The sequence below is a fragment of the Phyllobates terribilis genome, unplaced genomic scaffold (assembly GCF_046119375.1).
Source record: "Phyllobates terribilis strain yellow unplaced genomic scaffold, ASM4611937v1 Scaffold_349__1_contigs__length_1988846, whole genome shotgun sequence".
NCBI classification, from domain to species: domain Eukaryota; kingdom Metazoa; phylum Chordata; class Amphibia; order Anura; family Dendrobatidae; genus Phyllobates; species Phyllobates terribilis.
In genome coordinates, this window is record NW_027363109.1 from 1555665 (window position 1) to 1627753 (window position 72089).

Below are 72089 nucleotides of genomic sequence, written 5' to 3' on the forward strand. Positions count from 1 at the left end.
ATTGTGTAGTGTTTACCTCCCTAAACAAAAAAGCTAAAATTGCTAATTAAAGGTATTTATAAATGTATTCATTAAGATTCCATTTAGTTATTTATTTTTTTCTATTCCCAGAGAGCCCCGTTAAGGAAAAATTGCAAAACAATGAGATACATTTCTCAGAGTCCTATTTTATATATCCATATACTGTATGTGATACTGAGTTTGTATGTTTTCCCCGTATTCTTGTGGGTTTCCGCTGGGTTCTCCGGTTTCTTCCTACACTCCAAAGACATACTGATAGGGAATTTAGATTGTGAGCCCCGATGGGGAAAGTGTCGATAATGTCTGTAAAGCGCTGCGGAATTAATGGTGCTACATAAGTGAATAAAATAAATCAAAATAAATACTAGAGTAAAATAAGAGAAGCCAAAGAAGGCGGGGATAATAAAAGTGACGGTGCACTTGTGTAGAGCTTGAGTAAAGTACCTATATGCAGGCCTGGCGTCAGAACCCAGGCAAGTGCTGGGGCCCTAAGGAGATGGATGGGCCCACTTACCGTCGGGCACCCCTGCGCGCTATGGGACCCGTGAGCGGTGCGGTGCCGGTGCCAGCGCCCGCCACCCACCCCCGCTTGTTCAGGGCCCCTCTCCCCGTGCCTCCGCACCATCTCTGGTCTCTTCCGCGGCTGCTGCACTGTGACGTCTCAGGCCAGAGGATGCGGTGATGTCTTTACACCATGCTCGCTCCAGATCCATGACAGCGCAGAGCGGGAAGACGCCGGCGATGCTGAAGAGTCTGGAGCAACGGCAGCAAGTGAGGAGAGGTGAGTACTTGATTATTTTTTTTATATGTATGGAGTCATGGGGAATTATATGGGGGGGGAACAAGTGACATTCTGCATGGGGCATTATATGGGGGGAACAAGTGACATCCTGCATGGGGCATTATATGGGGGGGGATAGGTGACCTCCTGCATAGGACATTATATGGGGGGGAGAGGTGACATCCTGCATGGGGCATTATATGGGGGGAGAGGTGACATCCTACATGTGGCATTATATGGGGGGAGAGGTGACATCTTGTATGGGGCATTATATGGGGGTGAGACGTTAAATCCTGCATGGGGCATTATATGGGGGGGAGAGGAAGAGATGGAGGAGAAAGAGCAAGTGAGAGAGAGGAGAGAGTGAGAGAGATGGAGGAAAGGGTAAGGGAGAGAGATGGATGAGAGAGAGATATGGAGGAGAGACAGATGGAGGAGACAGAGCAAAGGAGGAGAGAGAGAGAGGGAGGAGAGAGAGGGAGGAGAGAGATAGAGGGAGGAGAGAGAAAGAGATGGAGGACAAAGAGCAATCGAGAGAGAGATTGAGAAGAGAGAGGAGAGAGTGACAGAATGGAGAAGAGTGCGAGGGAGAGAGATGGAGGAGAGAGAGAGATAGAGGAGAGAGATGGAGGAGAGAGAGATGGAGGAGAGAGAGAGATGGAGGAGAGAGAGATGAAGGAGAGATAGAGAGGGAGGAGAGAGAGAGGGAGGAAAGAGAGAGAGGGAGGAGAGAGGCGGGAGGAGAGAGATAGAGAAAAGAGAAGGAGGGCGGAGGGAGAGTGAGATTTTTCCATCTCAAAAGTTGGAGTTCACAATGATTTCAATGGGGTCCATGTACTGGATCAAGTTCGGTTACAGTTTTGGTACCCGAACCAAACTTTGGACTAAAGTTCAGTTGGGTACCAAAACCTGAACTTCCACGGGTCTGCTCATCCCTTGTCATGCTAGGTATGGGAAGAACCCAGCGTACGACAACGGGAAAAGGGGGAAAGCCCAGAAACTAGGGAAAGGGGGAGTGGAGACCCCTAAGCAGATCTAACAACACCATGACTCCCTTATCGTTCCTAAATAGGTTCCACACCTATCGCCAAGCAGGATAACTTAGCCCTGGCTGACCCTAGAGCTAGGCCCTAGGTAGGGAGGGCGAGGAGTTAGCACTAGTCAGCCCCACTCCAACTAAAGACAAACAAGGGAAACAGACAAGGAGATACACTTAGCTTTGAGGAGACACCAGAGAGAACACAACTACAATCCATAAAGGAACTCCAAGAAGAATATCGCTGACTGCTAGAACTCCAGACCTGAACAGAGGAATTTACTCTATCACCAGCAACTCTCTTGAGAAACTGAGTATATTTAAAGATCCAGAAAGGGTGTGTTAATTAGCAGGCGATCGTGGAGATCACCGCTGGGTGCTAGAGTGGGAGGGATGATGAAAGGATCAAGAAGGTGTCTGCAAGGCCAAGCGCAGCGACCTTCTACAGCCGGATCCAGAATGACTGTATGTCAAGCCTGACACACCCGTGACATCCCTAGTTCCTAACCCTTTAACTGGTTGGGATGCAATATTACATTTCACCTCTAGTAGCCACTAGTGAAAAATTTGATTACCTGTCACAATCACAATAATAGTCGATCATTAGTGATCCAGTTCTCAATCTACGTCCCATTAGTTTACACAGTCTGTAAAATTGCCCTCCAGGAGGAGACTGGTATCTTTGTCCTGCCTACCACTGTTCTCCTACACATGTGCAGACTTCCATTTCTTAAGGGGACTTATTTTCAGTCAATGTCTATGGCACCTAGGTTTTGTAAATGCCTCCCCCATCCCCCATATCAATCTGTGGTTTTGCAACCACTGAGTTCCAATACTGTGCTATGGTCCACAGTTACAAATGTCTTTATAATAATTCCGATTGTTGGATGTCAGTTGATGTTGAACCCCACCGGTGAAGAGGTCAATATAGTAAACCTGGAAAACCCCTACAATGCATTAAGTTTATGGCTGCTAATTGTCATCATGTAGTTGATGGCGAAATATAACAGGTACAGTCTAGGGGTACGGGAGACATTTGAGCTGATAAAAGCTGAGTGTGCATGGTGATAGATAGCGGCTCTGTAAGACTAAACTTACCTTGTGGCCGGAGTCTGTAGAGCAGAGTTACTGTACATGTCCAGACTCTCTGACCAGGTCTATGCAAAAGTATGAAAAGTGATATAGCAATGTGAAATTCAGGCCAACACTCCCTTTTTCCATAAAAGTCAGCACTTTATTTAATCCATATAAACACAACCAAATTTAAGTGGCTTCGTACAAAAATAGCACATGAAAAAAGTACAAATGCCATCAGCAAAACGTACTTCAACCAGACGGCAACGCGTTTCTGAGCTCTACGTTTCTTAGTTTGAGCCTGAAAAATTCCACAATACTTAACACAGGATATCTGAGTTCGCAGATTCGTAACACTCAGGTTAAAATGTGCATAGACAAAATATATAGATAAAACCTGTAAAAACCACAATGTGGATAATGCGGATAAACGAACCATACAATAAAGTAAAAACAGGAGCCGAGGCTGTAAGTGCGGGGATTTCTGTGCTTGGGGATCATACTCGATACTGGATAAATTGAGATGTTTTGAAAATGTTGTATCCATTATTTTATCATTTGCAGATCACCAACACGTCTCTCCGACCTGTGATTTCCATAGTTCCACGACTTTTCCGTCTTATGCTCAGAGGTCTAGTATTAACCCCTTTACCCCCAGGGTGGTTTGCACGTTAATGACCAGGCCAATTTTTACAATTCTGACCACTGTCACTTTATGAGGTAATTACTCTGGAACGCTTCAAATGGATCCCGCTGATTCTGAGACTGTTTTTTCGTGACATATTGTACTTCATCATTGTGGTAAAATTTCTTTGACATCACTTGCGTTTATTTGTGAAAAAATCTGAAATTTGGTAAAAATGTAGAAAGTTTTGCAATTTTCAAAATTTTTAATTTTATGCCCTTAAATAGAGATATGTTACACTAAATAGTTAATAAATAACATTTCCCACATGTCTACTTTACATCAGCACAATTTTGGAACCACATTTTTTTTTTTTTAGGGAGCTATAGGGTTAAAAGTTGACCAGCGATTTCTCATTTTTACAACAAAATTTACAAAAACACTTTTTTAGAGACCCCATCACATCTGGCGTGACTTTGAGGGGCCTTTATGATAGAAAATACCCAAAAGTGACACCATTGTAAATACTGCACCCCCCAAGGTGCTCAAAACCACATTCAAGAAGTTTATTAACACTTCAGGTGCTTCACAGTAATTTTTGGAATGTGGAAGAAAAAAATGAACATTTAACTTTTTTCACAAAAATGTTACTTTAGACCGCAATTTTCTTTATTTTCGACTTTTTGAATGTAAAATTTGCTTGAAAAATTAGCGGACACCATGTTGCGTTTGGGGAGCCCCCGATGTGCCTAAACAGTGGAAACCCCCCACAAGTGACACCATTTTGGAAACTAGACCCCTCAGGGAACTTATCTAGGTGTGTGGTGAGCACCTTGAACCCCCAGGTGCTTCACAGAAGTTTATATCATGGAGCTGTAAAAATAACATTTTCACATTTTTCCAACAAAAATGTTTTGCAGACCCCAATTTTGCATTTTCATAAGGGTAACAGGAGAAATTGCATCACGCGATTTGTTGTGCAATTTTTCCTGAGTAAGCCGATACCCCATATGTGGGGAAAAAACACTGTTTGGGCACACGGCAGGGTTCTGAAGAGAAGGAACGCCATTTGACTTTTTGAATGTAAAATTTGCTTGAATTAGTGGACGCCATGTTGCGTTTGGGGAGCCCCTGATGTGCCTAAATAGTGGAAACCCCCCCCCCCCAAGTGACTCCATTTAGGAAACTACACCCCTGAAGGATTTTATCAAGGGGTATAGTGAACATTTTGAACCCAGAGGTACGACACAGAATTTGATAACATTAGGTCATCATATTGAATAAGTTGTCATTAGTCTTGAGTGCAAGTGCTCGCTACTTGAGTTTGCATTGGGTACTCAGGTATGGACCATGTATGGCGGGTGCTCAAGTGACATGCTCGAGTCCCCGCCCGCATGTTTCATGGTTGTTAGTCACCCAAATAAAAACATGTGGGGATCGCTTGTGCATGACAGGCAGTCCCAGCAAGGTTTTTTTGGCTATATAACAGCTGCAAAACATTTGAGGCGTAGACTTGAGCATGTCACTCGAGCACACGCTATACTCGGTGCATACCCGAGCACCCGATGCAAACTCAAGTAGCGAGCTCTTGTGCTCAACATTAGTTGCCATATAGACGGTATTTTTTTCTTTACTTCTGAAAAAATCCCAACCCCAATCCTAATACAACCACAACCCTAGCCCAAACGCAACCTTAGCTCAAACCTAACCCTAGCCCAACCCTAACCCTAGCTCAACCCTAACGCAACCCTAACCCTTGCCCAACCCTAACCCAATCCTAGCCTAACCATAGCACAACCCTAACCCTAGCCCTAGTACAACCCTAACCCTAGCACAACCCTACCCATAGCTCAATTGTACCCCTAGCCCAACCCTAACCCTAGTTCCACCCTACCCCAACACTACCCCTAGCCCCACCCTAGCTCAACCCTCACCCTAGCCCAACCCTAACCCTAGCCCAACCCAAACCCTAGCACAACCCTAACCCTAGCCCAACCCTAACCCTAGCACAACACTAACCCTAACCCTAGCACAACCCTATCCCTAACCCTAAAGTTTATTTTTACGCCATTCCTCGTGCGGTATAAGTGATTAGACAACTTTATTTTTCGGGTCGGTGCAATTACAGGGATACTAGATTCATATCAGGTTTTTATGATTGAGAGCTGTCACACACTAAAAAACCCTTTTTTTTGCAAAGACTAGTTTTTGCATCGCAATTTTTTGAGAGCTATAATTTTTCCATATTTCGGCCGACAGAGTCATGTGATTTTTTTTTTTTTTTTTGTGGGACAAGTTGATGTTTTTATTGGTACCATTTTTGGGCACATTACATTTTTTGATTGCTTTCTATTTCGATTTTTGGAAGGCAGAATAAACAAAAACCAACAATTCACGAATTGTTTTTTGGTGTTTTTTTATGCCGTTCTATGTGTCGTCAAATTGATAAGGAAGCTTTATTCTTCGGGTCAGTACGTTTACAGCGGTGCCACAGTTATATTTTTTTTCACGTTATGGCACTTTTACTCAATGAAAACTATTTTATAGAAAAAAGAATTGTTTATGCATCGCTAGAGAGCTATAAATGTTTTATTTTTCTGCCGTTGGAGCTGTATGGTGGCTTGTTTTTTACGGGATAAGATGACGTTTTCAGTGGTACCATTTTTATTTACATTTGTCTTTTTGATCTCGTTTTATTCCATTTTTTGCTTGGTGGTATGATGATAAAGCATCGTTTTATGTTTTGTTTTTTATTTTATTTTTTTACCCTGTTCACTAAAGGGGTTAACTTCATCACCATCCCTGTGCTATGCAGCCTGTCAGCGCTGCACAGGGAAAAGTTACTTTGGTCACGTGTGGCGCATGACCAAAGCAACTTCCTGCCTTCTGATGACCCGGATGTTGTCATGATGACATCGGGTCACCATGACAACATCTGGGACCGGACTCAGACACTGCGGGATGCCGGCAGAGAAGGTAAGTATCGCGCTAACCTCCTCTTGCCACCAGAATGCTGCGATCGATTTCAATCACAGCATTTCTGGGGTTAATGTGCAGGGAGCGGTGCGGGAACGTTCCTTGCACATAGCACCGGGTGTCAGCTGTGACAATCAGGTGGATGACTTGATATCACGACCTCCTCAGGAAAAAGACAATAGGCTCTAGCTACAGAGACCTTCAAACTCTCTGTGTCACTCCCCCTACTGCACCCCTGGTGGAGCCCAAGTCTCCATCCCTGTTATTTCCCAGCTAAGAGCTCCCAAAACTAAAATGGGCCATATGTTCTTACTGGACAGTCCTAGGGAGCCCGTTCTGGTGTCATTGGACCCAACCGGGCCCCTGCTACGCATGGATGCTAAACATCGGAGTCCTAGGGGCCCCTGCAAGGCTGTGCTGGGTATCTCCTTTCCTTACGCTGGACTATGTTTAAAACTAGGGTTACAATCCGCATCCCCTCAGGTCTATTTTGTGTATCACTGAGATGAATCTTTTCCCCATAACTCGCTGTTGAATTATGTTTCTTGAATAGGCACATGGCGTCAGGGGAAGGGACATCCTGTGTAGCTTGCAGCTGCTGTGAGAATTCTCACTCTTCGCTTCTTCAGCTCCTTCCTTTGCAAGCTGCAGTGTCAAATTTTCATATGTAGAGCTTCGTAAAACCCGCCTGCCAGTGCACAGTGATCGACAGGGGATTACCTTGAATATCTTCACACCATTGTTCCCTGTAAAAAACAGAAAATAAATAAGCTAATTTATACTCACCTAACACCTAATCCCAGAAGCCGCTGTCAACTGTAAAACAGCAAAAATAAAAAACAACCATATCCCTCACCTATCCAAAGTGATGAAATAATCCATAGTGTCCTACGATGATCTAGATGACTTATACTAGTATAATTTTCAAACGGTGCCACTCCATAATGTACACATACTACAATGTGAAGAGTGCCAACTATTGACCGTATAATGGCAAAATCGCAAGATAAACATAAACAACCGAAGCAACTACGATCAAAGGTCGATCTACATCATAAAAAATTGTTTTATTAAATATTCAATTTTGTTAAAAATTATCACATGCAGATAATTGGTGCAAAAATGGTGCAAAACAACATACAGTGTGTAAAAAAATTCTACCGCTATATGGGACACGCAGGACCCAAATTGTACAGCCTAGTAGATATTAAGTGATCATCCAAGTAGCATAGTATTTATACACAGGCCAATGTGATCCGATTAGTAAAAAGGCTCATATAGTCAAAGGTTGTTAGGTCAGAGAAACAGACAATGTTAATACATTCCTCAAAATAATATTACGGGTATAATGAGCCACCATATATATATTTACATGTGTATAACAACAGTATATATATGTGTCAACAGTATATAGACATACAATATATTGTACATGACAACAGGCTCACACTGACACAAGTAATGTGTAGCGATCAGCTGCCGTGAGAGAGTTCACAGGAGTTCATCAGCTGATGAAACCCGGTAACCTCACTTACGGCACCGCCGCTGCGTGAGAACTGTCTCACGCCGTAGCGGTGCCGTAAGTGAGATCACTGGAGCTCATCAGCTGATGAACTCCTGTGAACTCTTTCACGGCAGCTCAGCGCTATACACTGCAGGAGTGATTACACAGCGGCGTCTGCTCTGTAACAGCAGGCATAGGCTGATGGGAGTAGTACTCTCATCAGCTGATGCCTGTGACCTGTGGTAAGCTTTTTACGACTGGTCACAGTCACAGCTGCGGGCTCACACTGTCATCTGACAGAGTGAGCCCGTAGTTCTAACCGATCAGAGCCCCTTTTTCCCACGCTGTCATCTGCGTGGGAAACCATGGATGTTCGGGGGCCCCATTCATATGAATGGGGTCCGTGTTCCGGGTCAGGTACTGTTCTGGTAACCGCACCAAACTTTTAATAGATATTCGGATATCCACGGGTCCGCCCATCACTAGTAAATAATCCTACCAAGTTATGACCATATAATGCCACCACATAATGCTAAAATAATGCCACCATACTGATCATTACCATTATGACTGTACTAAGACCAATATTACAATCAATACCACAATATGAGACAATAATCAATAAATACAGCCAGATCATAACAACATATCACCAACATGTACTGTAGTGATAATATACCATACTGATTATTAACAGTATAAACACTGATATTATCACTGTGCAGCAACCATGTAGTGGTATAATTGTATATATCAATTCCAGTGCTCTGCATACTATATACAGTACAGACCAAAAGTTTGGACACACCTTCTCATTTAAAGATTTTTCTGTATTTTCATGACTATGAAAATTGTACATTCACACTGAAGGCATCAAAACTATGAATTAACACATGTGAAATTATATACTTAACAAAAAGGTGTGAAACAACTGAAAATATGTCTTATATTTTACGTTCTTCAAAGTAGCCACCTTTTGCTTTGATGACTGCTTTGCACACTTGTCATTCTCTTGATGAGCTTCAAGAGGTAGTCACCGGAAATGGTTTTCACTTCACAGGTGTGCCCTGTCAGGTTTAATAAGTGGGATTTCTTGCCTTATAAATGGGGTTGGGACTATCAGTTGTGTTGTGCAGAAGTCTGCTGGATACACAGATGATAGTCTTACTGAATAGACTGTTAGAATTTGTATTATGGCAAGAAAAAAGTAGCTAAGTAAAGAAAAACGAGTGGCCATCATTACTTTAAGAAATGAAGGTCTGTCAGTCCGAAAAATTGGGCAAACTTTGAAAGTGTCCCCAAGTACAGTTGTAAAAACCATCAAGCGCTACAAAGTAACTGGCTCACCAAAAGTACCACCCCAGGAAAGGAAGACCAAGAGTCACCTCTGCTTCTGAGGATAAGTTTATCCGAGTCACCAGCCTCAGAAATCGCAGGTTAACAGCAGCTCAGATTAGAGACCAGGTCAATGCCACACAGAGTTCGAGAAGCAAACACATCTCTACAACAACTGTGTTAATTCATAGCTTTGATGTCTTCAGTGTGAATGCACAAGTCATGAAAATACAGAAAAATCTTTAAATGAGAAGGTGTGTCCAAACTTTTGGTCTGTACTGTATGTGCATAGTGTGCTGGTAATTGTACAAATATATGTATATTAAGTCATCTACCATCTCTCTGATCATAATTGTTCACTTTCCCTTTTCTTTTTCATTCAGCCCACACCACCATAACCACTTCTTCCATCCATGACTTGTAATTCACGTCACCTCATCGCGTCTGCTGTATGGAGAGCCAGGGTGTTGGAGACCGGAGCAGCACACCCGGGGAACAGGAGCGAGATGAGTATGTTTTTTCTGCATGTATATATGAGTCTATGTGGGGGCTCGGACTGTATATACAAAGGCTACGTGGTGGTTCAAACTGTATTTAGGAGGCTATGTGGAGCTCACACTGTATACAGGAGGCTATGTGCGGCCTCATACTGTATATAGGAGGCTATGAGGGTGCTCACAGTATATGTAGGAGGCTATGATGGGGCTCACAATGCATATAGGAGACTATGTGGGGGGCTTATGCTGTATATGGGAAAATATGTGGGGGCTTATACTGCATATAGGAGGCTATATGGGGGCTTATACTGTATTTAGGAGGCTATGTGGGGGCTCATACTGTATAAAGGGACTATGTGGGGCTCATACTGTTTATGTAGGGCTGCGTGGGGGTTCATACTGTATATAGGAGGTTACCTAGGGCTCATACTGTATATAGGGAGGCTATGTGTGGGCACATACTGTATACAGTATATGGGGTTATGTGGGGTTCATACTGTATATAGAGTGGCTAAGTGAGGGCTCATACTGTTATAGGAGGATATGTGAGGCTCAACCTCTATATAGAGAGGCTATGTGGGGGCTCACACCGTTTATAGGGGGCCATATGGGGGCTCATACTGGATATAGGAAGCTATGTGAGGGTCATACTGTTTATAGGGTCCATGTGGGGGCTCATACTGTTTATAGGAGGAATTGTTCAGGCTCATACTGTTTATAGGAGGATATGTGAGAGCTCACACTCTATATAGAGAGGCTATATGGGGGCTCATACTGTTTATAGGGGGCTATGTGGGGGCTCATCATGTAAATAGGAGGCTATATGAGGGCTCATATTGTATGTAGAAAGTCTATGTGGAGGCTCATACTGTATATAGGGGACTATATGGGGACTCACACTGTATATAGAGGGGCTATGTTGGTCTTATATTATATGTAGGGGGCTGTGTGGGGGCTCATACTGTATATAGGGGCAGTTTTCAGGCTTATACGGTAAATAGGGGAATGTCAGCAAACTTAAATATTAAGTGAAAATTAGAGTTGAGCCACTCCCGTAAGGTTCGAGTTCGGTTCGTCGAACGCCCGTATGTTCGCCGAACTGTTCGTCGAACTGTTCATGGAACACCGTCGAACACCGTTAAAACCAATGGCAGGCAAACAAAAACACATAGAAAACACATAGAAAACACATAGAAAACACTTCAAAGGTGTCCAAAAGCTGACAAACTGCTCAGAAGACACAACTAACACATGGAAAAGTGACAAGTACATATAGTCATGCAAAAAGAAAAGAGGTTGAGGAGTAAAAGGAGGGGGAGACACAGATATAGACATGTAATGCCCTTCTAAAACCAAAAAAGTGCGAAGCTGACACGGCCAGTCCGTTCTTGCCCATGCGACCTCCGTGTCGCCGGGTTTGTGCCAGAGCTGCGGTGGACCCTGATGGCCAGCCCCCTTCTCCCAATACTGGTGCCTGTCCGCTGGTGGGTCGAGCGAGCCCCCCTGCGGTGGAGGCAGGTCTAAGCTTTTTAATTTAAATTGTCTCTCTAATTTGAATGAGTACACTTTAAATCCTTTTACAAGGATCTATTGGAAGGCAAGTCTGATGCCAGCAGCCGCGGGAATTACAGCTCCAGTAGCGTCCACTAAAGCTGCTGCAGTTAAAAAGCTTTTATAAGGATCGAGCTTGGCGGTCCACTTCAAGGCGTCCTACCGCCAGTCCCAGCCCCTGTGGCTTGGGGTGCCTCCCGATGCTCTTCACTGAGTGTCCCGGGGGCCCGAAGCATTTCCTTTGAAAAAATTAAAGTGTCCAAACTACAGGTGGTGTAGCTTGCTTAACAGCCGGGATAATCCGCTGACTAGCAGACACTGCTACTAGGCACAAAGTATTTCCTGGGCTAGATGCAGTTAAAATTTTGTAATTAGATACTCTCGTTAGATGCTGAGAAAGCATTCCATAGAGTCTCCTGGCATGCCTGGCCCTCACAGGGTATCAAATACTTAGGAATTCCTATTCATAGAGACCTCTCCCGTCTATGTTATCTTAATTTTGGGCGCTTTATTGAACAACTCCATACAGACCACGGTTGGCAAGTTAGAACTGTAAGATTCACTACGTGAACCACTGGAGCTTTGTGGAAAAGCACATGTACACTGTGTTCCAAATTATTATGCAAAAAGTGTTTAGGAGTGATAAGGTAAGAATTTTTTTGTTTGTCAGTTAAACTCATTGATGGTGATGTGTGTCAGGGCTCTTTATATCACTGTAAGCAATTGCAGACACCTGTGCTAATTAGTTTGGCAGGTGTGTCCAATGAAAGGCAAGACTACTTAAGAAGGCTGTCCCACATTATTAAGCAGCCTACATTTTCTGCCAAAATGGGAAAGAAAAAGGATGTGTCGGCTGCTGAGAAGCAACAAATTGTGGAGTGTTTAGGTCAAGGCATGACTACATTCAACATTGCCAAGACACTTCATCGTGATCATTGCACAATCAAGAAGTATGTAGCTGATTCACAGTACACACGTGTGCGTGCTGATAAGGGAAAATTGAGGACTCTTTCCTACAGGCAATTACGTCAGGTTAAAAGAGCAGCGGCAAAAAAGCCTTGTCATAGCAGCAGACAAGTTTTTGAAGCTGCTGGTGCCTCCAACGTCCCCCGAACAACAAGATGCAGGGCCCTTCAGAGGTTTGCAGCTGTGCATAAGCCATCCTGTTGACCTCCTCTATCCACTGTACACAAGCAGAAACAGCTCCAGTGGGCCAAACAATACATGAAGACTGACTTCAAAACTGTTTTATTCACCGATGAGTGCTGTGCAACGCTCGATAGTCCAGATGGATGGAGTGGAGGATGGCTGGTTGATGGACACCCCATGCAAACATGGCTACGGCGCCAACAAGGAGGAGGTGGAGTAATGTTTTGGGCTGGAATCATGAGGAGAGAGATTGTCGGCCCCTTTAGGATCCCTGAAGGGGTAAAGATGAACTCCATGATGTATGTGGAGTTTCTCAAACAGCACTTCCTGCCATGGTTCAAGAAGAAGAACCATGTATTACACAGCAAGATCATTTTCATGCATGATAATGCACAATCTCATGATGCACATAACACATCTGCATCTCTGGCTGATATGGGCATAAAAGGGGACAAACTTATGGTGTGACCTCCATGCTCCCCTGACCTCAAACCCATTGAGAACCTCTGGAGCATCATCAAAAGGAGTGTCTATGATGGCGGGAGGCAGTTCACATCTAAGCAACAGCTCTGAGAGGGTATTCTGTTCTCATGCAAAACAATTGAAGCAGAAACCATCCAAAACCTGACAAATTCAATGGACGAGAGAGTTCAGAAGCTCCTTTCGAACAAGGGGTCCTATGTGCAAATGTAACATCACCTAGAATAAAGCTTTGAGTTGAAAACTGTTTGATTTAAGTTTCTAATAACCTGCTAATGCTTATAATTTCAAAAATGACCATTTTTTTGTTCTTTATTAAAATGAAAAGGTTGATCGAAGAGTGTGGGGGATCTAAGAGTGTGGCAACCCAGTAGTCAGGATTATTTCGAATTCTGACAATCTGAGGGTCATGTTGCAGGTAGTGCAGCAAGAAGGCACCCATGTGTCTTGCGCATCTAGGAGCCCCAAAATTATTTTCCGGGATAGATGCAGCGAAAAATTATTATTAATTTGAAAGCTGGTGGAGCTTAGTATAGATGGCCTAATAGAATCAGTACTGCAAACTGCTATAAGGCCAAAATTATTTTACAGGGAAGATAGAGATAAACATGATTAGTAATAATTTGAAATCTGGTGGAGCTTAGTATAGATGGCCTAATAGAATCAGTACTCCACACTGCTACTATGCCCAAAATTATTTTCCAGGCAAGATACAGATAAAAATGATAATTAATTTGAAAGCTTAAAATGGTTGGTGAGGTGATTTTACCAAATCCTCAAGCTTTTACTCTCCCCAGGATGACACAGGGCTAGAAAAGTCCTTGCTTATGCATGATGTGTTCATCTTTATGAACCTGAGTCTGTCTACATTGTCAGCGGACAGCCGCGTGCGCTTATCTGTCAGCACAACACCAGCAGCGCTGAACACACGTTCAGAGAGAACAAAAATTATTATTAATTTGAAATCTGGTGGAGCTTAGTATTGATGGCCTAATAGAATCAGTACTTCAAACTGCTACAACGCCAAAATTATTTTACAGGCAAGATACAGATAAACATGATTAGTAATAATTTGAAATCTGGTGGAGCTTAGTATAGATGGCCTAATAGAATCAGTACTGCAAACTGCTACAAGGCCAAAATTATTTTACAGGCAAGATGCAGATAAACATGATTATTAATAACACTGGTGTACAAAAAAAAAAAAAATTCTGGCATGGACTTTAAGAACAGTTTTAGACTAATTTGAGGGTGCTGAATTCAAATCTGATCTTATAATTTCTCTATCACATCACGTTTTTGCGCTATAGGTATATAGCCCATTTTCAATAATTCCAAGAAAAATATAAGTAGTGTATGAAAAGTGCCGTTTTATACGGTTCACTAAGGTAAATTTAGTTTTCATTTAGTCTCCCAAAAAATGTGAGAATATCTTTGTTTTCTTTGAACATGCATAATTCCCATTTGTTATGATAATAAAGTAAAAAAACAGTTTTCAAACACCCTTGTTTTCTGTGCTACTGGGACAGTAGAGCTACAGCAGAGCATTGGGTGAAAACTGAATGGCCTCAGCGACAGAGTTTGGCACCTGCCGATAAGAATGTCATCCATGATTCACTAGTGGATAGGAAGAACATTGTCTTTCCTTCCTTGCACATAAAACTTGGATTGATGAAGCAGTTCGTCAAAGCTCTCAATCACAGTGGAGAATGCTTTAACTATACATGTTCAACTTTTCCACGTCTTAGTGAAGAGAAGAAAAAGGCTGGAATATTGGATGTACCTCAAATAAGAACACTTATGAGAGACCCAAACTTTATCACATCAATGAATGAGACAGAAGAAAGAGCTCGGAATGCATTTTGTAATGTGGTGCAGAATTTTCTAGGGAATAAGAAAGCAGACAACTATGAAGAGATTGTGGAAGAGCTACTAATGAGTCTGCAAAATCTTGGATGTAGAATGAGTACCAAGATTCACTATTTAAACAGCCATTTGGACTTTTTTCCAGAGAATCTTGGGGATGTGAGCGAGGAACAAGGGGAGCGTTTTCATCAGGACATTAAAACAATGGAAGAACGGTATCAAGGCCGGTGGGACTCACATATGATGGCTGACTATTGCTGGAGCTTGATGAGAGACAACCCAGAAGCTGTACATCACAGATCAGCCAAGAAAAGAAAGTTCAAATAACTGCCATTTGCCATTCATCTGTGTGCCATATATATGTGTTTTTATATTTTGTAGTTTAATTTTGTAAGTAGATTTGATTTGCTGTACACAGACTTTGCAATTTGTTATTCCTTGATTAAAAATATACAAAATGTAGTAACGAAAATCATGAGGTTTTTATCAAAAAACATTCGATAGGATTAATTTCCATCAAAAATATCTCGAAATCCTGATGTGATAGCCAAAAACGAAGTTAGTATTAGCAATCAGCAGCCAAAATTGACTTAAAATATGTTTTAAAACCTTTTGACAGAAAAACTGCACTGACCAGTGTAATTTTAAATCTGGTGGAGCTTAGTATAGATGGCCTAATAGAATCAGTACTGCACAGTGCTACAAGGCCAAAATTATTATACAGGCAAGATACAGATAAACATGATTAGTAATTTGAAATCTGATGGAGTTTAGTATAGATGGCCTAATAGAATCAGTACTGCACAGTGCTACAAGGCCAAAATTATTTACAGGCAAGATACAGATAAACATGATTAGTAATTTGAAAGCTTAAAACGGTTGGTGAGGTGATATTAACAAATCATCAAGCTTTTACTCTCCCCAGGATGACACAGGGGTAGAAAAGTCCTTTCGGATCCATGATTTGTACATCTTTATGAACGTGAATCTGTCTACATTATCAGTGGAGAGCCGCGTGCGCTTATCTGTCAGCACACCACCAGCAGCGCTGAACACACGTTCAGACAGAACGCTGGCTGCGGGGCATGACAAGATCTCCAAGGCATAAGTGGCGAGCTCAGGCCATTTATCCAGATTGGAAGCCCAAAAAGAGCAAGGGTCCAGTGACACAGTCATGGCTTAATGTTTACTTGGAGATACTCCTGTACCATCGTCTCTAGGCGTTGACTATGTGTCAGACTTCTTGTCTCCTGTGGCCATGCAAAGGATGGGCTAAAAAAGTGGTGAAATGATTCCGCAAAATTGATGTTACCAGCAGATACTGTGTTTCTGTTACATTTTGAGTGCTGAACACTCGACGGTCCCACAGTTGGCTAGTTGGAACTGTGAGATTCACTACGTGCACCACTGGTGTTTTGTGGAAAAGCACATGTAAGATTCTGCAACAGTCTCTGCTGATACTCCTGCATGCGTGCATCCCTTTCTATGGCAGGAATAATTTCTGCAAATTTACTTTTGTACCGGGGATCTAACAGTGTGGCAACCCAGTAGTCAGGATTATTTCTAATTCTCACAATTCGAGGGTCATGTTGCAGGTAGTGCAGCAAGAAGGCACTCATGTGTCTTGCGCATCCAGGAGCACCAAGTCCCTGTTGTGTTGGTGGCGAGGTAACAATCATGCTTCCTTCCTCTGCCCTCTCTCCCCAACCTCGCACAACAGAAATGTGATCAAGGTCTCCCTCATCTGATGAGTCTTCCATCAGTTCGTCCTCCACTTCTTCCTGGGCTCCTGCACATTTCTCACTAGTTTGGCTGCTACCATGCGCCCTGCTAAAACCATCTCCCCCACCCTCACATGCCTGCCGCCTTGGTGCTGCCGACCGTCTGGACTTTGCAGATGTTAGCCCTTCCGCATACAACTCCTCCTCCTCTACTTCCTCCACCTCCTCTTGTGCCACCACCTGACTCCGAATTCTGTCCTCCACCTCCTCTTGTGCCACCACCTGACTCCGAATTCTGTTTAACATGTGCTCCAGCATGTAAATCACCGGAATAGTCATGCTGATAATGGCATCGTCAGCACTAAACATCTTCGTCGCCATTTCAAAACTGTGCAGAAGGATGCATAGGTCCCTGATCTGAGACCACTCCTCCAGCGTGATTTGTCCCACCTCTGGATCTCGTTGGCCCAGGCTATACGTCAGAACATATTGCACCAGGGCTTGTCGGTGCTGCCACAGTCGCTGCAACATGTGCAGAGTTGAATTCCACCGGGTAGGCACATCGCGTTTTAGCCTGTGAAGTGGCAGGCTCAACGACTTCTGTAGAGATGTAAGTCGCTGAGCTGCGGGATGCGAACGGCGGAAGTGAGCACACAGTGACCGTGCCCTCTGCAGAAGGCTATCTAGTCCAGGATAGTGGCCTAAAAATTGCTGGACACCAGGTTCAACACGTGAGCCATACAAGGCACGTGTGTGACATTGCCCCGGCGAAGGGCCGCACTGAGGTTTGCAGCATTGTCGCACACGGCCTTCCCTGGTTTCAGGTCCAGTGGAGACAACCATTCATGAAACTGGTTCTCCAGAGCTGACCACAACTCCTCAGCTGTGTGACTCACATTTCCCAGACATTTCAAAGTAAAAACCGCCTGATGACGTTGAGCCCTGCTGCCAGCATAGTAAGGAGCTGTGCAGGATCCCTTCTGCGCAGTTAGAAAGCTTGTGGCATGACCAGACAGGCTTTGGGTGCAGGTGGAGGACCGAGAGGAGGTTGAGGAGGCAGAAGCAGTGGAGGAACTTCGAGATAAAGAGGATTGACGCACAACTCGTGGGGACGGCAAGACTTGGACAGCAGCCCCTTGTCCTGTCACCATAGTTACCCAGTACCCAGTCAGCGACATGTAACGCCCCTGTCCATGCTTACTCGTCCAAGTGTCTGTGGTGAAATGCACCCTGTCACACACAGAGTTTCTCAAAGAAGCGGTGATGTTGTGTGCGACATGCTGGTGGAGTGCAGGCACACCTTTCTTTGAGAAGTAGTGCCGACTGGACATCTGGTACTGGGGCACTGTGACGGGACATAAGGTCTCGAAAATCCTCTGTGTCCACCAGGCGGAAAGGCAGCATTTATGTAGCCAAGAGCTTGCAGATGGTGAAATTCAACCTCTTAGCTTTCTCATGGCTAGGAGGAAATGGTCTTTTACTTGTCCATGTGAAGCCCAGCTGTGCTTGGCATCACAGACCCAGAAGGGTGTATTGAAGGACTCCTCCACAAGAGGCCCCCATAACCATTCACACATCTGCACCTTCCACCTCAGACCACCAGAGGGAGCTCCTTAGGGAGATATATAAGGGAAGGTGGGGCCAGGCAGCCGTTAGTCTGTCAGAGTCTGGTTTAGCAGTGAGTCCAGTGCAGTCTGAGACGTGTTACCTCAGAGGACAAAAGCCTGTTCCAGCTCCTGCATTCTACCCTGCAGTGGAGCTTATCCAGATCAAGACTCGGTGTAGCTCAGTGAGGTGAGCTGTAGGTGTGCCGGCGCCATAAGATCGGTGAACCGCGGCACGCTGCCGTTTGTGTGAGTAGCCTATCGAGGGCTCGAGTAGGCCGAAGGCAAAGGAGTAGAGAGTTAGTTCATAGGGGAGCAGAGGAGCTTAGCTGGCTCACCCCGAGAAGAAGAATTTACCGGACACCGGGTCCGAAGCTTGCCGGGAACTCCACGACCCAGCAAGATAAACCGGAATCCCTGGAGAACTACAGGTCCCAGGATCGCTAAAGTGCTGATACGTACCAGAGCCAGGAGACACATAAGCCCCGTAGGTCGGGAGCGTGCACTCCAAGAGAAGGCCCTACCACAAGGTCAGCCAGTGCAGGACAGAGACAAAGTTAGGCCTAGCTCCAGGCAGGTCAGAAACTTATTATGCAGAAGCCAGAACCAGGAGGCCCAAAACCTGCTCATTGGGGAGGATCTGGACATACACCCTTCATCCTACAGTGCTCCGGGGAGTGCCTGAAATTCCACCAGTAAAAGGTACTGAAGTGGTTATCGTGTCCGTCCCTGTTCTTGCTCTGGCCCAGAATAGTCTCTATATCCTGCATCCCCGTTCCTATACTGCCCTGAGGCCCAGCTCTAACTGTGGAGAGCTATACCATCAAGCTGCCTTATCATCAGCCTCAGTAGACTGCGCAGCGCTGGTGATCCTCACCAGAAACCACAGGTGGCGTCACGAACTCTTTCTTTTATAAACTTTACAAATATCAACCCCTTTTTAGGAGAGACCCCAGGGTACGGGCCCGGGAGCCGACCACCGCGACATCCCTAAAGGCCAGGGCAAAGGCCCGGGTACCGAGTTATCCCCATTCCCCTGGGTGCCACATCCACATCTGAGGGACCGAGGGCTGGCTGTTGTGCTTAGACGGGGTTGAGAAGGGTGTCCCCGACAAACTGCGGGTCTGTGAGGAAGATGCAGGCGGACATGTTAGGTTGCCTTGATCCAAAGGTGGTGCTATCGATGTCGGAGAGCGCTCAACACCAGCTGGTGTTTCCACCTCCAAATAAAATGATGACCTGACAATCACACTGGCTGTTGCGGGTAAAGAGGTGGCCGGTCTGCGTCCCAAAACAGGTGTGACTGCTATCCCCCCAGTCACAGAGGATGAAGAGGCTGCGGATGCACAAGATGTGGCTGATGGTGGTTGGCCCAGCCGGCTAGGCCGCATTGTAGCACAGTGAGCTTCCCACTGCAACTTATGCTTCATATCCATGTGCCGGTTCATGTATGAAGTACTCAAACTATGTATTTTTTGCCCTCTACTTAGCTTTTTCTGACAAATGTTACAGATAACACGAGTTGGGTCATTCTTATCGATCTGAAAAAATGCCCAAGCTATGCAAGGCTTAGCACCCATGCGACCTGAAGAGCCACTACGACTTGTGGTCAGAGGCAGAGTTGTGTTTGAGGATGCAGTTGTTGACGTGCTTCCAGTACTACGTCTCTGTCCAGGAAGGCGCAACCTGACCTCGTCGTCACTAGCATCCTCCTCCACCTCCTCTGCTGACCTCATCGACTGGCTGACTGTGGGTTGACAGTAAGTGGGATCTCCAACCTCGTCATCATCACCCTGTGTGTTATCACACCAGTCGTCCTCAGAGTCAACCTCTTCCTGCCCTGACAAAAATCTCAAGTTGTCGTTCCAATCAGGTATTTGAGTCTCATCATCGCCTTCCTCATTCTCTCCACCAACAGGAGATACAGTTTGGGAACGAGGGTCTACATTATGGTTGAGGTGGAGGAGAGCCCACTTGAAGGAGCACTTGATATCCGTTGAAGCACCTGCTGTTTTTGTGCCTCATCTGGAATTTGTAGCGATTGGCGTGGCCGTAAGAAAGGGATCTTATCACATTGTCCACTAAAAGAAGTAGACATCTTAGTTTGGCTGGAAGATGGTCTTTCTTCTGCAGATGTTACTGTTGCTTTAACACCTACCCCACGGACACAACCTTTTTTTCCCTTCCCAACACACCTATTCCCCTTTCCACCATCAGCAGGCCTTTTTCCACTCATTTTGGTGGTTAACTAATTGACAACTCTGGAGTTGTTTGCACAAAAAACAATGGATGGGAACCGAGCAGAGCTGAGTGGCCAAACTGTTGTATTAGCCCAAAAGCATTGGCTGGGTTAGATGCAGTAAAACAATTTTATTACATACATAGGTGGTGGAGCTTAGTATAGATGGACTAATAGAACAAGTCCCACACACTGCTACAAGCCCAAATTTTTTTTTAGAGCTAGATGCAAATAAATTTTTTTTTAATTTGCAACCTGGTGGAGCTTAGTATAGATGGACTAATAGAACAAGTCCCACACACTGCTACAAGCTCAAATTTTTTTTCAGAGCTAGATGCAGCTAAAAATTATTTTTAATTTGCAACCTGGTGGAGGTTAGTATAGATGGACTAATAGAACAAGTCCCACACACTGCTACAAGCCCAAATTTTTTTTCAGAGCTAGATGCAGATAAAAATTATTTTTAATTTGCAACCTGGTGGAGCTTAGTATAGATGGACTAATAGAACAAGTCCCACACACTGCTACAAGCCCAAATTTTTTTTCAGAGCTAGATGCAGCTAAAAATTATTTTTAATTTGCAACCTGGTGGAGGTTAGTATAGATGGACTAATAGAACAAGTCCCACACACTGCTACAAGACCACATTTTTTTCAGAGCTAGATGCAGATAAAAATTATTTTTAATTTGCAACCTGGTGGAGGTTAGTATAGATGGACTAATAGAATGATGCTATGCCCAAAAGGTTTTACTTGGCTAGGTGCAGTAAAAAAATTTGTATTCTATACACAGGTGGTATAGCTTGCAACACACATAGGCTACTCCACTGACTAACACACACTGCAAGAGGCCAAAAAGGATTTGCTTAGCTAGATTTAGCCAAATGCTGTGAAAAAAACTTGCACAGCACTGGCACAGACCTGCCTAGCAAAAAGTCCTAGGAAATGCTGTAACCTAGTCCAGAAAAGGACTGCAATTACAAGTAGACCCTACTCCCAACCTATCTATTTAAGAGCACAGACCTGCCTGATAAAAGTCGTAGGAAATGATGTAACCTAGTCCTCAAAAGGACTGCAATCACAACTATCCCCTACTCCCAAGCTATCTGTAGATTTGTGCGAAAATTGGCTTGAAATGAACACTCAAAGTATAGCGCACACAGCAACAGCGGTGCCGTCTAACACGCAGCTGCAGCAGTGAGAAAATGGTGGCTACGTGGAAAATGGCTGGGTCTTATAGGGCAAGGACATGTGACATACACTGCCAATGACACATGCCTTTGCTTGTGTGAAAAAAGCAGTTCGCTCTGTGTGTGCGCTGCTGATAGGCTGACAGATTGCATCTCCCCACTGTAAATGGGGGAAAGAGAAAAAAAAATGGAGATCTTCATTATTTCTGCAGAGATTCATCCCCTGCCCCTCCCCCCGCCCCGCTGTACACTCAAACTGCGTATTAACATTAATTTTCAGCATTACTGAGAAAAAATCCAGTTATGATTTTGGTGCACGAACAGTTATGGAACATAACCTCGAACAGCCGGATTTTTTTCAAATTGTTCGTGTTCGCCGAACGGCTCGAACACTGCCCAAAACAGCTCGAATTTGAGATTGGCGAACAGTTCGAGTCGAACACCGCTCATCTCTAGTGATAATATTAATATATTATAATAAATGTAATTAATATGTTGATATGAATATTGAGCAGAATTCATATCTGTCTATTGGTTCGTTCTCCGCAACAGTCATGGTCTCTCATGTGATCTCTTTGGAAAATTAATTGCCCACCCTTGCTTTAGATAGTAATAATGCCCCCTGTGTGCCGATACTGAATAATAATGCCCCCATCTATGCCTGATAATAATAGTGCACATGGGGTTTCTTACAATAATAATATTGCAGCTCATGGTATGCAAGGGGCTTATATTAATATGGGGTCTACCAGTAGATACATAGGGGGAGAGGGTTAATAAGAGGCTTTAATACAGAGCCCAGACAGGCTGTACTATAACAGCAGGTGAAAGGGGGAGGTAAGAGGAGGAGCAGGCATTCTGACGCTTAGGCTTGAAGGGGAATAGAGCCTGTAATAACACAGCGGGGCAGGCGGAGGGTTGTGTTTATTAGGAGCTTAGACCCGGCTGCTGCATTCAATGACACTTTACATAAAAATGTGTTCCAGCGATGAGACCGGAGGGGGCGTCAGTGCGCATTGGGAGGCACGCGGCGCTCCAGCGAGAGGTTTCCTCCCCATACAGATACCAGAAGGTCCATGCTTGAAACGAACAGTGGGCTCCAATAGGGGGCGCTGTTTTATGGATCTCATCAAGTATTTATCACATCATACAGTGCTGGCCAAAAGTATTGGCACCCCTGCAATTCAGATAATACTCAGTTTCTTCCAGAAAATGATTGCAATCACAAATTCTTTGGTATTATTCTCTTCATTTAATTTGTCTTCAATGAAAAAAACACAAAAGGAATTGTCCTAAAGCCAAATTGAATATAATTCCACACCAAACCTAAAAAAGGGGGTGGACAAAAGTATTGGCACCCTTTGAAAAATCATGTGATGCTTCTCTAATTCATGTAATTAACAGCACCTGTAAATTACCTGTGGCACCTAACAGGTGTTGGCAATAACTAAATCACACTTGCAGCCAGTTAACATGGATTAAAGTTGACTCAACCTCTGTCCTGTGTCCTTGTGTGTACCACATTGAGCATGGAGAAAAGAAAGAAGACCAAAGAACTGTCTGAGGACTTGAGAAACCAAATTGTGAGGAAGCATGAGCAATCTCAAGGCTACAAGTCCATCTCCAAAGACCTGAATGTTCCTGTGTCTTCCGTGCGCAGTGTCATCAAGAAGTTTAAAGCCCATGGCACTGTGGCTAACCTCCCTAGATGTGGACGGAAAAGAAAAATTGACGAGAGATTTCAATGCAAGATTGTGCAGATGGTGGATAAAGAACCTCGACTAACATCCAAACAAGTTCAAGCTGCCCTGCAGTCCAAGGGTACAACAGTGTCAACCCGTACTATCCGTCGACGTCTGAATGAAAAGGGACTGCATGGTAGGATACCCAGGAAGACTCCACTTCTTACCCCGAGACATGAAAAAACCAGGCTGGAGTTTGCCAAAACTTACCTGGGAAAGCCTAAAACATTTTGGAAGAATGTTCTCTGGTCAGATGAGACAAAAGTAGAGCTTTTTGGGAAAAAGTATCAACATGGAGTGTACAGGAAAATAAAAGAGGCATTCAAAGAAAAGAACACGGTCCCTACAGTCAAACATGGCGGAGGTTCCCTGATGTTTTGAGGTTGCTTTGCTGCCTCTGGCACTGGACTGCTTGACCTTGTGCATGGCATTATGAAGTCTGAAGACTACCAACAAATTTTGCAGCATAATGTAGGGCCCAGTGTGAGCTGGGTCTCCCTCAGAGGTCATGGGTCTTCCAGCAGGACAATGACCAAAACACACTTCCAAAAGCACTATAACATGGTTTGAGAGAAAGCACTGGAGACTTCTAAGGTGGCCAGCAATGAGTCCAGACCTAAATCCCATAGAACACATGTGGAGAGATCTCAAAATGGCAGTTTGGAGAAGGCACCCTTCAAATATCAGGGACCTGGAGCAGTTTGCCAAAGAAGAATGGTCTACAATTCCAGCAGAGCATTGTAAGAAACTCATTGATGGTTACCGTAAGCGGTTGTTCGTAGTTATTTTGGCTAAAGGTTCTTCAACCAAGTATTAGGCTGAGGGTGCCAATACTTTTGTCCGGCCCTTTTTTGGAGTTTTGTGTGAAATGATAAATTATTTGATTTTTGCTTCATTATCTTTTGTGTTTTTTCCTTGCAAGCAAATTAAATGAAGAGAATAATACCAAAGAATTTGTGATTGCAATCATTTTCAGGAAGAAACTGAGTATTATCTGACAGAATTGCAGGGGTGCCAATACTTTTGGCCAGCACTGTAGGTCCAGATTGGTTCCCATAATGGCTAGGCAACAAGACAACAGGGAATATAGGTGTATAGATATATTATAAATATAGAGGATGTATTAATATAGTGTAAATGTACCAAATATAATCGATGCACACACAAAGGAGAATCATTTAACCCTGAATCAATATTCAGTGCAGCCAAGATTAAAAGTATAGATAAAGAAAAGAAGTCCGTCCAAATGGCCGACTATGCCGAATAGAAGAGCGCAGCCACAATTGGCCTACAAACTGTATGGTGATAGTCTATGTAATAGGGCCATACTGAATAGTGAACACACTATAACAATAGGCCATTAGATAATAAAATCCATCTAGTCTCTCATTGAATGATTTTCTTATCCCAGTCGACCAACCTCGCTGGTAAAGGGACCACGTGTATAACGTATGCCCATAAAGACGGCTTGGGAGGGAGAGCTGATCCTTCTGACAGATTCCCTTTAATCTTATAAGGAGACGCAGAGGGGCACTATTATTATTATAGGGAGACCCAGAGGGGCACTATTATTATTATAAGGAGACCCAGAGGGGCACTATTATTATTATAAGGAGTCCCAGAGGGGCACTATTATTATTATAGGGAGACCCAGAGGGGCACTATTATTATTATAAGGAGACCCAGAGGGGAACTATTATTATTATAAGGAGACCCAGAGGGGCACTATTATTATTATAAGGAGACCCAGAGGGGCACTATTATTATTATAAGGAGACCCAGAGGGGCACTATTATTATTATAGGGAGACCCAGAGGGGCACTATTATTATTATTATAAGGAGACCCAGAGGGGCACTATTATTATAATAAGGAGACCCAGAGGGGCACTATTATTATTATAGGGAGACCCAGAGGGGCACTATTATTATTATAGGGAGACCCAGAGGGGCACTATTATTATTATAAGGAGACCCAGAGGGGCACTATTATTATTATAGGGAGACCCAGAGGGGCACTATTATTATTATAGGGAGACCCAGAGGGGCACTATTATTATTATAAGGAGACCCAGAGGGGCACTAATATTATTATAAGGAGACCCAGAGGGGCACTAATATTATTATAAGGAGACCCAGAGGGGCACTCTTATTATTATAAGGATGCCCAAGGGGAACTATTAATGTGATAAAGAGACCTAAATGATCATCCTAATAAATTGGTATCACGGGGAGTAGTAAATTTAGATTTTCTCCAATGGTAGGCAGGGTCATATTTGTAATAGAGACCCTCATCTTTGAAAGTGGGTGTGGGAGAGTAACATGGGCCTGTGTGCGTCCTATGCCAGAGCTGGGCGCAGCCCCTAGTCCGGCCCTGTTCCCTCAGTAAAGATACTTCTTTTAGCCCCTAACACGGTACAAAGATATACATTGTCTTTTAGCCCCGGAATATGACTTTCTTATTGATACAAAACACTAATTTTTATTGTGTGGAACAGATATAAATAATTTATGTAACAACATAATAATACTCTAACTGCTCAGAAGAGTAAAGCGTCCATAGCTCTATCATCCATGTCTGCATATGGTACCGATGCTCAGCCTATATTGATGCCTCCTTAAGGGATGCTAGGCAACTTCCTTATAAGGTAAGCTGCCCCTTTAAGAGTAGAACACAAGATTCCATTATGACATCACAATTAACCATCACTATTTCTACATGTGATTACACTCTAGTTGTCACTTTGACTTTCCGGTGTCATTGTTGTCGGTGTGATAAGCCATATAGCTAGTCATATACAGACTGCGCTTGGATTTACTGGAAATGTCTGGAATTCCTCCAGACAGACTTCAGGTGTTAGCACTACTCCAGGGGATTCTTACCACCTATGACCCTGACTTTGTGCTACCACTGCCCGATGGCGTCCTCAGCTTCACTTACCGGCTGGTAATGGAGCTTGTGAGAGATTGCCTGACCAAATACAAACGAGGTCATATAAGCTCAGAATATCTTGAGCATTTACAGAAGAACATATGGACATTAGTACAACAGGTAAATAGCAGACAATCTGCACAAATCATATAGTAATAATGGAAAATAATAATGGAATATAAGTTTAACCTGTACCAAATACCCAGATAAGAATAGCCGGGGAGCAGTAATAGGGCATACAGGCTACATGACAAGGGAGAGGGTGATATCTACAGGGTTATTGGGAGGGTTGTGGAGGTAGGGGGGAATTGGATTGGTTAACCAATTATGGACCACAGAGTTTTCAGTTGTTATGCCTTCATTTTTTCCTCACTTTCTTTCAAGAGCCATAAATTTGTTATTTTTCCATTGACATAGACATGTGAGGGCTTGATTCTTTTGCAGGACAAGTTGTAGCTTTCAGTGGCTCCATTCTATTTACCATACATTGTACTGAAACAAGGGAAAAAAATTCCAAGTGAGATGCAATGGTTCTTTGTGTCGCTATATTCAGGGACCCATAACATTTTAGTTTTCTGTCGATTGGGATGAGTGAAGATTTGAGTTTTGCAGTGAACTTTGTGTACATAGAGTGTCATAGAATCATAGATTCTATGGGTGTTTTGATTGTTTATTATTAATGTTTTTAAGTGAAATGAGAAGACAAAAAAAAACCACAAATCCAATTTTTTTTCCTCTTTTCGGTGTTTATTGATCGTATTAATTAATTCCCTATCTTAAAAGATCAGACTTTAACAACCGCATCAATATCAAATATGATCATTAATTTTTTCCTTTCTTTATTTTAAATGGTGAAAAGAGGAGTGATTTGAACTTTTATATTTTTAACATTTTTTTAAATCTTTTCTTCTTTATTTTTAAATTTTTTTTTTCGTTCCCTTAGGGGACTTAATCCTGCAAATCGCTCATACTATATATTGCAATACTACAGTATTGCGCTATATAGTGAAAATCTTGATCTCCTCTGGAGCTCAGCCTATAGCTAAGCTTCACAAGGAGGACCGTGGTTTCAGCAACGGAGGTCTTCAGCAGACCCCTGGTTGTCCTAGAAATGCATTAGACCCCTGTGATCGCCTTGTGGAGGGCCGATGAAAGCAAGAGTGCTCAGGCATTGGTGCATGCACAATTGAAATGATACTGTCACAGACTGACAGCTTTATTTAAATGGTTAACAGAAGAATTCTGCGTTGTCCACGGTTTTTAGGGACAGATGCTGGCTATTTCATATACGCATGTTTGGGGAGCTCAGCTCCTGAGCCCCCTCCACATGTGAGGACCCTTCCAGGATGTTAATAACCCGTACATTTGCGGGAAGGAGTTGAGGAGCTGGGTTACAGGGGGACAATAAAAGGAAGAAGGTAGGAGTTTCACGTTCCAGCATCCAACCAGCCCTTATAAAGAGATGGGAGGAAAGTTTGAAGGCTGGCACTTGATAAGTAGAGGTTTTGGGACGGTCACAGCGGTGGGGGATAGGTTTGGGTCAGAGTCTTGATAAATGTGATGTCCTTTGGACGGAGGTTACTGTTGGGGGAATAGTGACTTTGGTTACATCTCAACATAACTAGTGGACTTCGGTCCTGTGAGGATAGTGGTATTAATGTGGGATATTAATGCCTTAACCCTTGTGTCGGTGTGGTGCGGCTAGGGTCTAACTCTTAATTAGGTGTTGTTTTTCTTCTGGTTTAAAGCCTATTAGATATCTACTGTATATAATTGTGGGGCTATCATTGTTGCAGTCACCCCGCGTTTTGAGTTGGAGTCTGCTGTGGCCATTTTACACAGGTCACAAGCAGCCATGTGTCTTATATACATACATTGGGTATGGAGGGAGGACGTGGGGATTTAAAGGTTTACAAGCGACCGGATCCCTCGTCAGTTGTCATGTAGTACTTGTAGTGTAGATAGCATAAGTAACATGGTGATATAAATGGCCTCCTCCGTTTTGCTTTTTCTCTCATGATTTTCCTTTCTTCTTTGTTTTCATCTCTATAGGCTGAAGAAAAATCCCAAAGTGGAGAATTGGCCTTTATTAAACAACTGGCCCAAAATGTCCTGCTTGTACTGGAGTATCCGGCCTACTCAGTGGAGCGCCTGGTAAGGATCTATCATCTTCTACATCTCATGTCCTTGTTGTCTGATCTTCTCCAGATCACCAGCCATATAGCAGAAGCTCAGGTTCATGATGGTGGAGGCCTCCCTGTCCTCTCCAGGCAGACACAGGGTATTTTATGGCCACCTGTCCCTGTGGCTTCATCATCTGTGAGGACAGTCTGTACTCAGTGGTGCGGAGTTTGTATTTCCGCCTGTGTCTTTGTATAAGGGGGATATCTCCTATAATATAATAGTGTCTGTGCAGGGTCCGGCTTGTATCAAGTCCCCTACATCTGCTGCAGTGTAATCATCATGGACATAATATAGAAGAGAGACGTTCCTGCATCTTCAGCTTTATTCCCCTGCAGTTTCTATGTCTTAATGTCATTTCTTATTCCTTTTTAGGCCGCGATCGGATCATTGAACCTGGGGAGAAATCCTTGTAAGAGCGACTATAAACCGATCAAACTGATCAGCAGTGGAGCCTTTGGGTGAGCTTTACTTTGGTATTATATATATTTCCCAGGGCTCCTTATGACGATGTCTCTGCGTCCTTCCCATGTTATGTTCCCATGGACAAATTATGAGTTCACATCACGGTCCACATCTATCTGTCACTATTCAGGTCAGTTAGGATGTGACGTGGATGAGGACCCCCCATTGGTGATCATTTGTGGAGTGTTATTTTATGTATTTATAGACATGGTTTTCTAGTGATGGCCCCACATTAATCATTAATACAGGAGATCATTTGATGAGATCTATAGATAGATTGTTAATAAGAATTTATAGTAAATCATGTTTTTTTCTCCTCTCCAGGGCCGTCCACTTAGTTCGCCATAAAGACACAAACCAAGTCTGCGCTATGAAGAAAATGGACAAGGAGAACCTGAAAAAGCCAAAGAGGCTTGAATGGGCCTTTCTGGAGAGGGACATCTCAGCATTCGCAGATTGTCCCTTTGTGGTCTCCACGTTCTGCTCCTTTCCTACTAAACTTCATCTATGTATGGTCATGGAGTATGTACCAGGTAGGACACATCCATTGTATCTATATCCAGCCCACGTCTGCTTAATCCTAGCACCTATATATGACCACAATGTGCCCACATGGACGGTTACATGTCCTCTTTGCAATTATTATAAGTCATCTGTTACCAAGATGCCTGAAAAACCATTGATCTCTATGAAAGTCCCCCAGTATGTCCTCGCTGAGCACGGCAGCAATTTCCACTATGGGTAAAAGGAAGATTTGTCTTTTTGAAGAGTTTTTATAGATAAGAACGTTCACAGAGAAAAAAATTAGAGGCTCGTAGATGAGGCTCTGTCTCTATGTATAGGGTCTATCTGCAGTATACAGTATACGCACTACATTATACAGTATATATAGACCATCCTGTCCCAATGTCTCCGCCTTTTTCACATTCCCACTCATCATGTGTAATTTACATTGTAACAAACCCTCAGTTCTCATATTTGCTTTCTCCTGTAGGAGGTGACTGTGGTACCCTTCTAAAGCACAGGGGTCCTTTACCGGTCCTCTTGGCCCGTATGTACATTGCGGAAACGGTCCTTGCTGTGGAATACCTGCACAGCTATGGTGTGGTGCACAGAGATCTGAAGCCTGAGAAGTAAGTGACCCCTCTAGCATATTAGAGGGGAAGAAAGTTAGAGTTTCTTATACAGTCTGTGGGTTATTACTTGGTGCTGACACCATCTTTTCTTTCACAGCCTCCTGATAACATCAACAGGACATATTAAGGTCACTGATTTTGGGGTTTCAAAACTCGGCCTCATGAGACCAAACTCAGACTTCTACAAGACTCCAACTAAGGACATCACCAAAGAGTTCCTTGATAAAGAGGTAGGCTTTACTTACAGGGTCTTGTACTTTACAGATCTCATCTTTCTCCTTCTCTGATTTATAATTTCTCTAGAAAAACATTTCCACTGATGTTATGTGTCGCAATTATATTTATTGATCATCATCTCCTTTTTCTGTTGGTTTCCAGACTGCTGGCACCCCTACTTACATGGCCCCAGAAGTTATCCTAAAGATAGGCTATGGAAGGCCTGTTGACTGGTGGTCAATAGGGATCATCCTATATAAATTTCTATTTGGATATCCACCATTTACAGGGGCTTGCAGAAGGAATATTTTACACAGTATCATCCAGGGTAAGCAAAATAATCTGAATGCTTGTGATGTCACTGTTATTTGACTCGAATAGTTCTGTAGTTTTTTCTAGCTTTGTTAAGGAATTTTTTTTTTCTGAAAATAAATGAAGAGGTTTTATTTCTTATAATATTTGCTTTTTATATAACAGATGATATACCTTGGAGATGTAATTACTTTCCTCCAACTAATGCTCGAGGCATCATCACTCAACTGCTCAGAAAAATTCCAGCACTGAGACTTGGAACAGGTAATATTAATAGTATTATCAATGAATTATTACAGCGTGACCAGACAAATGATGGGTTCCATGAGGATCAGCACTGAGGTTCTGTACTCTACCTACTTGTCTATTACCCATTCTTCATGCTATAATGTTCAATATATTTCCTTTATGTCGGCTCTGTTACATCTTCAGTTCAGATTAACATAAATTCTACAGATATGGAGCAGTTTCTCTGACAATGACTGTATCACTCTCTTTCTTGTCTTCCTTTTCCAGGAGGCGCAAATGAGATCAAAATTCATCCATTTATGCGTGACTTAGACTTTGACAACCTTTTAAGTCATAAGCCCCTGTTCGTTCCTGACCTAAAGTCAGATGAGGACACCCGCTACTTTATCAGTAAGTAAAATGAGACGTCATCTGCAGAAAACTGACGTGTGTCTTGTCTTTCATTTTATGTCAAAATCAGTTCCCATCATTATTAGTGATAACATGGTGACTGTCTGGGTATTATACTAATAATCTCTAATAACACTTGTATTTTTTAGCTCGAAGTAGCAGCTTCAAACATATGAATTCAGATGAGGGGGACACAAGTGAGGACAATGACTGGCCAGAAATCAAAAACTTTGCATCAACTTATCAAAGGTCTTCTAAAGTAAGTATGTGGCTAATAAAATGTATGAAACCTATAATTACAAAAAAAAATTAAATATATCTATTTTATATTTCTTTATCTGTTTTAGCTATATATCACCAATACTGGGATGATGACCAATATAGAGCCTATGTCACCTCCACAGTGTTCCCAAGAGAACAGTGATGGAGGCAATGAAGAGCCTATGTCACCTCCAGGGTGTTCCCCAGAGATCAATGAAAAACGCTCAGAAATGTGAGTAGATTATTATTATTATGAGATTTAGTCCTGATATATGTCGGATCCAAATACAAGATACGAGTAACACAAATCTAAATCTAGCATCCACCACCCCATGACTACACAATCTCTGTGGGTCTTACTTGTGATAACTTCAATAACAGCTGATTGTTGCGACCAACCATTCATTTCCAACTCACTACAGGCCAATATTACTAATTAGACTCCATTCTTGCTGGTAAAATGTGGTCTTGAGCAGGATATCTCCTCTATGTTGTCCTAATTGACCTAACAGACAGGTGTTCTTCCGTTATTCTATTGTTTTTTCCTTGTAATTTACGTGTCTTTTTTCTACCAACAGGCAGAAAGAATCTTCCCCTTCCAAAACTGTTGGAGACAATCAGTGTTTTACTGCTAAAAACAGTGAGTCATCCTCGCCCTCATTGTCAGGTATGTACAGGTTTATAGGCCATCCAATTATAGCCTATGATCCAAAATTTAAATATTAAGGCTCTAAAATTACTTCCTTTATTCTTTCTGCTCCCCTGAGTATTCTATTTTTTGTTTTGTTAAAATCCCCCATACGGTTCCAGAGTTATGGGCCTTTGTAATTAGTGGTAATTTTTATTCTTTACAAAGGGGCGGTGCTCACAGGATCCTCTGGGGCGTGCCCTTAGGTTACCACGCCCACATGATAAAGACCATAATAATTAACACTAAATAAAAAGTCCCATATCTCTACAACCGTACTGTGGATTTTAGGAAAACAAATATCAGAATACTCAGGGGAGAAGCCGACATAAAATAAGAGCGAATCTTGGACACTTTTGACCTGGTGATGGGTCTTCTTTAAAGTTACAATGAAGTTTTATCCAACTGATTATATAACACCGTGGCTTGCTGAAAGTAATGTCATATTAATATGGGGACATGGTTCTTTGGGGAGACACCACCGGAACCCAGAAAAGCTACAGGTTCATATTAATCAGTTGCATAACTCTATAAAGATACAAAGCTCATCTTTTAGGAGTTTATAATCAACATTTTTTTCTGGCTTTTTGATTAGAATCTCCAGTTCAGAAGAGAAGAAAATATTTTCGAACACTGAGAAAACAACTAAAAACAGAGAAAGTTGAAGAGGGGGAAACTAGGCGAGGTAAGTGTGACGATAATCTCCATGTTGTATGACGTCAGTGAGAAGAAGTCATGTGGAGCAGATGTTATCCGTCAGTGGTGGGATTGTCACATGTATGATGGCTGACAATGATTCTGCTCCTCTATATGATGAGATTCCTCTAACGTCATGTCACAGTGACACCACAGTAGTGTCCTCTAATATGAAGTCCCATTACTTACATCAGTTTTACATCTTTTCTCCTAGGTTCTCTCTTCCGCCGGATGATAACATCCTGCCGGCGTGGATTATCCAGGGCTGCTCGTGCTGTCAGAGAAAGCTGTATTTTTGGCTGCTGCCACCAACGCACCATTGACATCTCGAGGACAGAAACCCCCCAAATCTAGCGCTCTGAAGAAACTACAGCACATCCACCATTAATGCTGTACCTGTATGGAAGGAGTTGTACCACCTACCTGTGGCCTCCTGACCAGCAAGAGACACGTGCAAAAGTTGAAGGCTCCTCCAAGAACTTGTCTTCATCCTTCCATGCAATTTTAATTCAAAGAAATAAAAAATTAAAATTGTTTAATGTCTTTTCGCATTTAATTGATTATTACTGACTTTTATGGTATATTAATACTATACCTCATATATAGTATGTCTGAAGGGTTAGATCCCAAACTGGAGAATAGCGGTTCTATGTCTCCCATTAATCCTCTAAACTCTGGCCAAAAATGGAGGAGATGACCAGAGATTCTGTTATTCCTAAGGGTACGTACACACAGCACCTTATAGACGCCAGCATACCCACTGATTTTTTATTTTATAAGAAGACACTTAAGGAAAACATCAGTGTTTTTGTTAACTACATATAAAATAGTCAGCGGCTTCCAAACAGAAGCCACCAGCAGAATGAACCGATCACTTTCTTTAACCACTTCATAATTTTCAAAGCTGGAAGCGGATAAAAGAAGCTGAAAAAGACTGAAAAATACACAATGCACAGCAAGTTGTTTTTATATTGCAGTGCATATGTTCAATCATTTACATTTTTATCTAGTGCTTTTCATGAGTGATCCAGGTGGAATCCACCTGAAGAAGACATTGTTTGCACATTACGAAGAGTGGCAATTAGTGTTGAGTGAGCACTAAAATGCTCGGGTGCTCGAAGCTCGGGCCGAGCTCACCGTGATACTCGGGTGCTCGACCCGAGCAACGAGCCCAATGTTAGTGTATGGGAGACCCGAGCATTTTTGCGGCGGCACCCCCGACAGTCTGTAGAAAGCCTAAAAAGTGCCCAAAACAATAGTGACAGTGCTCAAATGACATGGGGACAGCATGGGGATCGCCCCAGGAAGCATTTCAGACCCCCAGGTCACTGTTGTCAACAGCGCCGGACTGGGGTGTCTGGGGCCCACCAGCGACATTGACTCCAGGGGCCCACCCACCCTTCAGCTATTTGCAAATACCTGTTAGCCGTTATACCCATTATATTGGCCGCTTCTGCCCATCACTGTGCGCTCACCAGAAATGCGATGTACAATTACTGTAATTTGCATTAAAGGGTTTTTATTGGTGAAAACAAGTTCTCAGCGATGCACAGGTTGGGAAGGTGATCACTTATTTATTGGTGGAATCAGCACTGTCAGAAGATTGTGGCACTTTGAGTATTTGGTGAGATTTTTACCTCTGTATTTATAAGACAAAACCAGGAGTGGAGCAATCCGAGGTAATGTTTTATGAATTTCTCACCCACTCCTGGTTTTGTCTTATAAATACAGAGGTGAAAATCTCACCAAATGCCAACTTGCTTTCTCTGGTGAACCTCTGCAACTGCATCTCTGCTGCTGTGTAATAGTCACAGGGCAGGGAGGGGTTAAACATCCAAGTATTTAATATCTATTGGAAATATAGAGGTTTCCCCTTATTGATATCAGATAAAACAAATGACCAACCACAATCCACTCTACCAAGACCAATATTACCAGATAGAAGGCAGAAATACCACCACACCATGACCAGATCACATATTACCACCACATAGTGCCCAAATAATGCCACATACAAGGCACAAATACCGCCACACCATGACCAAAGCACATAATACCACCACATAGCGATCAAATGCTACCAGATACAAGGTATAAATACTGACACACCATGAGACCACATATTACCACCACATAGTGACTGAATAATACCACATACAAGGGACAAATATCGTCATGTCATGACCAAAGCACATAATGCCACAACATAGTGACAAATAATGCTAAAATAATAAAAATGTAAAAAAGCTCTGTATATTGGGTCAGTGTACAGGTTATACAGTGATCACCAGTGATATTATACACAGGAGCTCTGTATATAGTGTACCGGTTATCAGTCATCACCAGTGACATTATACACAGAAGCTCTGTATATAGTGTCAGTGTACAGATAATGCAATGATCACCATTAATATTATACACAGGAGCTCTGTATATAGTGTCAGTGTGTGTGTATAGGTAATACATATACTCAACATAGGTAATACACATACTCACCAGTGATGTCTCTAGGTGAAGTTCTTTATCTGCAGACCGATATATCCCATCTTCTATGCAGGACTTATCTCTGCAGAAAATAACATAGTTAGCTATAACTGATCACTTCCAGAGCACAATCCACACTTTTCCCAAGATTTCTACACTGCATGAAATGACAAAAAAGCAACATAGTGCCGCAGTACACAGTAACAGTGCTCCAGTGTCATTCTGTGCCTGCTCATCTGTCAGCAGACATATTTCTCTGATGGCAAAGATGTAGCAGAGCTGAAGACAGAAGACCCATGGATTACGTCGGAGCGAGGATTTTTTTTTATTAAAGATAGAGTCCCTTAGGCTACGTTCCTGCTTTTATGCGGCGCTTTAGACCGCTCGCGTAAAAGAAGTGCCAAAGAAAGCTGGAAACGCCTTCCAGCAAAAGCTATGGATTTTGCTGAAAAGCGTTCAGATGCCGCGTTTTGCCACGTATTTTTGCGCGGGCGCTTTCACTGCAAAAGCGGCCGCGCAAAAAGAATTGACATGCCAATTCTTGGCGTTTTTTTCGGCGCGCTTTCCCCATAGGCTACATGTTAACATGCCTCGGGAAAAGCGCGCTGAGAAAAGCGCAACGTCGGCATGCAGTAGAGATTTTTTGCGCCGCGTATGAACGGAGCCTAAATGGGTTTTGTGTTTTATTTTTAATTAAAAAAAAAATTTCTGTGTTTTTTTTCTATTTACTAGAAATTCATGGTGGCCATGTCTAATTTGGCGTGACAACATGAATTTCGGGCTTAGTACCGGCTGATAATACAAAGCTGGCCTGGTACTAACACTATTATTACCCAGGGTGCCACTCACCACCAGGGCCGCTGGAAGAGCCAGGTAAAGCGCCTGGAAATTTTCAGGGGTGGCTGCGGGCTGCGATTTTCAGTGTGGGGGGCCAAGAACACTTGGGCCTTACCATGCTGAGAATCCCAGCCCCCAGCTCCTTTGTTTTATTTGGCTGGCGATCAACATATGGCAGGAGCACACACCTTTTTCTAAAAAAAAAATATTTTAAATAAGTTTAAAACAAATATTCGGCTTCTCTGTCTTTTGATCGGCAGCCAAGGTAAAGCCAGGCAGCTGGGGGTGGCAGTACGTAGCTGTCCGCTTTATCTGCGGTGAGAATCAAAAATTCTGCAGAGCGCTACACCGTTTTTAAAAATGATTTCTTTTCACACTTCTATATGTCACAGACCCAACAGCCAATCACAGATGCTGTCAAAGAGGATGGGCGTCTGTGATTGGCTGTTTGAGTAATCTACAATCAGCCCATACATTCTAGTATGGTACTATGTATGGGCTGCTTTCAGGTTACTCAAGCAGCCAATCACAGACGCCCATTCTCAGTGTCAGCGTCTGTGATTGGCTGTTGGGACTGTCACACATATAGAAGTGTGAAAATAAATAAATAATAAAACAAAAATGACAGCGCTCCGCAGAATTTTTGATTCTCAGCGCAGATAAAGCAGACAGCTACGGGCTGCCACCTCCAGCTGCCTGGCGATCAAAAGTCAGGAAAGCCCAATGTTTTTTTAAATTATTTAAAAAAATAATTAAAAAAAAAATACGTGGGTTCCCGCCATATTTTGATCGCCAGCCTGGTAAAAACCAGGCAGCTGGGGGCTGGGATTCTCAGCATGGTAAGGCCCAAGCATTCTGGGCCCCCCACGCTGAGACGGCAGCCCGCAGCCACCCCTGGAATTGGCGCATTCATCATAGCACCATTTCCATGCGCTTTATCCGGCTCTTCCAGCGGCCCTGGTGGGGGTGGCACGCTGGGTAATAATGGGGTTAGTACCAGCTTTGTATTATCAGCTGGCAGTAAGCCTGAAATTCATGGCGTCATGCCAAACTAGACATGGCCACCATGAATTTCTAGTAAACAGAAAAAAACACATGTAGGGACTCCATCTTTAATAAAAAAACAAAATCCTCGCTCTGACGTAATCCACGGATCTTCTGTCTCCAGCTCTGCTACATCTTTGCCATCAGACAAATACCCCTGCTGACAGAGATGAGCAGGCACAGAATGACACTAGAACACAGTTGTCAGAGAAGTGCTCAGCTGGCCTCCAGCCGCCGACCATGTTTTCCTGTGCGTTGCAAATAATGCATACTTTCAAACACATGCCTATTTTTGCAATGCAAGTCTACAGTACATTGCGTCTGCACTGATTTACAACGGATCCGTTGTAACGCACAGTATAAACGCAATGTTAACCCAGCCTAACAGCAGCGAGAAGGGGAGACGGAGCCCTGGAGACCGCCAAGTCAGTCTACTGGTGGTACTATCATGCCCATTGCCCAGTATGTCCTCCCAGCCTTTGTGGTATTATTATGCCCATTGCCCAGTATGTACTGCCAGCCTCTGTGGTACTATAATTCAAGCTCACATGGCATGTCCTGCCAGCCAGCCACTGGTGGTAGTAGTACTAGCATGATAGTACCACAAAGGGCCGGCTCCAGGTTTTTCTGGGCCCTGGGAGAAAGAGTCTCAGTGGGCCCCTTTAACACATACCACGATTCATGATGCACAGATACCGCAGAGAAATATAAGTATAGTACAATGCAAAGATTTCACTTCTTATATTACATGAGTGATATCTATTGTAAATTCTATAATAGCTCAGAAACCGGCGAATCGCTCCACACAGTATACTGGCCTCCAAAAACTGCTCCATACAGGATACTGGTCCCCATATAGCGCTCCATACAGAATACTGGTCTCCATATAACGCTCCATACAGGATATTGGTCCCCATATAATGCTCCATACAGAATACTGGCCCCCATAAAATGCTCTGTACAGAATACTGGCCCCCATATAACGCTCCATACAGGATACTGGTCCCCATATAACGCTCCACACAGTATACTGGCCCCCAAAAAATGCTCCATACAGAATACTGGACCCATATAATGCTCCTTACAGAATACTGACCCCATATAACGCTCCATACAGAATACTGGCCCCCATAAAATGCTCTGTACAGGATACTGGCCCCATATAAAGCTCCATGCAGGCTGTTCCCCCCACACAATGCCCTATGCAGGCTGTTCCCCCCCTTATAATGCCCCATGCAGGATGTCACCACCCTCCATATAATGCCCCATGTAGGATGTCACCTCCCCCATATAATGCCCCATGCAGGATGTCACCTCCCCCATATAATGCCCCATGCAGGATGTCACCCCCCTCCATATAATGCCCCATGCAGGATGTCACCTCCCCATATAACGCCCCATGCAGGATGTCATCCCCCATATAATGCCCCATGCAGGATGTCACCCCCCATATAATGCCCCATGCAGGATATCACCCCCCCTCTCTTTAAAATGCCCCATGCAGTTTGTCACACCCCCCTTTTATAATGCCCAATGCAGGATGTCACCCTTCTCTTTAAAATGCCCCATGCAGGATGTCACCGCCCCCATATAATGCCCCATGCAGGATGTCACCCCCCCATATAATGCCCCATGCTGGATGTCACCCCCCATATAATGCTCCATGCAGGATGTCACTCCCCCATATAATGCCCCATGCAGGATATCACCACCCCACCCATATAATGCCCCATGCCTCCATACATTAAATAAATAATCGAATACTCACCTCACTCCTCCTCACCTGTTGCCGCTGCTCAGGTCTGGACTCCAGCGCCGCAGGATGTCAACCCCCTCCATATAATGCCCCATGCAGGATGTCACCTCCCCAATATAATGCCCCATGCAGGATGTCACCCCCATATAATGCCCCATGCAGGATGTCACCCCCCCTCTTTATAATGCCCCATGCAGGATATCACCCCCCTCTTTTTAAAATGCCCAATGCAGGATGGCACCCCCCTCTTTAAAATGCCCCATGCAGGATGTCACCCCCCATATAATGCCACATGCAGGATGTCACCCCCCCATATAATGCCACATGCAGGATGTCACCCCCCCCATATAATGCCCCATGCTGGATGTCACCCCTCCCCCATATAATGCCCCATGCAGGATGTCACTCCCCCATATAATGCCCCATGCAGGATGTCACTCCCCCATATAATGCCCCATGCAGGATATCACCCCCCCCCCATATAATGCCCCATGCCTCCATACATTAAAAAAAATAATAATCAAATACTCACCTCACTCCTCCTTACCTGCTGCCGCTGCTCAGGTCCGTACTCCAGCGTCGCCGGCGTCTTCCCGCTCTGCGCTGCCTGTGATGGCTCAGGGGAGGGCGCGGTGGAAAGACGTCACCGTACCCTCTGACCTGATATGTCACAGGGAGCGCAGAGCAGAAATACAGCGGATCTGCGGAGGCAGGAGGAGAGGTAAGTATCCGGCTGCTGGGCCCTGAGCAAGCGGGGGAGAAGGGCGGGCGCTGGCACCGCTCTCCTCCGCCCATAGCCCGATTCATGCTTAGTATGTCCTGCCAGCCTCCTTGGTACTTTCATGCCCACCCAGCATGTCCTGCCAACCACTGGTGGTAGTACATGCTGCTAGGCATAGTAACAGTAACGAGAGGTTGGCAGCATGACAGGCTGGGCAATGGGCATGATGATAATCATGCCCATTGCCCAGTAGCATTTACTGCCAGCCTCGGCCAGGGGTCCTCTCAGTCACCCCTCCCCCCTATCCCTTCCTCCCCTCCCGGCCCCTGCTTTTCATACTCACGCGTCGAGATGAGCTGCAGGCCTGCAGCCGCTGCCTAGGGCGACGGCGGATCCGTCCTCCACAGCGCGCACAGGAAGCAGTCCCAGGGCGATGACGTGTTCGCCCGATGACGTCATCGCCCTGAGACTGACCTCCTGCGCACGCGCCGGCAGAGGAGGCAGAGGGGCACTGCGGCAGCAGGCAGAGCAGGGAGACCGGTCTCCTTGCTGTGCTGCTGCAGAGGGCCCATCACTAATCATATCGGCAGTGCTGCCTATCTGATTAGCGAACCGGAGGGTGCTCTGTTCTCTGTACAGGGCCCAGTGGGTGTGGGGGCGTGGCTTAGGGGCATGGCCATCGGAGGGGTTTTCCCGATCATACGGTGGGCCAGTACGCCCCTGCCGATAAGGGCACACACTGTGCAATTATCTGAGATTCTAGCGTGACCTCCGCAGGGAGGATGAGAGTGATACGTGGTGCAGAATACGTTGGTCTATAAGCAGGCATGCAATACATGGGGTGCAGAGAAAAAGGTTGCACTTGGGTCACGACCTGACTAAGGAGGCACGGTACCGTGTGAGGCTTATTCTCTTAGCTCCCCCGCCAACAATTTATATACAAATAAGATATTATACAGTGCTACATTATACAAGGTATAAAGGATGGTGCCCACATAAGAGTGCCATTCTTTAGCAACAAAATAACAGTGCCACTCAGAGCCAAAATAAATACGGCTATATAGTGTTCTCAAGATAGAACAATAGATTGCTCAAATAAATACTGTCATACAGCGCTCACATATTATCACTATGAAATGCCCAAATAACTACCACTTTACAGTTCTCACATGTTATGACCATACAGTGCCCAAATAAATACTACAATACAGTGCTCACATATTATCAAAATACAAGGCACAAATAAATAGTAACGGACATTGTTCACATATTATCACTATGCAGTTCTCAATGCATAATCTAACAGTGCTATTGACGCGCCCCCTGGGCCGTGGGGTACCCGGTGCCGGGACAATAAATGCTGGGGGATGATGTCACAGTGGCGATGACCCGGTCCGTGACCCAGGGCGGTCAATAAAAGGGGTTATTTATAGGGGATTTATAGTGTTTTTATAAAGTTCGTGATGCCACCTGTGGATTCTGGTAATAGGTACCAGCGCTGCTTCAGACCTCTGGGGCGCTTGATAGGGCAGCTGGGTTGGAGTGGCTCCCCACAGGTGGAGCGGGCCCCAGGGCAGTGTAGAATGGTAGGTGGTGATGATGGGGCTTGTAGTGCAGGAGAGATGGCGCAGAGGAAATAACTGACGGAGGCAGTGAAGTCCTGTCATCCGAGTTTACTCACAGTTCTGTTCAAGTTCCTCAGGTACACTGTACGGGTGTCAGCCTCTCGCGTCACACTGCGTATGCCAGACAGGGGTTCAGCACTTCCTCAGGTATATCAGGAGCGCTTGACGGGACCCCGCTTTTGTGTGTTCCTCTCTAGACCGACTTCCCGCGCTGGGTCTTCTCCCTCCTGCCCTGCTCCTTCCAGTAAAGTCTCGAACGGGTACTCCGTGATCCCTCTGGACAACTTGGAGTTCCCGGACCTACTTGGTGCCCTTTTCGGTGACTTAGGTGTGAGAGTACGGCGACTGCACCCTGGAAGTGCAGAAGCCTCCGGTTTTCTGGCTGAGACGTGAAGTACTCGGCCAGTCCGGGGACTGGTTCCCCTCTTGCGGCCCGATCCCTCTGACGCTTGGCAGATTCAGGCGTACGGGTGGCTTCCTGCTCCTTCCATACCCCTGGGATCCCTTTCCTTAATGAAGCCTTCTCCTCTGCTCCCCTCCTGGGCCTTCCTGGCTAGGCCCCACTCTGGAGCAGAGCTCCTGACGAGACTCTGCTCCCCTCCTACTCCTCTTCCACTTACAAAAGACTACTCACTGATCTAAGATGGCTTCTCTTTTTATGTGTTTTTCTAAAGTGCTCCCCTGAACTACGTCCTCCACCCACACGCACTACATGGTACCCAATCTCTTTGGTTCTCCCTTCTCCAGCCAGGGACGGGGCAGCAAATCAGAGTGCATCTTGCCCTTCCAGCCGGCCTGGAGTAGTGTAGTGATGGGTGCTGGTGTTGGGGTCCCGGGCAGTACTCCATCCTTACCTGAGAGAAGGAGATACCACACCTCTGGGTGAGGTGCAGTAACCCTGTGGCGACTGAACCCTCAGGGGCGCCACACTATACAATGGCTAACTAAAAATACAATAATTAGACTGAGTCATGGTCATAACCATGTCAATCATTCGTGGCACCAATATAGAAGCAGGAGGCTGATGGGACCCATGTGTAAATGCCCAGGGAAATGTCTGTGCTTCATATGAGGGCATCAGCACTATTATTTTGGGAGGCCTTGTTTCAGGGTTTGCATTGGGTCCTAGTTACTTGCTGGATACCTTCTTCGAAACGGCTCTCCGTCACCCCTCACCACAATTCAGTAGACCCATACCAGCTATTACTGAAATTATTGATTGCCAAGTGTAACAGCGGAAAATAAATTATTGAAAAAAAATAAATAAATAAGCACGATGCTCCCCGATCCTCTGGGCGGCATGTAGACTTCTTTTTATAATTTTATAAACTTGTGTATTTATAGATTTGATGTTATTAATCATTAATGGTCCATTACTTATTATTCCTCTATGCAGTCCTTTCTCCAGCTCTGGTGTTATATACTTATTTTATAAAAAAAAAAAAAAGTTCCAGTTCTTAGCTAAGGCTGAATGAAAATAAATAAAGTTTTAGAGTCCGTAAAATATAAAAGCGGTTTTTTATATTGGGATTTCTTATAGCAAACTCATCTTCTGCTTGTGAGTGCACATTGCTATATAATGACGCAGCCACCCAACCAACCCGAACCAAAGACACCCCAGTGACAGCCACATAGTCACTATATAGCTCTCACTGGCGGTAAACTGACCGTTTTAGGCAGCGGATGCAACCAAAACTCACTCATGTACTTGAAATCCCACCTACCCAGTTTTTTCATTGACTAACGTGGGCTAGGTTTCAACCACATCGGAAAAAGGTGATGAGTGAGCACATATTTCATAGGTATCCGTTTGATCCGATGATCTAATATTGGCGATGCCAGGGGTTCTGGGGTAAGAAGAAGCTGCTCACACTGCTGTCCACCCTGTCTATCTGATCTAGTAATGGAGATACCAGGGGTGCAGTGGTAAGATGAGGCTGCTCACACTGCTGTCCACCTGTCTAATTGATCTAATACTGGAGATAACAGAGGTCCTGAGGTAAGAAGAAGCTGCTCACACTGCTGTACACCATGTGTTTCTGAGCTAATACTGGATATACCATGGGTGCTGAGGTAAGAAGAGGCTGCTCACACTGCTGTACATCTGTCTAATTGATCTAATACTAGAGAAACCAGGGGTGCAGAGGTAAGAAGAGGCTGCTCACACTGCTGTTCACCATGTCTTTCTGAGTTAATACTGGAGATACCAGGGGTGCTGAGGTAAGAAGAGGCTGCTCACACTGCAGTCCACTATGTGTATCTGATCTAATACTAGAGATACCAGGGGTGCAGAGGTAAGAAGAGGCTGCTCACACTGCTGTACACCTGTCTAACTAATCTAATACTAGAGATACCAGGGGTGCTGAGGTAAGAAGAGGCTGCTCACACTGCTGTCCACCTTGTGTATCTGATCTAATACTGGAGATACTAGGAGTGCTGAAGTAAGAAGAGACTGCTCACAGTGCTGTCTACTCTATCTATCTGATCTAATACTGGAGATGCCAGGAGTGCTGAAGTAAGAAGAGGCTCTTCACACTGCTGTTCACCATGTCTATCTGATATTATGCTGGAGGTACAAGGAGTGCTTAAATAAGAAGAGGCGGCTCACACTGATGTCTACCCTGTCTATATGATCTAATGCTGGAGATACCAGGGCTATTAAGGTATGAAAAGGCTGCTCACACTGTTATAGGTTATCTCTAAGTCATATCAGGAATATTCTTACGGCACATGCTCACAAGTTTCTGTGCTAATATTCTAGGACAGGTTTCTTTCTGTGTAACAAGACAGTGACCATATTAATTCTTTAATGTTTACCTCCCTAAACAAAAATGAGCTAAAATTGCTAATTAAAGGTATTTATAAATGTATTTATTAAGATTCCCTTTAGTTATTTTTTTTTTTCTATTCCCGGAGAGCCCCGTTAAGGAAAAATTGCAAAACAAAGAGATACATTTCTCAGAATCCTATTTTATATATCCATATACTGTATGTGATACTGAGTTTGTATGTTTTCCCCGTATTCTCATGGGTTGCCGCCGGATTCTCCGGTTTCTTCCTATACTCCAAAGACATACTGATAGGGAATTTAGATTGTGAGCTCCGATGGGGAAAGTGTCGATAATGTCTGTAAAGCTCTGCGGAATTAATGGTGCTATATAAGTGAATAAAATAAATAAATAAATAAATAAAAATAAATACTAGAGTACAATAAGAGAAGCCAAAGAAGGCGGGAATAATAAAAGTCACGGTGCACTTGTGTGGAGCTTGAGAAAAGTAACTATATGCAGGCCCGGCGTCAGAACCCAGCGCACCCGGGCAAGTGCTGGGGCCCTGAGCAGACGGGGCCCACTCACCGTCGGGCACCCCTGTGCGCTATGGGACCCGTGAGCGGTGTAGTGCCGGTGCCAGCGCCCGCCACTCACCCCCACTTGCTCAGGGCCCAATACTTTCCTCTCCCCGTGCTTCAGCAGCAGCTCTGGTCTCTTCCCCAACTGCTGCACTGCGACGTCTCAGGTCAGAGGGCGCGGTGACGTCTTTACACCATGCTCGCTCCAGATCCATCACAGCGCAGAGCGGGAAGACGCCGGCGGAGCTGAAGAGTCTCGAGCAATGGCAGCAGGTGAGGAGAGGTGAGTATTTGATTTTTTTTATATATATATGTATGGTGGCATGGGGCATTATATGGGGGGGGACAAGTCACATCCTGCATGGGGCATTATATGGGGGGGAACAAGTGACATCCTGCATGGTGCATTATATGGGGGGGATAGGTCACCTCCTGCATAGGACATTATATGGGGGGACAGGTGACATCCTGCATGGGGCATTATATGGAGGGGGAGAGGTGACCTCCTGCATAGGACATTATATTGGTGGAGAGGTGACATTCTGCATGGGGAATTATATGGGGGGAGAGGTGACATTCTGCATGGAGCATTATATGGGGGGAGTGACATCCTGCATAGGGCATTATGTGGGTGCCAGTATTCTGTATGGAGCGTTATATGGAGGCCAGTATCCTGTATGGAGCGTTATATGGGGGCCAGTATCCTGTATGGAGCATTATATGGGGGCCAGTATTCTGTATGGAGCGATATATGGGGACCAATATCCTGTATGGAGCCTTATATGTGGACCAGTATCCTGCATGGAGCGTTATATGGGGACCAGTATCCTGTATGGAGCGTTATAAGGGGTCCATTATCCTGTATGGAGCCTTATATGGGGACCAGTATCCTGTATGGAGCGTTATATGGGGACTAGTATCCTGTATGAAGCATTTTATGGGGGCCAGTATCCAGTATGGAACGTTTTATGAGGGCCAGTATCCTGTATGGAGCGTTATATGGGGACCAGTATCCTGTATGGAGCATTATATGGGGACCAGTATCCTGTATGGAGCGTTATATGGGGACCAGTATCCTGTATGGAGCGTTATATGGGGGCCAGTATACTGTATGAAGCGTTATATGGGAACCAGTATCCTGTATGGAGCGTTATATGGGGTTCATTATTCTGTATGGAGCGTTATATGGGGTTCATTATTCTGTATGGAGCGTTATATGGGGTCCATTATTCTGTATGGAGCGTTTTATGGGGTTCATTATTCTGTATGGAGCGTTATATGGGGTTCATTATTCTGTATGAAGCGTTATATGGGGTTCATTATTCTGTATGGAGCGTTACATGGGGTCCATTATTCTGTATGGAGCGTTTTATGGGGTTCTCTATTCTGTATGGAGCGTTATATGGGGTTCATTATTCTGTATGGAGCGTTATATGGGGTCCATTATTCTGTATGGAGCGTTATATGGGGTCCATTATTCTGTATGGAGCGTTATATGGGGTCCATTATTCTGTATGGAGCGTTTTATGGGGTTCATTATTCTGTATGGAGCGTTATATGGGGTCCATTATTCTGTATGGAGCGTTTTATGGGGTTCATTATTCTGTATGGAGCGTTATATGGGGTCCATTATTCTGTATGGAGCTTTATATGGGGTTCATTATTCTGTATGGAGCGTTATATGGGGTCCATTATTCTGTATGGAGCGTTTTATGGGGTTCATTATTCTGTATGGAGCGTTATATGGGGTCCATTGTTCTGTATGGAGCTTTATATGGGGTTCATTATTCTGTATGGAGCGTTATATGGGGTCCATTATTCTGTATGGAGCGTTTTATGGGGTTCATAATTCTGTATGGAGCGTTATATGGGGTCCATTATTCTGTATGGAGCTTTATATGGGGTTCATTATTCTGTATGGAGCGTTATATGGGGTCCATTATTCTGTATGGAGCGTTTTATGGGGTTCATTATTCTGTATGGAGCGTTATATGGGGTCCATTATTCTGTATGGAGCTTTATATGGGGTTCATTATTCTGTATGGAGCGTTATATGGGGTCCATTATTCTGTATGGAGCGTTTTATGGGGTTCATTATTCTGTATGGAGCGTTATATGGGGTCCATTATTCTGTATGGAGCGTTATATGGGGTCCATTATTCTGTATGGAGCTTTATATGCGGTCCATTATTCTGTATGGAGCGTTATATGGGGTCCATTATTCTGTATGGAGCGTTTTATGGGGTTCATTATTCTGTATGGAGCATTATAGGGGGTTCATTATTCTGTATGGAGCGTTATATGGAGTCCATTATTCTGTATGGAGCGTTTTATGGGGTTCATTATTCTGTATGGAGCGTTATATGGGGTCCATTATTCTGTATGGAGCTTTATATGGGGTTCATTATTCTGTATGGAGCGTTATATGGGGTCCATTATTCTGTATGGAGCGTTTTATGGGGTTTATTATTCTGTATGGAGCGTTATATGGGGTCCATTATTCTGTATGGAGCTTTATATGGGGTTCATTATTCTGTATGGAGCGTTATATGGGGTCCATTATTCTGTATGGAGCGTTTTATGGGGTTCATTATTCTGTATGGAGCGTTATATGGGGTCCATTATTCTGTATGGAGCTTTATATGGGGTTCATTATTCTGTATGGAGCGTTATATGGGGTCCATTATTCTGTATGGAGCGTTTTATGGGGTTCATTATTCTGTATGGAGCGTTATATGGGGTCCATTATTCTGTATGGAGCGTTTTATGGGGTTCATTATTCTGTATGGAGTGTTATATGGGGTCCATTATTCTGTATGGAGCGTTTTATGGGGTTCATTATTCTGTATGGAGCGTTATATGGGGTCCATTATTCTGTATGGAGCGTTATATGGGGACCAGTATTCTGTATGGAGCGTTATATGGGGTTCATTATTCTGTATGGAGCGTTATATGGGGTTCATTATTCTGTATGGAGCGTTTTATGGGGTTCATTATTCTGTATGGAGCGTTTTATGGGGACCAGTATTCTGTATGGAGCGTTATATGGGGTTCATTATTCTGTATGGAGCGTTATATGGGGTTCATTATTCTGTATGGAGCGTTTTATGGGGTTCATTATTCTGTATGGAACGTTTTATGGGGACCAGTATTCTGTATGGAGCGTTATATGGGGTCCATTATTCTGTATGGAGCGTTATATGGGGACCAGTATTCTGTATGGAGCGTTATATGGGGTTCATTATTCTGTATGGAGCGTTATATGGGGTTCATTATTCTGTATGGAGCGTTTTATGGGGTTCATTATTCTGTATGGAGCGTTTTATGGGGTTCATTATTCTGTATGGAGCGTTATATGGGGTTCATTATTCTGTATGGAGCGTTATATGGGGTCCATTATTCTGTATGGAGCGTTTTATGGGGTTCATTATTCTGTATGGAGCGTTATATGGGGTCCATTATTCTGTATGGAGCGTTATATGGGGACCAGTATTCTGTATGGAGCGTTATATGGGGTTCATTATTCTGTATGGAGCGTTATATGGGGTTCATTATTCTGTATGGAGCGTTTTATGGGGTTCATTATTCTGTATGGAGCGTTTTATGGGGACCAGTATTCTGTATGGAGCGTTATATGGGGTTCATTATTCTGTATGGAGCGTTATATGGGGTTCATTATTCTGTATGGAGCGTTTTATGGGGTTCATTATTCTGTATGGAGCGTTTTATGGGGACCAGTATTCTGTATGGAGCGTTATATGGGGTCCATTATTCTGTATGGAGCGTTATATGGGGACCAGTATTCTGTATGGAGCGTTATATGGGGTTCATTATTCTGTATGGAGCGTTATATGGGGTTCATTATTCTGTATGGAGCGTTTTATGGGGTTCATTATTCTGTATGGAGCGTTTTATGGGGTTCATTATTCTGTATGGAGCGTTATATGGGGTTCATTATTCTGTATGGAGCGTTATATGGGGTTCATTATTCTGTATGGAGCGTTTTATGGGGTTCATTATTCTGTATGGAGCGTTTTATGGGGTTCATTATTCTGTATGGAGCGTTTTATGGGGACCAGTATTCTGTATGGAGCGTTATATGGGGTCCATTATTCTGTATGGAGCGTTATATGGGGACCAGTATTCTGTATGGAGCGTTATATGGGGTTCATTATTCTGTATGGAGCGTTTTATGGGGTTCATTATTCTGTATGGAGCGTTTTATGGGGACCAGTATTCTGTATGGAGCGTTATATGGGGTTCATTATTCTGTATGGAGCGTTATATGGGGTTCATTATTCTGTATGGAGCGTTTTATGGGGTTCATTATTCTGTATGGAGCGTTTTATGGGGACCAGTATTCTGTATGGAGCGTTATATGGGGTTCATTATTCTGTATGGAGCGTTATATGGGGTTCATTATTCTGTATGGAGCGTTATATGGGGTTCATTATTCTGTATGGAGCGTTTTATGGGGTTCATTATTCTGTATGGAGCTTTTTATGGGGACCAGTATTCTGTATGGAGCGTTATATGGGGTCCATTATTCTGTATGGAGCGTTATATGGGGACCAGTATTCTGTATGGAGCGTTATATGGGGTTCATTATTCTGTATGGAGCGTTATATGGGGTTCATTATTCTGTATGGAGCGTTATATGGGGTTCATTATTCTGTATGGAGCGTTATATGGGGTTCATTATTCTGTATGGAGCGTTTTATGGGGTTCATTATTCTGTATGGAGCGTTTTATGGGGTTCATTATTCTGTATGGAGCGTTATATGGGGTTCATTATTCTGTATGGAGCGTTATATGGGGTTCATTATTCTGTATGGAGCGTTTTATGGGGTTCATTATTCTGTATGGAGCGTTTTATGGGGTTCATTATTCTGTATGGAGCGTTTTATGGGGACCAGTATTCTGTATGGAGCGTTATATGGGGTCCATTATTCTGTATGGAGCGTTATATGGGGACCAGTATTCTGTATGGAGCGTTATATGGGGTTCATTATTCTGTATGGAGCGTTATATGGGGTTCATTATTCTGTATGGAGCGTTTTATGGGGTTCATTATTCTGTATGGAGCGTTTTATGGGGACCAGTATTCTGTATGGAGCGTTATATGGGGTTCATTATTCTGTATGGAGCGTTATATGGGGTTCATTATTCTGTATGGAGCGTTTTATGGGGTTCATTATTCTGTATGGAGCGTTTTATGGGGACCAGTATTCTGTATGGAGCGTTATATGGGGTTCATTATTCTGTATGGAGCGTTATATGGGGTTCATTATTCTGTATGGAGCGTTATATGGGGTTCATTATTCTGTATGGAGCGTTTTATGGGGTTCATTATTCTGTATGGAGCTTTTTATGGGGACCAGTATTCTGTATGGAGCGTTATATGGGGTCCATTATTCTGTATGGAGCGTTATATGGGGACCAGTATTCTGTATGGAGCGTTATATGGGGTTCATTATTCTGTATGGAGCGTTATATGGGGTTCATTATTCTGTATGGAGCGTTTTATGGGGTTCATTATTCTGTATGGAGCGTTTTATGGGGTTCATTATTCTGTATGGAGCGTTATATGGGGACCAGTATTCTGTATGGAGCGTTATATGGGGTTCATTATTCTGTATGGAGCGTTATATGGGGTTCATTATTCTGTATGGAGCGTTATATGGGGTTCATTATTCTGTATGGAGCGTTATATGGGGTTCATTATTCTGTATGGAGCGTTATATGGGGTCCATTATTCTGTATGGAGCGTTATATGGGGTCCATTATTCTGTATGGAGCGTTATATGGGGTCCATTATTCTGTATGGAGCGTTTTATGGGGTTCATTATTCTGTATGGAGCGTTATATGGGGTCCATTATTCTGTATGGAGCGTTATATGGGGTCCATTATTCTGTATGGAGCGTTATATGGGGTCCATTATTCTGTATGGAGCGTTATATGGGGTTCATTATTCTGTATGGAGCGTTATATGGGGTCCAGTATTCTGTATGGAGCGTTATATGGGGTCCATTATTCTGTATGGAGCGTTTTATGGGGTTCATTATTCTGTATGGAGCGTTATATGGGGTCCATTATTCTGTATGGAGCGTTATATGGGGTTCATTATTCTGTATGGAGCGTTATATGGGGTTCATTATTCTGTATGGAGCGTTTTATGGGGTTCATTATTCTGTATGGAGCGTTTTATGGGGTTCATTATTCTGTATGGAGCGTTATATGGGGTCCATTATTCTGTATGGAGCGTTATATGGGGTTCATTATTCTGTATGGAGCGTTATATGGGGTCCATTATTCTGTATGGAGCGTTATATGGGGTCCATTATTCTGTATGGAGCGTTATATGGGGTCCATTATTCTGTATGGAGCGTTATATGGGGTCCATTATTCTGTATGGAGCGTTTTATGGGGTTCATTATTCTGTATGGAGCGTTATATGGGGTCCATTATTCTGTATGGAGCGTTATATGGGGTCCATTATTCTGTATGGAGGACTATACTGTCTGGTCTGCATTGTGAGCTGCGAGGATTCGCTGGTTTCTGAGCTATTATAGAATTTGCTATAGATATCGCTCATGTAATGTAAGAAGTGAAATCTTCGGCATTGTACTATATATATATTTCTCTGCGGTATCTGTGCATCATGAATCGTGTATGTGTTAAAGGGGCCACTGAGACTCTGTCGCCCGGGGTCCCCAAAAACCTGGAGCCGGCCCTGACTATATGATAGCTACTGTACTGCAAATGGCTGTTGTAACCTACCTACTTTCTCATACTGAAAGAGTGGTCAAAAGTGGCAAGTTTTTGCTCTTATTTTATTCCTGTTGTCTCCTGACTATTCTATCTTATGTGTTTTTTTACATCCAGATTCCAGAGATATGGACCTTTATATTTAGTGCTAATTTTTATGATCTTTACTAAGGTAGTGGTGCTCAGGATAATAATGCGGTCAGTCTAAAGACGCACCCAAGAGGATCTTGTGAGACCGGCCTCTTGCAAAGACTAAATATCTCTGGAACCGTACGGTGGATTAAAGGAAGGAATCCTCAGATGAGTAGTGGGAATAAAATAAAAGCAAAAACTGCCCACTTTGATCTGCTGACAGATCAGTTGAGCTTTAAGTTGTGCATAGTATATGACACGGAGAAACCAGATCCATTTTACTCTCTATTCAAACACAGTATGTGCACCCCTGTAACCCTTCTCCCCCAATCTAAAGATGGTCTTTATGTACTCTACCTATTACCACCACAATCACATTGCCCATTAATAACAAATTGTAGTCCTCACCGCAAGCTTGATGTCTCCCTGGAACAGGTCTTGGTCTATAAATTATAAAAATAATAAACTATATAGTTAGAAAACACAGATAATGATGGAAAAGTCCAGTATATCAGAGTATTTGTTTAGCGTCTCCAGAGGTAGAGAATAACTCCTTGTTACTGTCACAGTGCTGGGTATAAGCAGATCATGGGAGACAGCTCTGAATTCACTTTATGTATGTTATATATATACAGTATATGACTGCAGGACCAGACTACGCAGGATACGTCTGTAGTCTGTTACCGTGGAGGAGACCAACAGTTCTTCTTAGGAACAGTACAAACAAAACAGAAAATATTTGCAAAGTTGCATTTTTTTAGATTTTAGATTACTTAAAATAATAATAAAGATGCAAAATGAACTGTGACTTTCACAATTTTTGGAAAGAGCTCTCTTTTCCCCATGTAGTACATTAATATCTTTTTATACTGTAGGTGTGCTTCCAGCCAGGCCTTCATGTACACCGGAGAACGTTGTGAAACTACACGGTTACAGGGAAATGTTATTGGGATGATGATCGGAGGAGCGGCCGGGACCATCGCTATGACTATAGCTGTCCTCGCTGTAACTGGCAGAAAATAAATGCAGCGTATATCTGAAAATAAAGATCTCTATATACTCACACACCAGTGTCTTCCCCTGTATGTAAATAAAGGAATCCACCATTAATGGATCACTTATGTAATGTATTCTGTTATACGATGCTGCACCTAAAGGGCTGGAAACTTTTATAGTTTATGTGTAGGACTATAGGGCTTTTTTTAGGCTTAAAAGGGGAAGAAGGCTTTGCCACTCGATCAATGTGTTATATAGTTCTCAATAGAGATGAGCGAACCCGAACTGTAAAATTTGGGGTTCCTACCGGACACCTAGTGTCAGGTGCTGAACTCCGAACACGGGCTTCTCCTGGAAGTCCATTTTACAGTTCGGGAGTCTGGGGAGAAGAGCGTTAGAGAGAGGAGAGAGAGGGAGCAGGGAGAGAGAGGTAGGAGAGAGAGAGAAGGAGGAGAAAGATAGAGGGAGGAGAGAGAAAGAGATGGAAGAGAAAGAGCAAGTGAGAGAGAGTGAGAGAGATGGTAGAAAGGGTAAGGAAGAGAGATGGAGGAGAGAGAGAGATATGGAGGAGAGAGAGATGGAGGATACAGAGCAAGGGAGGAGAGAGAGAGAGGGTGGAGAGAGATAGCGGTAGGAGAAAGAGGGAGGAGAGAGATAGAGGGAGGAGAGAGAAAGAGATGGAGGAGACAGAGCAAGTGAGAGAGAGTGAGAAGAGATGGAAGAAAGGATAAGGGAGAGAGATGGAGGAGAGAGAGAGATATGGAGGAGAGAGAGATGGAGGAGACAGAGAAAGGGAGGAGAGAGAGAGAGGGAGCGGAGAGAGGTAGGAGAGAGAGAGGAAGGAGAAAGAGGGAGGAGAGAGATAGAGGGAGGAGAGAAAAAAGGGATGGAGGAGAAAGAGCAAGAGAGAGAGTGAGAAGAGATGGAAGAAAGGGTAAGGGAGAGAGATGTAGGAGAGAGAGAGATATGGAGGAGAGAGAGATGGAGGAGACAGAGAAAGGGAGGAGAGAGAGAGAGGGAGCGGAGAGAGGTAGGAGAGAGAGAGGAAGGAGAAAGAGGGAGGAGAGAGATAGAGGGAGGAGAGAGAAAGAGATGGAGGACAAAGAGCAAGGGAGAGAGAGATTGAGAAGAGAGAGGAGAGAGTGAATAAAATGTAGGAGAGGGCGAGGGAGAGAGATGGAGGAGAGAGAGAGATAGAGGAGAGAGAGAGTGAGGAGAGCGATGAAGGAGAGAGAGTGAGGGAGGAGAGAGGGAGGAAAGAGAGAGGGAGGAAAGAGAGAGAGGGAGGAGAGAAGCAGGAGGAGAGAGATAGAGAGAAAAGAGAAGGAGGAAGGAAATAGAGATAAAAGGAGAGAGAGGGAGGAGGGAGATTGAGTTTTTTACATCTCCAAAGTTGGAGTTCCCAATGATTTCAATGGGGTCCAGGTACTGGATCAAGATCGGGTACAGTTTTGGTACCCGAACCGAACTTTGGACTAAAGTTCAGTTGGGTACCAAAACCTGAACTTCCACGAGTCTGCTCATCCCTTGTCATGCTAAGTATGGGAAGAACCCAGCGTACGACAACGGGAAAAGGGGGAAAGCCCAGCAACTAAGTAAAGGGGGATTGGAGACCCCTAAGCAGATCTAACAACACCATGACTCCCTTATCGTCCCTAAATAGGTTCCGCACCTATCGCCAAGCAGGATACCTTAGCCCTGGCTGGCCCTAGAGCTAGGCCCTAGGTAGGGAGGGGGAGGAGTGAGCACTAGTCAGCCCCACTGCAACTAAAGACAAACAAGGGAAACAGACAAGGGGATACACTTAGCTTTGAGGAGACACCAGAGAGATCACAACTACAATCCATAAAGGAACTCCAAGAAGAATCTAGCTGACTTCTAGAACACCAGACCTGAACAGAGGAATTTACTCTATCACCAGCAACTCTCTTGAGAAACTGAGTATATTTAAAGATCCAGAAAAGGTGTGTTAATTAGCAGGCGATGGTGGAGATCACCGCTGGGTCCTAGAGTGGGAGGGATGATGAAAGGAACAAGAAGGTGTCTGCAAGGCCAAGCGCAGCGACCTTCTACAGCCGGATCCAGAATGACTGTGTAACATACCTGGCGGCGTCCTTGCATGGTGGTCCATCTCCCACTGTGCAAGAGAGCGCACTTGATCTCCTGTCCAGCATGTCTCTCTGGCTTCCCTCCATGCTGTCTGTTTGTGTCTGTCTCTGCTGCTTAAGGGCGGCGCCCGATCACTTCCTGCTTTTTGTACCTGCTGTGGGTCACACCCCTTGTGCGTCCTCAGCCTATTGCTGTCTGACACTTGGTATATAGCTCAGCAGCTCCCTTCTATCCCTGCCTGTGCATATGTGTTTCTTTCAGTGTGTGCTTGCACTCTGAGATGCCAGGTCCCGTTCCTGTTTCCCTGTCCGCCTTTCCTGGAGGCTGTATTTCCAGGCCTGTCTGAACTAAGTCCTGTATTTCTCCTGCCTTGCGGTGTCAGCTCCCGTGTCTGAACTGTGTCCTGTATGTCTCCTGCTTTACGGTATTAGTTCCCGTGTCTGAACTAAGTCCTGTATGTCTCCTGCTTTGCGGTGTCAGCTCCCGTGTCTGAACTGTGTCCTGTATGTCTCCTGTTTTACGGTATTAGTTCCCGTTTCTGAACTAAGTCCTGTATGTCTCCTGCTTTACGGTATTAGTTCCCGTGTCTGAACTAAGTCCTGTATGTCTCCTGCTTTGCGGTATCAGCTCCCGTGTCTGAACTGTGTCCTGTATGTCTCCTGCTTTACGGTATTAGTTCCCGAGTCTGAACTGAGTCCTTTCTGTGTTCTCTAGTCTTCCTGTCTGAACACGCTCCTTGCCTGTTCGTTCCGCCTCTCTGGGGGCCGTATTCCCAGACCCGCTCCTGTATTCTGCTGCAGTGTCGGTCTCCTCCGTACACTCAGTTCCAGTCTGAACTCTCTCCTATCCTCTACCTGTTTTGCCTCTTTGCCCGTTCCCTTCCTTTTTCTGCAGAGTCTGAACTCGTACCTAACTCCTGCCTGTTGTCTCTGTACTCCCGTTTGTGAGTTTGTGGTCCACTCGCTACTTCACTGTAAGTACCCTGTGGGTGTCTGGCTCTGCCTTTCCCTTCCTGTCTGTTCAGTGTGAACAGAGCCCTGTCCTCCCTGCTCAGTCTTCTGCACTCTAGTTGTGCTTGCCTGTACCCCTCTGCCTGTATTGTTCCGGAATCCCGGTGTGTACTGGGTCCTATCCCGCCTGTGTTCCTACTTGCTAGTGCCTCCCTGTCTGCACTCTAGCTGTGCTTACCTTTACCCCCCGGCCTGCATACCCGCCTGCCTGCATACCCGCCTGCCTGCATACCCGCCTGCCTGCATACCAGTCTGTGTGCCAGTCTACCAGTCTGTTCCTGTATTCCCCTGTGTGGGTCAACAGCCGTGTCCGGGGTCTGTCCTGGAGTAGCACCTGGTCCCTCTGCTCGGTTCCTCCTTGGTGCTCTGGCGTCGTATGCCGTCGTGCCACCTTGGTCGGATCGGGCAGATACTTAGTTACGCCCCTCCAGGCATTCACTCTCCGGCACGGTCCAGTGGAATCACTACCAATCACACGCACACGCCGCTTAGCCCGGGCGTGTGCATAACAGACTGTATGTCAAACCTGACACACCCGTGACATCCCTAGTTCCTAATTCTTTAACTAGTTAGGATGCAATACTACAGTTCACCTCTAGTAGCCACTAGTGAAAAATTTGATTACCTGTCACAATCACAATAATAGTCGATCATTAGTGATCCAGTTCTCAATCTACGTCCCATTGGTTTACACAGTCTGTAAAATTACCCTTCAGAAGGAGACTGGTATCTTTGTTCTGCCTGCCACTGTTCTCCTACACGTGTGCAGACTTCCATTTCTTAAGGGGACTTATTTTCAGTCAATGTCTATGGCATCTAGGTTTTGTAAATGACCCTCCCCACTCCCCCATATCAATTATCAATCTGTGGTTTTGCAACCACGTGAGTTCCAATACTGTGCTATGGTCCACAGTTACAAATGTCTTTATAATAATTCCGATTGTTGGATGTCAGTTGATGTTGAACCCCACCGGTGAAGAGGTCAATATAGTAAACCTGGAAAACCCCTACAATGCATTGAGTTTATGGCAGCTAATTGTCATCATGTAGTTGATGGGGAAATATAACAGGTACAGTCTAGGGGTACAGGAGACATTTGAGCTGATAAAAGCTGAGTGTGCATGGTGATAGATAGCGGCTCTGTAAGACTAAACTTACCTTGTGGCCGGAGTCTGTAGAGCAGAGTTACTGTACATGTCCAGACTCTCTGACCAGGTCTATGCAAAAGTATGAAAAGTGATATAGTAATGTGAAATTCAGGCCAACACTCCCTTTTTTCCACTTTATTTAATCCATATAAACACAACCAAATTTAAGTGGCTTCTTACAAAAACAGCACATGAAAAATGTACAAATGCCATCAGCAAAACGTACTTCAGCCAGACGACAACGCGTTTCTGAGCTCTACGTTTCTTAGTTTGATCCTGAAAAATTCCACAATACTTAGCACAGGATATCTGAGTTCGCAGATTCGTAACACTCAGGTTAAAATGTGCATAGACAAAATATATAGATAAAACCTGTAAAAACCACAATGTGGATAATGCAGATAAACCAACCATACAATAAAGTAAAAACAGGAGCCAAGGCTGTAAGTGCGGGGATTTCTGTGCTTGGGGATCATACTCGATACTGGATAAATTGAGATGTGAAAATGTTGTATCCATTTTTTCATCATTTGCAGATCACTAACACGTCTCTCCGTACTGTGATTTCCATAGTTCCACGACTTTTCCTTCTTAGTGTTGCAATTTCAATGTTGAGGATTGTAGTTATGCTCAGTGTTCTAGTATTAAAGTAAATAATCCGACCTCTGATTCAGATTTATGGGATGGGAGGTATTTAATATTAAAATCCAAAAAGCCTCCCTGAAATCCAGCCCCTGCACTTGAAGCACACAGTCCCATGCTGCTCTCCCACACCCACAAGATTGGGGTCTTTATTGAACATATGACCCTGCCTCACATTGGAGAAAATCTATATGTGGTGCCCTGCTGCGCAATGGTGCCACAGATCCCAGAGGGGTGCATGGACGGATTTCTCCACAAGAGGCCCTCACAGCATACACACACCTCCACCTTCCACCTCAGACCACCAGAGGAAGCCCGATAGGGATATAAATAGGGAAGGTGGAGTGATTCAGCAGTTCCTGCTCAGACACAGAAGGAGTCTGTGAGTTAGTTCTCCTCAGGAAGAGAGTAGAGACAGAACAGTCTGGAGTCCACAGCCAGTTCCTGCAGAGTGAGACACAGAGAAACAGGTCAGTCTGCAGTGGAGCTCAGTCAGACTCAAGCAGCTCGAGTTAAGTGAGCTAGGAGCGTTGCTGACGCTCAGAGAGCAGCAGAAGAGGCAGCCAACCAACTGCCAGTGTGTATAGTCTAGTGAGAGCCCGAGTATGCCGAAGGCTAGAGGAGTAAATAGCATTGGGGGCAGAGGAGCTTTAACGGCTCACCCCAGGAACCATATACCGGACATCGGGTCTGAGTCTGCAGGGATTCTTTACACCCAGCAGAAGACAACCAGAACCCCTGGCGAACTACATGTCCCAGGAATACCAAACGCTGACTGTTATACCAGGGTCAGGAGTTACCGAGGCCCCATATACCAGGGAGTGTGTACTCCAACAGAAGGCCCTACCACAGGATCTGCCGGTGCAGAACAGAGACTAAGTTAGGCCTAGCTCCAGGCAGGCCAGAGACTAACACTAAGCGGCGAAGAAACAGGAGGCCTTACACCTGCTCACTGGGGAGAGTCCTGCAGTGCACCCCTCACCCTGCAGTGCTCCGGACAGTACCTGCATTTCCACCAGTAAAAGGTACAGAAGCAAACCGTGTGTGGGTGTGTCCCCTGTTCTTCCTTGGACCCGGCTGGGTCATCTCCATATTGTGCACCTCGTCAAACATCGCTGCCCTGAGGCCTAGCTCCACCTGTGGGGAGCTACACCATCATAGCTGCCATAACACCGGCCTTAGTGGACTGCCGCAGCGCTGGTGATCCTCACCAGACACCACAGGTGGTGTCACGAACTTTGACATTTAATTTTCCCCGTTTTTAAGAGAGACCCCAGGGTACGGGCCCGGGAGCCGACCACCGCGACCTCCCTGAAGACCAGGCATTAAGTCCCTGGCGCCGAGTAGTCCCCATCCCCTGGGTGCCACATTTACATATGGGACAAAGGGACCTTTTTGGCTCCCCTAGTCTCTAGGGCACGAAGGAAACAGTAAACCCTGCACTTATTATAGGCAAGCCCCTGGGAGAGGTGGGTTTTTGGTGGTGTGTAGTAATGGACTTACCAAAAACTTTCATCATAGCTTTTTTTATCAGAAAACTGGAGTAATCTGCTTTGAAAGGTATTAAAAAAAATTGAGCAAAGAGGAGTTGTACAGAAATGTTCCCACTTTTAAATTTTTTTTCGCTAGTTTGAAGAAACTCCGCCAAAATGGGCAGAGCTAGAGAGGAGCCGGGACTGGATGGGACATGGCTATGTCCACCTGTCAAATTCTGCAAGAGCGTTGGCGTTTCTTCTGCCAGTAATGCTACTTCAGTCCGTGCACAACTTTAGTCTTAATATATCTGTAGCACCCTGAGGATTCGGCTGCTACAGGAGTATTGCACCTCAACCCAGAGGTGTGATATTCCACTCCCGGGCAAGGATGGAGAGTGGGACTGAGCTCGGTAGGCTGCATGCACTACACACATCCCATTTCCGAGGGGCAGGCCGACGGTACTCCCACTTAGAAATGTGCAGGTACGACCGAGTCTGTCCCTGGCTGGAGTGGGAGGGGGTTGGAACATCCCTGTAGTGTAGGGGCAGATAGGGGGTGCAGTCTGGGTAGAGATAGGAGCTCATTGGGTGCTGGTCACCTGAGCTCACACATAGAGGGATATATAAGGAGGGCACCATCAAAGATCAGGGTCAGTTGTAGAGGAGCCTGTCAGTTGCAGGGAACAAGTCAGTCTGCAGCACAGGAGAAGAGTGGCCCAAAGAGTGAGAGAGGAGCAGAGAAGGAGTACCCAGAGGGGGAAAACAGAGAGGACCCAAGAACCCAAATTAAAGCACCGGGTGAGGAGTCGGCACAGGGTACCGGAACCCAAACTGGTGGGGGCAAAAACACACCCTAGCCAGAGACCGGAGGCCGTGGGCAGCATCTGCCACGGCCACCCACCACATCCACCCCGAAGGCATACCACGTGGAGGGTCAGGGAGCCCAAGGCTGAGGGTTTCCCAACAGAAGGCCCGAGGGAGCTGGACCTAGGTGGATCCCTGGTGGGGACGGCCGGAGAAAGGACAAAAGGAGAGCTCAGGGCCACGCTCCGGACTTGTTTGGGGGTTGGCCGGATCCAGGACCTGGTGGACGCAGCACGGCTCGGGTGGTCACTTGAAGCTGGAGTGACCGGAACATCTGCAGTAAGTAAACACCCTAAACTGCACAACCCGACTCTGTCTTTAATTGCCGTCTGCACTGCATCACCACAACCCCCATCCTCTGCACCTGTCCCCCTGAGGCTATACCCCTCCCGTTGGGGGTTATATTATCCAGCTGCGCACTAACACCATCAGCCTCAGCGGACCCTGCTGCAGCGGCGGCCACAGTGACCGCAACACAACGGGTGGCGTAGTCGACACAAAAGAACTCTTAAATAACATCTGTAGGACTGCCACATAACACTGAGTTTGACACCCTGGGCACGGACCGGGTCACAGCCGCTCGGAAGACTACAACCCCCATCTGATCCGGCTCCGGATATTCCCTCAAAAGAATATGGCCCAGGGGGCGCGTCAACTTTGGCGTAGTCGGCAGGATTACGTGCCCGCAACAACCGGGTACTGCGTGCCTGAGGAAAAGAACACCGTTACCTCAAAAGGAAGTCTCCTGCCGGTTCCGGAGGGTCCCCGCCATCGGACCCCATCACCAGTCGATTCCCGCCGGTTGTCCGCCATTTCCAGCTTTTTCCCGCCATCTGCTGAGTTTCCCGCCACTGGGAGACGATTCCCGCCATTTCCAGCTTTTTCCCGCCTTGGAAGAGCAGCGGACGCCATTATGGGCGTGCCAAAGGAGGGCAGGAGGCCACCTCCCATCGTGGGCCGGGACCGAAAATGGCGCCAAAAGTGGAAACCGCCCCCACCAACAGAGACTGTGATGCTAGAGGTGTCTGTCAGCGTGAAAGAACTGCCCCTGGAGCTGACAATCACCGAGTTGCCCCGGGACCGCCCTCGAAGTGGGAGGAGACTGAACAAAAGAACGAAGATGGGTGCCGTCTGGAGCAGTCTAGAGCGAGCGCACCCGGAGACAAGGAGTGTGGAGCGAGAGCACCCGGAGACGAGCAGTCGAGAGAGAGCTGACCCGGGAATGGAGAAAGAGCAGAGCAGCACCGGCCCGCTGGCCAGGAGCCTGCTGGAAGAAGAGCAGAGCAGCACCGACCCGATGGTCAGGAGCCTGCTAGAATCCACGACCCCACTAGGCCTAGTGGAGGTCTTAGCACAGCTCCCCCGAGACCGGGAGTGTGCACAGACTGCCCTGGAGGGCCTCGCACGGAGGATGGCCCGGGTACAGCGCGAAATATTGGCAGAGTGGAGCCGGGAGATGGCCCAGCAAGCCGAGACCCGTCAACGGAGCACGCTACCCTGGAAGAGGAAGCAGACCGCCTCTGAGGATGGCGCGGGAGGACCCAAGGCCGGAGACGGCGCTGAAAAGGGAGCCGAACGCATGGAGGCAGGTAAAGGGGACGCCTATACCCCATACCGGGAGACCGCTTACCTGCCACAGCTCCCCGTCGCAGAGCCCGAAAGTCCCCCTGCCGTGCCCGTAACCGCCATGTCACCGCTATGGACTAGGCCCCGACCGGAAGCCGCCGCCGCGACCCCTGTGACGTCACACGCCTCGACCCGGAGCGTGACCAAGCAGGAAGGGCCTCCGGCCTGGTCGCAAGGCCCAGTACCCCCGGGCGCCGCATCACCAACAGCGCCCTCTACCTCCGCGGAGCCTCCGGCCTGGTCGCAAGGCCAGGTAGCCCAGGGCGCCGCCGTATTAACGGTGCCCTTCACCTTCCAGGTGCCCCAGGCCTGGCCGCAAGGCCTGGGCAACCCGGGCGCTGCCACCACCGCGCCCGCGCCCGCAAAACCAAGGGTGCCACATCTGGGGGACGACTTATTCAACCAGCTCTCATGGCCGGACGGGCGGCCCTTCATCTGGCCCGAAGAGTACTATGAGCTGGAGCGGCAGCAGAGAGTAGGGCCCATGTGTGAGCCCCTGATTCCGGCTCCGAAGCCCGTAACCCGGATCTCGCCCCCGCTGGAAGAAGCCCAATTTGAGTGGGACCCCACTGGAGAAGATCTCATGGGGTTCACCGGAGAGACACGGGCAGCTGCAGCAGAGCGCGCTGAGTGCTGCCGCCAGCAGCTCGAGGAGTTTGCGAGGGAGCGGGAAGAGAGGCGGGTCCGAGAACAACAGGCCCAAATACGGAGTGCAGAGCAGAAGAGCCGGACCAGGAGGGACCCCCGTGCAGCGCATTGTCCCCGCACCATCGGGACGGTGATTAAGTTCAACCAGCAGCATGGGTGGGGCTTCATTCGGGACCGTAACACCCTCGGTGACGTTTTTGTAACGCGCAGAGACGTCGAATCCCATCTGCCGGAGGGTCACAGAGGTCGTGACCTCTACATCGGAGACGAGGTCACCTTCACCCGGCACAAGTGTGCCAAAGGACCTTACGCCCTCCACGTGCACTGCCTGACGGAGGAGGAGTTGCGGTGCGAGGAGGAGGAGCAAGAGGACCCGGACGGGTCTGAAGCTACACCTAAGTACAAAGAAGGAACAGAAAGACGCCGTCGTTGAGGACGGCAGCGAGAGAAACTGTACATAGTTACCCGTCGGGGTACCCAAGAAACCGTTGCTGCTTTAAATTTAGTCCCCGTTGGGACCAGTGAACTGTTTACCCGTTAATCCCTTAATCCCACAGGCTGAGGACTGTGAGCAGCCATTCCCCTTCCCTCTTTACCTGGCCGAGGACTGAGAGCGGCCACCTCCAACCCTGTATATAGTTGCGCTTCCTAAGGCGCCCCCTACTGGTTTTACGGAAAACCACCTTTAAAGAAAAGAACTGTCGCACTTTGCCCGGTCATCAGTTGTAGAGTGACCGGAGGAGAAGCAAGCTACGTGAATGTTATTAATATATATATTTATATAGTGTTTTATATGAAGTTTATATGTTTATGTTTATGAAAAAAAAAAAAAAAATTGTATGTTTTGGTGTTTTTGTCTTTACAGCCCGAGGACGTGCTGTGGTTTACCAGGGGGGAATGTAGCACCCTGAGGATTCGGCTGCTACAGGAGTATTGCACCTCAACCCAGAGGTGTGATATTCCACTCCCGGGCAAGGATGGAGAGTGGGACTGAGCTCGGTAGGCTGCATGCACTACACACATCCCATTTCCGAGGGGCAGGCCGACGGTACTCCCACTTAGAAATGTGCAGGTACGACCGAGTCTGTCCCTGGCTGGAGTGGGAGGGGGTTGGAACATCCCTGTAGTGTAGGGGCAGATAGGGGGTGCAGTCTGGGTAGAGATAGGAGCTCATTGGGTGCTGGTCACCTGAGCTCACACATAGAGGGATATATAAGGAGGGCACCATCAAAGATCAGGGTCAGTTGTAGAGGAGCCTGTCAGTTGCAGGGAACAAGTCAGTCTGCAGCACAGGAGAAGAGTGGCCCAAAGAGTGAGAGAGGAGCAGAGAAGGAGTACCCAGAGGGGGAAAACAGAGAGGACCCAAGAACCCAAATTAAAGCACCGGGTGAGGAGTCGGCACAAGGTACCGGAACCCAAACTGGTGGGGGCAAAAACACACCCTAGCCAGAGACCGGAGGCCGTGGGCAGCATCTGCCACGGCCACCCACCACATCCACCCCGAAGGCATACCACGTGGAGGGTCAGGGAGCCCAAGGCCGAGGGTTTCCCAACAGAAGGCCCGAGGGAGCTGGACCTAGGTGGATCCCTGGTGGGGACGGCCGGAGAAAGGACAAAAGGAGAGCTCAGGGCCACGCTCCGGACTTGTTTGGGGGTTGGCCGGATCCATGACCTGGTGGACGCAGCACGGCTCGGGTGGTCACTTGAAGCTGGAGTGACCGGAACATCTGCAGTAAGTAAACACCCTAAACTGCACAACCCGACTCTGTCTTTAATTGCCGTCTGCACTGCATCACCACAACCCCCATCCTCTGCACCTGTCCCCCTGAGGCTATACCCCTCCCGTTGGGGGTTATATTATCCAGCTGCGCACTAACACCATCAGCCTCAGCGGACCCTGCTGCAGCGGCGGCCACAGTGACCGCAACACAACGGGTGGCGTAGTCGACACAAAAGAACTCTTAAATAACATCTGTAGGACTGCCACATAACACTGAGTTTGACACCCTGGGCACGGACCGGGTCACAGCCGCTCGGAAGACTACAACCCCCATCTGATCCGGCTCCGGATATTCCCTCAAAAGAATATGGCCCAGGGGGCGCGTCATATCGGCCTCACAGTATTTTATAATGGCCAAAAAACTGATTTTCAGCCATGTCAGAAACTTTCAAGATAATTTATAGTCTGATCCGCCATCTTGTCCGTGTCTTGGAAACCTGAGAATGAGCGCTAGTCTCGGCAATCCAACAATCCCATACACAATGAGGGGTCCGCATACTTGACCTCCAGTCCATTCATTATGGAGCCCACATTTGGGATTAGTGGGGTCTTTAGTGATTGGGCCCTAAGCGATCAGTAATTATCCCCTGTCCTATGGATAAGTGATAACGCACCATCTTGTTCCAAACCTTTAAGGTGAAGGCCCATTTGCACATCGCCTGTAGAGCGTCACACAGATTCCCTCATATTACGGAGCTGCAGACGTTCTGCCATATTACATTTCTTTTTATGGAGGAACTTTCCCTAGAAACATTGTATTGGAATCTAAAGAAGAAAAGACGCCTCCATATGAACTTGAGGACACCTGAAGGAGCAGTATGGCCCTATACAATGAGAATATACGGCATGTGTCCTCTGATGATACCAGTATGTTCCACCATAACATGGACCTGTGTAATGGACAAGTAGCTACTACCAAACCCCAAAACCTATTGTAACCAGAGATAACACTATAAAAAAATTAAAGTTGCTTTTATTTTATTATTTAAATAAAAAATTCTCAAGAAATCTTAAAAGTTGACAATCAGGCGTCCATCATCCATATTTCCACGCATTCAGTAATAGCTGATGGTCGGTCTGACACATGTGCAGCCCAGAGTCACCACCTCGCCCTCCAGTCTGTAGGAGAAGCTGCAGCCTTTCTGCTCCCGTCGTAGGACCATCACCTCCTGCTGGATGGGGAAGGAGATCAGGTCTGGACTTTCATGGCCATCAGTGTCTACACAAGCAAAAGTCAGACAATCGGCCTCGGCAATGACGACAGGGAACCTGTTGGTATCTGTGCTGAGACTGGGAATAAAAATACACAGTGAGAGAAGCTGTGTAACACCTGGTCCATGTCCGCGCTCCTTGTTCTTATCCTGCAGATTCTCGAGGCTTTTTCTTCAGTCTTCTGCTCTATAAATCTCCAGTTTCTCCCTCCATACAAGGTTATTCTGGGTGATGTCAGAGCCGCGCCGTGCGCTCTCAGCTTCTCTCCTTCATGTTTTATTTCTAATAACTGCAGCTGCATCTCCCTCCTCCCCTGAAGTCTATTTGGGGACAGGGGAGATTTCTGAACAGTTACTGGGAGCTTGTAGGCAGGAAAAGAAGAACGAGAGGCGGCTAGAAGATGGGAAGACGTTATTCTCCACTAAAGGGGTTATAAAAACATCCCGACAAGCTATTCCCTGCTATTGTAACTCTACTGAAAAGATTATTTTCTTTCTATACTTTACTAGACGTCCTTCTACAGGAGACTCCGGGAATCTCCACCGGACTGTATCACTATTCAGCGCTGCTTGTAATGTGACAGGTTGTGATATTACCTGTATTCCCAGGGGGACAGAGAGCGGGTGTGACCGTCCTCCATCTGCTCCGAGCCGTCCATAGAGCTGCTGTCAATCAGACTGGTGTCCACTGTCATACTGGTCGGCAGGTGCCGGTTCCTTCTTCCAGGACATCTCTGTCTGCCCTCTAGAGGGAGCTCTTCACCCCTAGATCCTTCCTGATTATGGGGCAAATCCTCCTCTGGTAGAAAGGCCGACGAGCTGAAGGAGACCAGGACGGCCACCTGAGAGATAGGGAAAGATGGGGAGAACATGGAGAATAATTCACATCATTCCAAAAATAGGGGAAACTTGTCTTGTGCAGATGACGTTTGCCTTGAAGGGGTTGTCCCCTTTCAGAATAGTGACTATCATGGGCTACAGTGGCTGTAACAAAACAAACTGAGTATTACTCCCCCTCCCTGGGTCTAACTCCAGCTCTCCGCTGCTGCCTGATCTCTGCTGATTGTCTGCAGCACTGACATCACATCAACAACTCTACAGCCAATCATGGCTGTGTTCAGCTCACTGATTGGTTGCAATGCTGTCAACTTGATGTCAGCACTGCAGACAAGCAGCACAGACCAGGCAGTGTCGGAAAGATGGCGTTAGACCCGGGGAGGGTGAGCAATACCTGGTGTGTTTTCTTATTTTATATATATATATAACCCTTTCTTATAACCCCTTTAGCAAGGCTGAGTCTATTATCTTCCTTTAGAGGGGGAATTACAAATATTATGTGTCCTGTCCTGAAATGTAACGTCACCACTAGTGATGGGAGCAGCGGTAAATCAGTGAATAAATGAAATCTTCTACATCTTTGTGTTATTCCACTTTGTGTTTCATCTCTCACCATCTTCAGGATCTGTTTGATGTCAGTGAATGAGGACGGTTCTGTTTCCATTCGGAGGCCGTAATCCTGCACATTGCTGCTCCTGCTCTCAGCGGATACATTGTATCCAGTCTAGAAAATGCTCCTGAGCAAAATATATATCAGGACTAGTGTTGAGCATTCCGATACTGAAATATCGGGTATCGACCGATATTCGCGGTATGGGAGTTCTGATACTGAGTTCCGATACTTTTAGAATATAGAATACCGGAATCGGAAGTTCCCATAATGCCTGTGCTCTGCAGTGTCTCTGAAGGATGACAAGCTGGATGGCAGCGCTCAGCTTACTCTACTTGTCATTTAATGTTAAAGGATTTATTAAAAAAAATAATAGTGTTTTCATGCACCGACTCTTTAAAAAAGCCGGCCGGCAATTCAGCAGCGGCATACACCGGTACCCGACAATTTACAACAGAAAGAATAGAGCATCACACATAGATTAGAAAGATAGAAACATGTCAGTCACACATATATGAAGTACAGTGACAGTGTTGCTTACTGTACTTGTCATTTAGTGTAAAGGATTTATTTAAAAAAATAATAGTGTTTTCATGCACCGTCTCTTTAAAAAAGTCGGCCGGCAATTCAGCAGCGGTACCCGACAATTTATAACAGAAAGAATAGAGCATCACACATAGATTAGAAAGATAGAAACATGTCAGTCACATATATAAGAAGTACAGTGACAGTGTTGCTTACTGTACTTGTCATTTAGTGTAAAGGATTTATTTAAAAAAATAATAGTGTTTTCATGCACTGTCTCTTTAAAAAAGCCACCGGAAATTCAGCAGCGGTACCCGACAATTTATAACAGAAAGAATAGAGCTTCACACATAGATTAGATAGATAGAAACATGTCAGTCACATATATAAGAAGTACAGTGATAGTGTTGATTACTGTACTTGTCATTTAGTGTTAAAATAAAGGATTTATTTAAAAAAAAATTGGCGCGGGGTTCCCCGTACTTTTAGGCTCTAGCGGAGGTTAAGCAGACGGCTGGGGCAGATGTTTGAAGCCTGGGAAGGGGGTAATACCCACGGAGCTTCCCAGGCTACTAATATCAGCCCCCAGCTGAATACCTAGCCTTTACTAGCTATTAAAATGGGGGACCGCCCCAAAAAAATGACGTGGGGTTCCCCCTATTTTAATAGCTAGCAAAGGCTAGGCAGACAGCTGGGGGCTGATATTAATAGCCCAGGAAGGGTGCCATGAATATTGGCCCCCTCCCAGGCTAGAAACACCAGCAGTCAGCTGCCCCAGAAATGGCGCATCCTTAGGATGCGCCAATTCTGGCACTTAGCCTCACTCTTCCCACAGCTCTTGAGCAGGAGAATTTTCCCACGCTGTCAGTGACGTGCATGACGTGAGCTGAGTTCATTGGACATGAACTCGGCTCATCTGGATGCGGTCACAGCGAGACACTGAGGAGCACAAGCATGTCTGCGCTTCTCAGTCTCTGCGGCATGGCAAGCTGGATGGCAGCTTTCGGCTGCGATCCAGCCTGTCATGTGAATGTGACGCGCCCCCTGGGCCTATGCTGTGCTGCTATGCAGGGGGAATACCCGGAACCGGATCGCTGGGGGTTGTAGTTCTCCGTGGCGGTGACCCGGTCCGTGCCCAGGGTGGTCAAACCAGTGGCAGTCTTAATGGTGTTATAATAAGTGTCCGACTACGCCACCCGTGGATTGCGGTCAGTGGGGACCGCCGCTGCGCTGCAGACCGCTGAGGCTGATGTTGTTTGCGCAGCCAAGAATGGGATAACTCCCCACGGGAGAAGTATTACCTCAGGGCAGCTAGTGTAAGAGATGATGGTGGTGATGGTGTGAGTGTCCCAGTACTGATGGTGCTGGTGCGGCGAGGAACCACAGAGACGTGCAGCTGCAGTTTTCAATGCTTTACTCACAGTTCTTTATCAGGTCACTTGTGCACAGTTAGGACCGCCCGAGCCGTGCTGCGTTCACCAGGTGAGGGACTCGGTCAACTCCCAGGCAATTCCAGAGTGTGGTTCAGAGCTCCCCTCTCTTCCTTTCTACTGGCCGTCCCCACCAGTGACCCACCTTTGTCCAGCTTCCTCGGGCCTTCTGTTGGCGAAACCTCTCCCGGTTTCCCTGACCCTATACGGTATGCCTTTCTGGTGGATGTAGTGAGGAGTCGCACCAAGATGTGGTCACAACCTCCGGTTTTGGCTGAGGATTAGTCGCCTCCACCAATTCGGGTTCCGGTACCCTGCTCTGCCAACCCTTCACCCTATATCTCCTGGGCATATGGGGTTCCTTCTGCCTTCGTGTCTCTGGGCTTTTCTCTGTGTTCCTTGCTTCCTTTCTTACTTTCCTTTCTGTTCCTTCTTCTCTCTCTCTCTTTCTGCTGTTCCTGGCCTCCACTCCAGGCCTGCCTCTGGAGCTGGGCCCAGACTGAGCCACAGCTCCCTGTCAGCCCTCTCTGGCTGAACTCCTCTCTGAACTGACCACGGGACTGAACACTGTTCTAAGATGGTGCCCACCTTATATACCTCCCTCTATGTGTGAGCCCAGGTGACTAGCAACCAATGGGCTCCTACCTATGCCCAGAGACCCACCCCTATCTGCTCCTACACCACTGGGTTTTCCTCCCCCTCCCCACTCCAGCCAGGAACAGATGCTGTCGTGCCTGCACTTCTGTCTAGTGGGAGCACCGTTGAGCTGTCCCTCGGAAATGGGGTGTGTGTGGTGCATGCAGCTTACTGAGTCCTGGTCCACACTCCATCCTTACCCGGGAGTGGAATATCACACCTCTGGTTTGAGGTGCAATACCCCTGTAGCAGCCGAGTCCTCGGGGTGCTACAAATGTAGCAGAGCTGGAGCCGTCCTGGGAACCATGGAAAGGTAAGGATACGGTTGGTTTATTATTTTTCTTTTATTGCAGGAGATCACTGGCTTCAGCTGGAATGGGCGTGATGGTAAGTATGGTTTAATGTAGAACAATAAAGAATTGTGTCTTTATTTCAATTAAAGGACTTTATTCTGGGTGATTGTGTTTTTTTTTTAACTTTGACTTCGATGCTGAATTGCATGGCCCCTCATCCGAATCCTGGTATGCATGCCTCCCTCATCCCCAATCCCGGTATGCGTGGCACCCCTCATCCCCAATCCTGGCATGCGTGGCACCCCTCATCCCCAATCCCGGTATGCGTGGCACCCCTCATCCACAATCCCGGTATGCATGGAACCCCTCATCCCCAATCCCGGTATGCGTGGCATCCCTCATCCCTATTCTGGTATGCGTGGCACCTTTCATACCCAATCCTGGTATGCGGTGCACCCCTCATCCCCAATCCTGGTAAGCGTGGCACCCCTCATCCCCAATCCCGGTATGCGTGGCACCCCTCATCCCTATTCTGGTATACGTGGCACCCCTCATCCCTATTCTGGTATGCGTGGCACCCCTCATCCCTATTCTGGTATGCATGGCAACTTTCATCCCCAATCCTGGTATGCATGGCACCCCTCATCCCCAATCCCGGTATGCGTGGCACCCCTCATCCCTATTCTGGTATGCGTGGCACCTTTCATCCCCAATCCTGGTATGCGTGGCACCCCTCATCCCCAATCCTGGTATGCATGGCTCCCCTCATCCCCAATGCCATTATGCGTGGCACCCCTCATCCCCAATCCTGGTATGCGTGTCACCCCTCATCCCCAATCCTGGTATGCGTGTTTCCCCTCATCCCCAATCCCATTATGCGTCGCACCCCTCATCCCCAATCCCATTATGCGTGGCACCCCTCATCCCCAATCCCATTATGCGTGGCTTCCGTCATCCCCAATCACATTATGCGTGGCACCCCTCATCCCCTATCCCGGTATGCGTGGCACCCCTCATACCCAATCCTGGTATGCGTGTCACCCCTCATCTCCAGTCCTGGTATGCGTGTTTCCCCTCATCCCCAATCCCATTATGCGTCGCACCCCTCATCCCCAATCCCATTATGCGTGGCACCCCTCATCCCCAATCTCATTATGCGTGGCTCCCCTCATCCCCAATCCCATTATGCGTGGCACCCCTCATACCCAGTCCTGGTATGCGTGGCACCCCTCATCCCCAATCCTGGTATGCGTGGCACCCCTCATCCCCCCACTATACATACATCCCCCAAAAAATAAACAGTTATACTCACGTTTCTTCTCTGTACCCCAGCGCTGCAGCGTCCTGTTCTGCCGGAGGCCGGGGGAGGAGTGCGGCGACAGAGCACCGCGCTGTAAATGTGCCTTCAGTAAAATGGCGCCGGATAGCGCTATGCGCATGCGCTGATCCGACGTCTCACTCCGCCCCCGGTCTCCGCTGAAGAGAGGTACCGCGGCAACGCTCCTCCCGGTCAGGTAAGTATGTAAGTATGGCGCCGGAGATCGCAGTGTGCTTTCAGTGCCTATGCATACCGCGCTCTCCGACGCCATACACCTCCTCTTACCGGTAACGGCTGGATGCGGTCTTCTGTGTGGAGCTTCGGACAGAGACCCGCATCCCCGGTTATATTATAGATACTGTAATATTACAGGACAGTGAGGTTTCTCCAATGTTCAAGAGGGAATGTTGTTAGAAAGGGTTTGTCGAATTGTGAGACAGATATTACTGCTTAAATATATTGTATTACTTATCATTGCAACCAGTATAATACTCCAGAGCTGTATTCATAATTCTCTCGGATCAGTAATGTAATGTATGTACACAGTGACTGCACCAGCAGAATAGTGAGTGCATCTCTAGGGTATAATACAGGATATAACTCAGGATCAGTACAGGATCAGTAATGTAATATATATACACAGTGACTGCACCAGCAGAATAGTGAGTGCAGCTCTGGAGTATAATATAGGATGTAACTCAGGATCAGTACAGGATAAATAATGTAATATATGTATACAGTGACTGCTCCAGCAGAATAGTGAGTGCAGCTCTGGGGTATAATACAGGATATAACTCAGGATCAGTAATGTAATATATGTACACAGTGATTCCACCAGCAGAATAGTGAGTGCAGCTCTGGGGTATAATACAGGATGTAACTCAGGATCAGTACAGGATCAGTAATGTAATGTATGTACACAGTGACTGCACCAGCAGAATAGTGAGTGCAGCTCTGATCAGCTGTTGCTCACTGTGGTGATTTAGGGTGTGGTGGCCGCAGATCCTGCTGTGTGCTCCAGCTCTCCTGAGAACCAACACCTCTCCACCTGGGGATCTGCTCTCTCTCCTACCCAGGGAGAGAGTGGGTTTCCTGGGATGAGTGATGGAGCCAAGTCCCAGGCTTCTGCTTCCCGAACCAGGCGGTGGGGGGCAGAAGAAATCAGCAACCGGCCTGCACATCGGAGGACTCGGGGGTGAGACCCTCCACCAGGAGTCGCAGCAATGTGGCTCCTACTCCCCCTAGGACTGTGGAGACTCCTAGAAGCCGCAAGGCTTCCAACATGGAGGAAAAGCCTGAC